We start from the raw sequence: 61,790 nt of genomic DNA on the forward strand, positions 1-61,790 counted from the left end.
AAAAGAAATACTACATAGTTCATCAAATTACCAAATATTACGATGTCTAACAAAACATTACACAATTATCAAATTACCAAACATAATTATCAAAAAAAATGTATAATAAAGCAGTACGCAGTTCTTTTCTCTACTCTTCTTCCTCTTTCTTCTCTACCTCTCTTCATCTGCTGCAGATTGATAAAAAAAGTACTGGTTAAATAAAATGTTGGCAGTGGCAAATATTTCTAATTTTTAAGGTTTTGGGGCGCCTCAAAAATTGGAAATATATGAATTAGGGTTTGGTGTGAGGAGTCCAACCAAGTTGATTCCGAATCGAGTTGGGAGTAACTTGGAATCGACTCATAAATCAACCAAGTAACTTGGGGGTAACTTGGAATCGACTCATAAGCCAAACGTGACCTTCTTTCAGAGTGTTTATGCTTAGCCTTGTAAGCAGACAGTTTTATTTATGACACGTAAAGAGGTCACTTGGAAAGCCAAACATAACCTTCTTTCACAATGTCAAAAAATATACCGACTCTAGGTACCGTATATCTTATAGAGGTAGCTTTGTTTGTTTTTTTAAATGTTAAATATAATTTACACATTTTTATTGTGGCATCAATACATTATTATTTACTTATATGTTGTAAATCTAATTTACGTATGTGACGTTCATGTATATTTTCCTCAGCTCCTAATTCTTTATTTTGCAGCTTTGCATAAATCATATAAACGGTTTATATGTTTTTATAAAATAGCATCTCAATTCAAAATGTAAAGTAATCCATTTAATGTGACAAAGTTCCCTTTGGGTCAGTCATCAGAACAAATAAAGGGGTTCCTAGGAAAGATTGGGACTCACATGGACCGCTTAAGTCCGCTCTTTCCTAGACATAACCGTCTTTCAAAGTGTAGAGATGATAGTTCTTACTCAGTTGCTTCGTCACACTATTAGATACTCTTTACATATCCGAAAGGTTTTCGAAAAATTGTTTTATCTTTTTCAGATGTGAAATCGTACCAAGAAATTCATATTTAACAAAACGTACAGAAATTAAAATCCTATTTTATCTTTCTCAGATGTGAAATCGTACTAAGAAATTCACATTCAAGAAAGCATACAGAAAATTAAAACCTAATTTCAATTTTCTTAATCTGGAAACCGAATCAAGAAAATTGTATTTCATTTGGTTTGGACTTTTAGCTACAAATATAAGAATTAAACTGACCTTCATATGCAACTAATTTGCAAAAAAAGGTATAATGATTTTAGAAATCAATCAGGGGGAGAGCATTGTGCTCTGATATCACTGTTGGGTTTTGGTGCTACCCTTGTACTGGCTTAAGTGCGGAAAAATACCGAAAAAAAAAAAAAACTTTACATCTAACTTAAGCCGAGGATCTATCTCCATGATTGATTTCTAAAACTAAATTTATTTAACAATTATATAAATTAATATAACATTATACCTTGGTTCCAAATTCTAATTGGAACTGCCACAGGTCTTGACTCGCTGCTGCTGCTGCAACTCCTCGGACAAAAGCACCAGATGTTTAATGCCTCTATCAGGAATCCACCAGGAATAATTAGATAGCAGGTATTTCTTCTGCCAGAAATACTATACCTGGGCCCACTTGATAGAGTAGGATTATTCGTATACGGTATGATTAATGAGATTAATCATATATGATAATCTACTCGATTAAGTTTGCAAGGATGACACATACCTAACTTGGACTTAATCAGTTACTATGAGACGATGAAATTAACACGAGTAAATTGTTTACTTAAGGATCGTGATATTGTACTGAACAACATCATCTGTGTAACTGGGGGTCATAATGTGCTGCCAAGTGCCACCTATGATCTATAGAAGTTAAAATAGTTTTAACTTTATTGCCAACATAACACAAATCCTATCAGGTCACACCGCATAGGAAGTAATCAGGGAATATTATTATTAATTATAAATGTTATAATTAATCAATAAGATGGTTTTATAATTAGTTATAAATGTTATAATTAATTATAAATGTCATAATTAATTATAAATGTCATAATTAATTATAAATGTCATATAGATGACAAGCTTAAACAGATTAAAGTTATCACAACTACTCGCAAAGAAATATAATTGTTCAGAATTATTCAGAATAATCATATAAATGGATTAGTATATTTGAGCCTTAATTATATTTGGAATATAATTAAGAAAGTCCAAAAGCCTAGGTCCATTACTATTCAATCCGGGCCTTTCCGAACCTTATACTATTAATTATGGGCCTTTTTGGGCCAATGGGCATTTTGGTAATTTACTATTCACTGACCTACTGTTCATGATGCCTATAAATAGGGGTGGAGGGTTGGAGAGAAGGCATACTCATTCCATTGTAAAGATTGGAAAGTCTGATTGATCGTCTGACGAAGTCAGGTTCCTTTCTTTCTCAATTTCGTATATATTTCTGAGTGATGTGAGTAGTTGTAGTCTCGCGAAGTTTGTGGTAACTTCGCTTTTGCACGAGGTTGTGAAAGTGAGAGTATCTGTGGATCGTGAAACAACTGTTTTTGCTGAGTGCCTCGAGTATAGTATTTCTGGCAGAAGAAATACTCGATCTATGGTTGTTCCTGGTGGATTACTGATAGAGGCACTAGACGTCTGGTGCTCTTGTCCAGCAGCAGCACCGAGGCAAGGCTAACGGCAATTCCAATTAGAATTTGGAACCAAGGTATAATGTTATGATAATTTATTTAATTGTTAAATAAATTTAGTTTTAGAAATCAATCAGGGAGATAGATCCTCGACTTAAAATAGACATAAAAATTTTGTTTTACGGTCTTTTCCGCACTTAAGCCAATACGAGGGTTTTGGTTGTATTAGCAGTTAAAACCCAATAAATTGGTATGCCTTTACCATCACCCTCCACCCCTATTTATAGGGTTAGTATGGCGGTTTCAAGGGGTAAGGTCGGTTTGCCCAATGACCAAAATGCCCCTAGCCTAGGGCTGGGCAAAATTGCTCGAACTCGCAACTCGCTCGTAACTCGCTCGTTAATGGCTCGCTTTAACTCGCTCATTTACAACTCGAGTCAGTTTCAACTCGAGTTGGCTGACTCGTTTAATAAATGAGTTGAGTTCGAGTTCAGCCCAACTCACTCATTTATAACTCGAGTTACATAGAATCCGCCACAGTAAATCCCAGCCATACCTAAAACCAAAATATCAATAGTTTGAGTCTCTCAGACCCTAGCTGTCACGCACCCAAATCAAAATCCCGCCAAACCAAACCCTAGACATTTAATCTCTCTCTCTTTTTTTTTGAAACAAAGACACATTTAATCTCTCTCTCTCTCTCTCTCTCTCACGCTAACTCTAACCCACCCAGCCCAAGCCATCGTTCCAGATTTCCGATTGATCGCCTTGTTCCAGTGATCGCCTTCGACGCCTTGTTCCAGACTTCCAGTGATCGCCTTGTTGCACGGCGAACTTGGGTCTCTCTTTCTCTCACTACTAGAGCCGTGCACGATGAGACCAGCATAGCGATCGCCTTGTTGCTTCTCTGTTAAGGTACTGTACCAGTGTTGATTGTGCATTATTTTTTATGAGTAAATTTTCTCAATTAGGCCTTAAATTTTGCATTATTTTTCTCTGTTAAGGTACTGTACCGGTGTTGATTGCTCACTTCACTTGTTACCGTGGTACTAAGACCTTGTCTTGATAATCCATGTAATAAGCTAGCTGGTCAAGAAAGGTAGAAGCTCTTGCAACAGTTCTATTCACCATTTCATGAAAAAGTGATGTAAACACTTTGATACAAACCATCTCTACTCTTAAAGTCAAACTATCCATGACTTATATCTAAACACTTTGAAGTCTCAGTCAGTAGAAAAAAAAAACTGCACAGATGTTATGGTGGCATATAAATTGCCCTTAACAAATTGGTGAACCAAAAATAGCTCTTGACCTCTATAATTTTTGAAACTTTTTGAGAATGTTGTATGTGAGATTACCATCATTTCCATATAAAGAAATAAAATTTCCATGTAGCCAATCGGTCAGAATAATTCTTCAAAATCTGACTGACCAAAAGGGTAAAACTGCACTGTGCTATATGCTGGTATTAGAATTAAGTCCCACAAAAATACAATATGAACCAGTTCTGAATTTCTAATGCATATCAATTTTTACTGATTTTTGTGCATATAAGTCATGATATAACATACATTATGAGATAAAAAAACCAAAAATGTAAGGAATTTCTATGATGAGGAATTCAATTTACTATAACTTTATTTTTTGCTTATATTCTATTACTTTAATTTACTATTTTTATTTTCTGTTTCAGTAACTTTAATCTATTTTGTAATTTTTTTTTAATTTGTTATTGTAGAATGTCTTCACATGGTGTGATAGATGATGCAGACAAGGCGATCGAACCTGTATCTAGTAGTGACAGTGTCACTTTAAGTGATGAACAAAGAGATATGGTTGACGGACCAGCTATAGAGGAGCCTAATTCTGAAGGCGCTGCCAAGCACAAACGGAAACATACATCCGAAGTTTGGAAATATGATGTGAATTTTACTACTACACAAGTAATAAATCCTAATTTACCCTCAATTCGGTTGCAAGTGTACAACCTTGTCAAGTAGTATTTAGGGATCGTCTCCACAGGGACAATTCGGAATATTAAACCTAACCTAACTAATTTAATTTAGTAAAAGGAAATAAAGGAATTTTGTTTGTTTTCTATGATGGTTTGGTTTGTTGCTGATCAAATTGAATTAACTAAATTCTAGGTCTAAATGTGGTTTTAAAGCAAGAATGAGAAATTAGGGTCTATTAGGGTTCCTATCCACTAATGTCACGATTAATTGATTTATTAAGGTTGTTCTTATAAATATGAAGGCACAGTTTAATGTTATCGGTATAAAGTGATATTTCTATGTTAATACCGTCTTTAAATTAGTATAAATGTCACCTCTCGGTACTTGGTTACACTAACCCAAAGTTATTAAGTCTTTAACTGTCCCAATTGGTATAGAAAGTTATTCGTCACCTCTCGGTACTTGGTACAATTTTCTAACCTATCGGGTTAAGCCCGTATAAGATGAGCGTCGCCTCTCGGTATTTAGCCTATCAAATACTCTTTTCTTTATGGTCAGGACTAAATATTCAATTTCTCAATTGTAAATACCGAATCCTAGGGTTTCATGCAATTTCGCTTAAGTCATCACAAACAAGTAATATAAAGAAAAGATCATACCAAGGAACAAGTAAATATAATATAAAATCAACTAATCCATGACATAAGTTTCAAGTTCAATCCCTAATCAACCCTAGAAATAACCTTAGCCAATCATGGCTGAAGCACACAAGAGAAATAACAAGTAAAAGAGTTCTAAAAGAAAGAAATCAATGTAACCGCTCGAAGAATTCGCTATCTTCTTCTCCCTTCTTTTGTCTCTCCTTTTTCTCCTTGTTCTCCTGTGCTTTTCTCTCTTTCTAATGTCTAAAATTCCTCCCTCAAACAGTTATGTCCCTTCCAGAAATAAAAACAACTAATAATAGCAAAAATCTCGCTCTGGAACTGTTTATTGCGGGCCGCAATAACCTCCATTGCGGGCCGCAATAATAATACAAATTTTTCTGTTCTGCAAATCTGTTCTGACTAGTTGGTTGCGGCCCGCAATAAAATAATTGCGGCCCGCAATAAAAGTGGAAATTCTCCAGACTTCGTGCTTTCTTGCTCCAGATAGCTCGTCTTCCTTCGTTAAGCTCCAAGCACTTGATTGCCTACAAAATAAACACAACTAGGGCAGTAACTTGAACTTTTAAACATTTCTAACCTAATTAAATTCTAATTTCAACAAAACTCGGCTTAATTCACACAACAAACCCTAGGTTTCAACATATATCATTTTGGCTTATCAAATTCCCCCAAGCCTAGTCTTTGCTTGTCCCAAGCAAGTCTAAACCCTCACAGGGATTCCCGGGTTTTGTCAATGTATTTTAAACCAAGTTATCTAAACTATCCTAAAGACTTAAAAAAAAATAAAAAATAAAAAAAATTGGTCAGTCAAGGCAATTTAGGTTCAAACAATTTAATTCAAAGCATGAGTGTGTCAAACAATTATGCGGGTTTCTTTCAATGATCTTCTTCACCTCACAAACGCACGTTTCGATTTTAATTAAGCAAGTTTATATCTATATGACACTTCAGAATTAGTTAATCCTAAATTTTTTTCTCCCCCTCGTTCTACAAGTGACAACCAATTCCAGAAAATCTTTTTTTTTTTTTTTTTTTTAAATTTAATTTTTGTTAGGGGTGTAGACTGTGCCTGATGCTTTGACTCTTTTTTTTTTTACTTATGCATCCGTCTGTTTTTGGCTCACTCATTTTTCCACTCATTTTTATTTTATTATTATATACATATATTTTTTTTTTATTTTTTTTTTCAGCCTACACCTTTGTTCAATTAAGTCCAATTAGAAAAGAATTTATGAGTCTCGCGCAAAGTTTCCTACGGGCACCAAGCCTTTCGGTAACTCTTGGCATTGCGCGTCTGAGACTTGATTTTCAACATGTAGAGAGGTTCTAATTTAAGACCACAAGTACTAAAGTGTCATAAAACATAAATTCACTAATTATTATACCAACTTGCGCCATGTGGTTATACCATTGAAATCCCCACTTAGATTGTGACATTCTCTCAAGACATTCAAATTTAATTGTTTTTACCCTAAATAGCACAGAACTTACCATTTTTTTTTTATACGAAAAGAAATAAATAACTTAAACCTAAGATACAATTCCTACAATTTTACCCCCCCAAGCCTAAACATTGGCACCGACCCGGTGCAGTAAAGAGGCTAATGAAAGGTAAAAAGAGGGGATAAAGAAACTCACAATGAAATCAGGCTGGAGGAGGTGGTGGAGCAGTCCCCTGAGAAGAAGATGTACCAGTCGCTGATGGTGCTGGACGTGTAGGTCTGCGGCGCCGCGGTATCGGGTCAGCAGAAACAAAGCCAGAGTCAGACATATGCCCATAGATGCGGTCCGTCCTATAGTAGGTGGCATGCTGCTGCTCAGCTATCTCATCCACCGTCCCTGCAAGGTCCGTGTACTGGACATGCATACGCCCCATCTGATCGGTGAGCCGAGTCATGTCAGAGTGAGAAGTGCTGAACTGACCCATCATGTAGGTCTGATGCTCAGTAAACTGCCCTCCTATGTGAGTACGGAGATCGGCAATCTGTCGATCGACAGAGTTGAACCGCTCATCCACATAGTCACGCAGCTTTGTGATGTTGGTGTTCATGGTCTGCATCAACTCGTACATTTGCTGCGGGGTCACTTGGTCAGCACCGGGAGCCCAAAAGGGAGGAGGCTGAGGCTGCTCAGGTCCAGGGATCCCAAATGGATCAACAGCGGCTTGTGTGGCAGGTGGCTGAGCCATATCAAGGGGCAGAATCCAAGTTGAGGGATCTGTCCTATCGATCGGTATTGGCAGAGGTACAGGAACCTGCCGACCGCTGGAAATGAAGAAGAAGGAGTTTCCGATACGAGAGAAAATGCCAGCCGACTGAAGATATGCCATGTCAATGAACTCGGTTTGCTTTTGTAGGCGATGGGCAGGGACTTTGTAAACTGGCCCGTCTGCAGAAATGACCCCATGGTAAATGGCAAGACGGGTCACCAAGCCACCGCATGATATCATACCGCCCGGAGTGGCATTTGTCCTCACGTTCAGGAGATTGTCAATGAAGAAGCTGCCAACGTGGGGTAATTTCTCGGGACTGGTCAGAGCATGGATCATGGCATAGATGAAGTATGTCTCGCACTCGCCCATGGTGCCCACTGTCTCACCGCGTGCAAAGATGGTGAAGGCGAGAGCACGCTGGATGTAGCGAAACACCGGGTGGCTGATCTGACTGGCCTTGTATGTCCGCCTCGGACCACCAATCAGCTGGCAGGAGAAGTCATAGAAGCTGGAATCCGGCTCCCAATTTGGCACCGTCACGGCATCAGGCTGGTGAGGGAAGCTCAGGAGGTTGCTGAGTTCCTCAATTGTGATCTGGTACTCTGCACCGTCCAGATAGTACTGCAATAAAACATCATCCTCCATGTGCAGTGTAGACAAAAACTCATAGGTCAAGGTGCGGTACGCAGGAAATGGTCTGGTACAGTAGTCCCAAATACCAAGGGAGGACATGAGGTAATGAACCTCATCTAAAATGCCTAACTGCTAAAGGGTAGGTATGTGAACATATTTGGGCTGGACAACCTTTTTGGTCCTAAGAATCTGAAAATTTTCACGTGCTTGTGGATGCACAAACCTAAGACCATAGTCAGGGTCACGGCTTTCAGGCCACTGATTCTGGGGTAGAGTGGTCCAGTCAGGCTGGTCAGACATTTCGATATCCCTAGACCCACTAGTGGCACTAGCTCCTCTATATTGTTTGGACCGTTTTCGTTGAAGGAAATCCTCATCCGGGGTTACCTTATCCTTTCCCCTTGTTTTTGGTGGCATTTTTTTGGTACCGTACGGTTCAATTCAAGTACAAGTCACAATTTGGTACAATTCAAGCACAATTCGCAATTCGATTATCTTGATTGATTCAATTGAAATTAAAGAGAGTTAGAGATACAACCGAATGCGCGCAATCAAACCAATGTGAAGTGATGGAGTCGAGTAGAGCAATCGAGAAGTCCAAACGCCGAGTCAATCTACCAAATTCCGAAAAAAATCAGCCTTTTAATGCCTTCTGTGAGCTTTATTGCGGGCCGCAATAAGTCTGGTTGCGGGCCGCAATAATGGTGGGATCTGCAAAAATCCCTCTGCCTCGTTGGTTGCGGACCGCAACAACTGTAGCTACAGGCCGCAATGGGTTGTGCAAAAGGTGGCTGATCTGACTTCTGGTTTGCGGGCCGCAAGGGTTTTGGTTGCGGGCCGCAATAAGGGTTGCGGTGGAGAAATGGGGTTTCGGGTGAGGTTTTCTGCGGTTCGATAAGGTGGTGGCTGCGGAGGGGTTAGGGTTAGTGAGAGAAAGTGAGATGGAGTAGAGAGTAGAGAGATATTAAGAAAGGGATTGAGAGAGAGATGAGCAAAAGAGATGGAGAGAGAAAGAGTTTGAAAGAAAAAGAAAGAGTGGAGGGTGAGAGAGAGATGAAAGAGATGGGGAAGGGGAAAAATCGGGAGAGAGAGATGGGGGAAAGGAGTCAGAGAGAGAGAAAGAAATTTTGCAAAAAGACCCCCCTTTTATCACAAATTTTCGCGTCTGTTCGGCCTCCATTGCGGGCCGCAATAAGTCTGGTTGCGGGCCGCAATGGACTCTCTTTTTTTTTCTTTTTTTTTTTTTTTTTTTTGACTCTCTGACTGCTTGGTTGCGGCCCGCAATAAAATTATTGCGGACCGCAATTAGCTGAAAAAAAAAACCTAATTTTCAGAAGTCTCTGACTGCTCCCTTGCGGCCGCAATAAAATAATTGCGGCCCGCAAGGAAACCTGAAATCTTCTGAAAAACCTAAATTAACCTATCTAAATGCAAATAAAATTTAAAAATACGAAATTTAAAATTGCAAAAAGGTAAATTTGCTTGGGTTGCCTCCCAAGAAGCGCTCTTTTAGGGTCTCGAGCTCGACCATTCTCCTCTTTTAGTTCATTTGTGCATCGGTAAGGGAGATGTTAATCTTCCCTTCAACCGGTTCTCCATGATTGTACACCTTGAGCCGCTGGCCATTTACTTTAAATGCGCCAGTTCGTTCGCTCCAGATTTCTACCGCCCCATGTTCAAACACGCGTTTCACCTGAAACGGGCCACTCCATTTGGACTTGAGTTTGCCTGCAAAGAGTTTAAAACGTGAATTGAACAATAAGACATAATCACCAATTTTAAACTCCCTTCGTATGATGTGCTTGTCATGCCATTGTTTTGTCTTCTCCTTGTAGATTTTGGCATTCTCATACGCGTTTAAACGGATCTCCTCAAGTTCATGCAAGTCGAGGATGCGTTTTTGACCGGCTTGGTGCATGTCGAAGTTGAGGGACTTGATAGCCCAGAATGCCCTATGCTCCAATTCGACTGGCAAATGGCAGGGCTTGCCATAGACAAGCTTAAAAGGGGTCATGCCAATTGGTGTCTTGTAGGCCGTGCGGTATGCTCAAAGTGCATCATTTAGCCTCATACTCCAGTCTTTTCGGGACAATCCTACAGCAGTTTGGAGGATGTGCTTGATCTCTCGGTTTGACACTTCAACTTGGCCACTTGTTTGTGGATGATACGGAGTCGCGACTTTGTGCCTTACACCATATTTCTCCATGAGGGCTTGAAATGAGCGGTTTATGAAGTGGGAGCCCCCATCGCTAATCACCACCCTTGGAACACCAAATCTTGGGAAGATTATCTTTTGGAAGAGGCGCTTGACGGTCTTTGAATCGGCCCCTGGGCTTGGTATTGCTTCTACCCATTTGGAGACATAATCCACTGCTACAAGGATGTATTTGTTGTTGCATGAACTCGGAAATGGCCCCATGAAATCAATCCCCCACACATCGAACAATTCAACTTCTAGGATGCTTTGTTGAGGCATCTCATGTCGCTTGGTGATGCTTCCCAACCTTTGGCATTTGTCACAAGAGACAACAAATTGCCTTGTATCCTTAAAAAGAGTTGGCCAAAAGAAACCTGCTTGCAGGACCTTGGCGGCGGTCTTGTTGGTTGAGGCATGTCCTCCATATGGTGATGAATGACAGTGGTGGAGAATTGATTGAACCTCATCCTGTGGAATGCAACGCCTATGAATCCCATCAACACCAAGCTTGAAAAGATATGGATCATCCCAAAAATAGTGCTTGGTATCCGCAAAGAATTTCTTCCGTTGTTGGTATGTGAGGTAGGGTGGTAGAACTCCGCATGCAAGATAATTTGCAATATCCGCGAACCATGGGTATTCGATTTTACCCACTTGGTAGAGCTGCTCATCGGCAAAAGAGTCATCAATGGGTAAGTCTTCATTTGGTTCAGGTTTGATGCGCGAAAGGTGGTCAGCTACAAGGTTCTCGGTACCCTTCTTGTCTCTAATCTCCAGGTCGAACTCTTGGAGTAAGAGAATCCAACGAATGAGACGGGGTTTGGCATCTTTTTTCGTGAGGAGATAGCGAACCGCGGCATGATCCGTGTAGACTATCACCTTGGAACCAACTAGGTAAGGTCTAAACTTGTTGATGGCGAAGACCACCGCAAGTAGCTCCTTTTCGGTAGTGGTGTAATTGACTTGAGCCTAATCTAGAACTTTGCTTGCATAGTAGATGGCGCACGGTTTTTTGTCAATTCGTTGCCCTAGCACCGCTCCAATGGCGTAATCGCTCGCATCGCACATGATCTCGAAAGATTCGTTCCAATTTGGTGGTTGCAGGATGGGAGCGGAGATCAATGCTTCCTTTAACCTATTAAAAGCATCTAGACACTCTTGGGTAAAATCAAATGGAGCATCTTTTAACAAAAGATTGGTCAAGGGCTTGGCAATTTTAGAAAAGTCCTTGATGAACCTTCTATAAAACCCAGCGTGTCCTAAAATACTTCTAACCCCTTTAACATTTGTTGGTGGAGGTAATTTTTCAATTACCTCAATCTTTGCACGGTCAACCTCTAAACCCTTAGCAGAAATCACATGACCTAAAACAACCCCCTCTTGTACCATAAAATGACATTTCTCCCAATTCAAAACAAGGTTTACCTCTTCACATATTTGTAGGACTTTAGACAGATTTAACAAACATCCATCAAAAGTGGTACCATAAACCGAAAAGTCATCCATGAAAACTTCCATAGACTTCTCAATTAGGTCAGAAAATATACCCATCATAGCCCTTTGAAATGTTGCAGGTGCATTGCACAAACCAAAGGGCATCCTACGGTATGCAAAGGTACCGTATGGACAAGTGAAAGTGGTCTTTTCTTGGTCATCAGGGTGAATTGGTATTTGGAAGAATCCACTATAACCATCAAGATAACAAAAGAAAGAGTGCTTAGCTAACCGTTCAAGCAATTGATCAATGAAAGGAAGAGGGAAATGATCCTTGCGCGTGCCGGTGTTGAGCTTTCGATAATCGATGCACATGCGCCATCCCGTCACGAGTCGTGTTGCAATCGGTTCGCCATTCTCCCCTTCTATCACGGTTGTCCCTCCCTTCTTTGGCACCACATGAATTGGGCTCACCCATTTGCTGTCGGAAATTGAATAGATGATGCCGGCATCAAGAAGTTTCTGAATCTCCTTTCGCACCACCTCGCTAAGGTTCGGGTTCAATCTTCGCTGTCCTTCAATGGTTGGCTTGTGTCCTTCCTCCATTAGAATGCGGTGCATGCAGATGGAAGGGTTGATTCCTTTGAGGTCATCAATGGTGTATCCAATGGCTTTTCGGTGCATCCTCAAGATTTGTAGAAGTTGTGAGGTTTGGTCTTGGTTTAGGGATGCGTTGACAATAACGGGATAAGTTTGGTTTGGACCTAGGTATTCGTATTGAAGGGTTGAAGGTAATGGCTTAAGTTCAACCTTGGGTGCGTCCTTCGAGGGTTCAGCAAAGTTGGGAAGAGTTTCAGTAGTTGAAACCTGAAGAATTGGGCTCAGAATACGCTTTTTGTCAATCTGGGAAGGGTTATTGCGGGCCGCAATAAGGTTATTGCGGGCCGCAATAATTTCTGAATTCTACAGGGTCTCTGTCTGGATTGGTTGCGGGCCGCAATAACCTCCATTGCGGGCCGCAATAATTTCTCGAATTTCTTCCTGCTCTGACTGGATTGGCTGCGGTCCGCAATAATCTCCATTGCGGGCCGCAATAAGGTCTACAGAACTCGTTTGGTCAAATTTTTCACACTCCTGATCCATCCAAGATTCAAAAGAACCCTTCTCCAAGCTGTTTATGAGTTCCTCATCTATCAACCTGTCAAGAATCTCAACACTACAAACACTTTGATCATTAGATGGATATTTCATTGATCTTTTGATGTCAAATGTTAATTTTTCTTCACCAATGTTCATTGTAATAATTCCATCATGAACATAAATCACAGCTTTTGCCGTATTGAGAAATGGTCTACCCAACAAAAGTGGTGTATGGATATCCTCATCCATGTCTACCACAACAAAGTCAATTGGTACAAAGAATTTACCAATTTGAATTGGTAAGTCCTCTACCACTCCTAGGGGTAACTTGACCGATTGGTCGGCCAATTGGAGAGAAATTCTAGTTGGCTTAAGTTCCCCTACACCCAACCTATCATAAACCGACTTTGGCATAAGACTTACACTAGCTCCTAGATCACATAGTGCACGTTTGAATTGGACATTTCCTATCGAACATGGTATGGAAAATTTACCCGGATCATCCAACTTTTTGGGCAATTCATTCATTACCATGGCACTACCGTTTGAGTCTAGGGACACCATTTGGACTTCTTCAAGTTTACGCCTATTCGAAAGGATATCCTTGAAAAATTTGGTGTAAATCGGCATTTGGGTCATTACCTCAGTCAATGGTAGGTTTACATGCAATTGTTTCAACAATTCAAGGAATTTAGCAAATTGCCTATCAGTTCTCTCATTCTTAAGCCTACCAGGAAAAGGTGCAAATTTATGAGGAGGAATGTAGAGAGGTACCTGTGCACTTACCTTTGGTGGCTCACCTTGAGATGGATTCGCTTGAATAGCAGGGTCGCATGGTGCAATTGGTGTAGCTTCCTTTGAGGCGGAATCCTTGTGTGTGGAGATGTGCTCATCATTGCTTCTTGTCTCTTCACTTTGCGGCTGCACATAGGCATGCTTTGGCATGGGTGGATCCTCATATTGCGTACCGCTACGAAGCATGTGCCTAACCGCCTTGACATCCCTGGGATTGTTCTCAGGTTTTGGTGGAAGGGAACCCGGTTGGCGGGAGGATTGGGTAGCTTGTTGTGCAACTTGGTTTTCAAGCATTTTGTTTTGGGTTGCCAACATGTCTACCTTTTTGGTCAATTCATCGAATTTTTGATTTTGACTTGCCATGAAAGTCTCCATCATTAATTCGAGATTGGACTTTGGTGGTGCATTAGAACCATACCCTTGGTTTCCATAACCTTGATTTGGTCTATTAAAGTTTGAGTTACCTTGGGTTGATTGGTCATTTTGTCTCCACGAAAAGTTTGGGTGATTCCTCCAACCGGGATTGTAAGTATTGGAGTAAGGGTTGTTATTTGGTTTGAAATTGCCTTGGTTTATGGCATTAAATTCCTCATGACTAACCTCATTACCTATACCACAATTCAGTGCTAAATGATCGGTCCCACCACAAATTGAACAAGGAAGAGAAGAAGGATAATTTACCGATTTTACGCTCATTTGATCAATCTTGCGATTTAAAGCGGCAATTTCTGCGGCCATGCTTGAATTCGAGTTCACCTCCTTCATTCCCCGTTGCAGGATGACCGGGGTCTCCCTAGGGTTGTGCCATTGGCTTTGGTTGAGAGCCATGTCATCAACCAATTTGTATCCATCAACAGCCCCTTTGTTCATGAGACTACCTCCAGCGGCTGCGTCTAGCATACCCTTGTCTTGTGGCAGAAGACTGTTGTAGAAGATTTGCAACAGGTTCCATCCTTCAATTCCATGGTGAGGGCAGCACCTCTGCAGCTCTTGGAACCTCTCCCATGCTTCGCTTATGGTTTCATCCCCTCTTTGTCGGAAATTGTGGATTTGATGGCGCAAGGAGTTTGTTTTGGATGGTGGAAAGAACTTGTTGAGGAAAGCATTCGCCACCTTAGGCCAAGTGTTCATGTTCTCGGGCCGTTGTCCCCTTATCCACCCCTTAGCCTTATCTGCAAGGGAAAAAGTGAAAGCCATCACTTTAAGATCATCAGGAGAAACAGTTTGTACCTTGATTGTACTGTAGATTTCTTCAAAGTTGGCTAAGTGTTGCGTGGCATCTTCATGAGGCAGACCATGGAAAAGATTTCGCTGCACCATGCTAACCCATGCAGGAGGAATTTAGTATTCCTCAGCATTGATAGTAGGTGCAGTGTACCCCAGGTGGATTTCCTCAGCCCTAGGCGCAGTAAAGTCCCTCAAAGGGCGGTTGGCATCGGCTGCTTCAAGATTTTCTCTCTCTTGGTTAGCTGCCCTCAACCGTTGGAGTTCATTTGCCATCCGATCCCTTTCTCTTTGGAGGTTTTGAAACCTAGCATCATCATTGCCGGACGACATGTCTAACCGGCGTGGATTCAAGGGAAAGAAAGGTCCCCTTGTCGGGTGCTTGTTTCTTCTCTGGTAAAAAAGATGAGTTGATCCTCTCCTCGAAAACCACTCTACCAAATCTGTGGCGTCCGGAGTAGGAGGTTCCTCTGCCAGATTTCAACCTAAATCAAAAGAGAAAGGAAATAAAAGAAAATTAAAAACAATTACTAACTAAATTACTTAGGTCCGAAATAATATTCACCGTTGTCCCCGGCAACGGCGCCAAAAACTTGATGTGAATTTTACTACTACACAAGTAATAAATCCTAATTTACCCTCAATTCGGTTGCAAGTGTACAACCTTGTCAAGTAGTATTTAGGGATCGTCTCCACGGGGACAATTCGGAATATTAAACCTAACCTAACTAATTTAATTTAGTAAAAGGAAATAAAGGAATTTTGTTTGTTTTCTATGATGGTTTGGTTTGTTGCTGATCAAATTGAATTAACTAAATTCTAGGTCTAAATGTGGTTTTAAAGCAAGAATGAGAAATTAGGGTCTATTAGGGTTCCTATCCACTAATGTCACGATTAATTGATTTATTAAGGTTGTTCTTATAAATATGAAGGCACAGTTTAATGTTATCGGTATAAAGTGATATTTCTATGTTAATACCGTCTTTAAATTAGTATAAATGTCACCTCTCGGTACTTGGTTACACTAACCCAAAGTTATTAAGTCTTTAACTGTCCCAATTGGTATAGAAAGTTATTCGTCACCTCTCGGTACTTGGTACAATTTTCTAACCTATCGGGTTAAGCCCGTATAAGATGAGCGTCGCCTCTCGGTATTTAGCCTATCAAATACTCTTTTCTTTATGGTCAGGACTAAATATTCAATTTCTCAATTGTAAATACCGAATCCTAGGGTTTCATGCAATTTCGCTTAAGTCATCACAAACAAGTAATATAAAGAAAAGATCATACCAAGGAACAAGTAAATATAATATAAAATCAACTAATCCATGACATAAGTTTCAAGTTCAATCCCTAATCAACCCTAGAAATAACCTTAGCCAATCATGGCTGAAGCACACAAGAGAAATAACAAGTAAAAGAGTTCTAAAAGAAAGAAATCAATGTAACCGCTCGAAGAATTCGCTATCTTCTTCTCCCTTCTTTTGTCTCTCCTTTTTCTCCTTGTTCTCCTGTGCTTTTCTCTCTTTCTAATGTCTAAAATTCCTCCCTCAAACAGTTATGTCCCTTCCAGAAATAAAAACAACTAATAATAGCAAAAATCTCGCTCTGGAACTGTTTATTGCGGGCCGCAATAACCTCCATTGCGGGCCGCAATAATAATACAAATTTTTCTGTTCTGCAAATCTGTTCTGACTAGTTGGTTGCGGCCCGCAATAAAATAATTGCGGCCCGCAATAAAAGTGGAAATTCTCCAGACTTCGTGCTTTCTTGCTCCAGATAGCTCGTCTTCCTTCGTTAAGCTCCAAGCACTTGATTGCCTACAAAATAAACACAACTAGGGCAGTAACTTGAACTTTTAAACATTTCTAACCTAATTAAATTCTAATTTCAACAAAACTCGGCTTAATTCACACAACAAACCCTAGGTTTCAACATATATCATTTTGGCTTATCAAAATATTTTGTGGCTAAAGAAGTAAATGAAAAAGGGAAGATGGTGCAAAAGTTAGAGTGTATGTATTGTAAAAAGAGGTACAAAGGCGTGATGGGAGGCCCCACAACAACTCTTAAGTGACACATCGAAACTTGCGCTAATATAAAAAAGGCACAAGGTAATTCTCAAGGTCTTCTCAAATTTGAATCATGTGATAATATTGTTGTACCTGGTTTGAACTCGAGTGGGGTGTTTGATCAATTGAGGTGTAGGGAAATCATTGCCAAGATGATCATGGCTCATGAGTTGCCTTTCACATTTGTTGAATATCAATGGTTCAACATGTTAATGAAGTACATCACTCCTCTTTATCAAAAAGTGAGTAGAGCAACCATTAAAAGAGAGTGCATAAAAGTGTTTGAATCAGAAAAAGAGAAGTTAAAAAAGGTCTTTAGAAGTATCGATAGGATCTCACTCACGAGTGATTGTTGGACATCGAACCAAACGATTGGGTACATGTGCTTGACAGCTCATTATGTAGATTGTAATTGGAAATTGCAAAAGCGCATCATTAGTTTCAATGAGCTTGCACCACCCCATAGTGCTGAGGTAATTTCGGATGCTATTTTAGATTCTCTTATAAATTGGGGTATTCAGGACAAAATTGGTACAATAACTCTAGATAATGCAACCAATAATGACAGGGCAGCTACCATTTTAAAGTTTAGTTTTTAAGAGAGGGGCAAATTACATTTTGACGGGTTGTTTTTTCATGTGAGATGTTGTGCTCACATTTTGAATTTGGTAGTTCAAGATGGTCTTAGTGTGATTAATGATTGTATTGGAAAAATTAGGAATGGAGTTAGATATTTTAAAAAGCCCCCGGCTCGTCTTTTGAAATTTGGTGAAATAGCAAAGGGTTTAGGTATCCAAACTAGTCGGTCACTATGTAGTGATGTGAAAACTAGGTGAAACTCAACATACCTTATGCTTGAATCGGCTCTTTATTACAAATCCACCTTTCGAGGATATAAAATGAGAGACAATAACTTTGAATGGTTGCCCGATGAGAATGAATGGAATAAAGCCGAAAAAGTGTGCAAGTTGCTTCAAGTTTTCTCGGATGCCACTAACCTATTCTCGGGGTCATTGTACCCAACAGCAAATCTGTTTCTTGTGGAAGTTTTTAGGGTAAAAAAGGTGATACATGAGGCTTATCATTCGGGTGATAAATTCTTGGTGGATATGAGTAAACCTATGTATGAAAAGTTTAACAAGTATTGGGGGGAAATTGGAGTGCTCATGGCAATTGCATCCATTTTAGATCCACGGTTTAAATTGCTCTCGGTGGAGTTTACTTTTAAAAGGTTGTATCCAGTTAATGAGGTTGATAACAAGATTAAAGAGGTGACTAGTAAGTTGAAATGTCTCTATGAGAAGTATTCAAATGTTGAAATGACGGCTCGGAAGGCGGCTAAAGTTGCTGCAAGTACCTCAGATTCGGCAGCAGCTGCTGCCCATACCGTTGCACTATCAAAAGAAGATGACTTCTATGCTTTTCTTATGACTACAGAGGAAGAAGGGCCACCCAAATTTGACCTTGATGTGTATTTGGAAGAACCCAAATATTCAGTAAGAGTTGATGGTACATTTGATGTTTTGAAGTGGTGGAATCAAAATTCCAGCAAGTATCATATTTTAAGCAAGTTGGCGTGTGATGTGCTTTGTATTCCGATCACAACTGTGGCTTCGAAATCGGCCTTTAGTGCCGGGGGGCGTATATTAGATGACTATCGAAGCTCTCTTTCGAAAGATATGGTGGAGATTCTAGTTTGTGGAAGTGATTGGATAAAAGCTAACTCAAAAACCACATTACAAACGTTGCAAGTATGACTTTAATTTTATATTTCCATTCATTTATCTTTTAAAATCTAAATGCTTCTTGATATTTATTGTTGACTAATATTTATTTTTGTAGAAATCTGCAAAAGAGGAAGAGGAATTGGAAACTCAAATCCCAACGATCAATGTTAATTAAGTAAGTTTTAATTCTAAATTCTTTTATGTGTATAAGCTGAACTACTAGCAACTTTCTTTTTACAATCAGAGCCTTCTTTATTTTCTATTTTTGTGTGTACAGGCTGAACTATATCACAGAAAGCACAATCTGTATTTTGATTTTAGAATCATACAGTGCCACTTGTTGATACTTTATTAGTTTATAGTACCACAATGACACTTGAATTACTGTAAGATATGCTTTATTGTTGTTTACTTGAATTTTTATTATTGATACAGCAAGAAAATCAAATAGAATTTATGCTTTTATAGTTATGTAGTCATTGCATTTTATCTTAGTAACAATAAAATAGAATTGATGCTTTTGTAGTTATGTAATCATTGCATTTTATCTTAGTAACACTTTTGGAAATGCAGAGTTACAGATGAAGTTGTCGGATATGATGGTTCGGAACTTTACGTGATGATTTTGACAAGATGAAGTTGTTAGATACTAAGTGGTGTTTGTTTTTGTTGAATTATTTTTGTTAAGTTGTATGAAAAATTGTTGGTGCTTGAATACTAAGTTGTTGTTGTTTGTTTTAATTAGACAAGCTCATAGTCCTCATGAACTTTTAAGTTATAAATCAAACAATCTAAAAGTCCTACATCTTATTTTTGTATGGAATCAGTAACCACCAATATTATTGTTATTATTGATGTTATTTTGTTACTATTTTGTATTTTTTTATTAAATAGAATTTGTTTGTCTGTGAAAGAAAGGTGAAAGAAACTATTCATTGTAAACGAGTTGTGAGTCAACTCGAGTTGATAACGAGCCGAGTTCAAGTTGGCTCTACAGCTCGTTATTACTATCCCAACTCGAGTTGGCTCGCTCGTTTATTAAATGAGCTGAGTTCGAGTTGGGGGTAACTCGCTCAAACTCAGCTCATTTATAGCCCTAGCCCTAGCCTAATAATGTATTTACAAAGACCCAGAATGGATAGTTCAGGGCCCATAATGAATAGTATTGGACCTGGGCTTTTGGGCTTTAAATCTTGGGCTTTCTTAATTATATTCTAAATGTAATTAAGGCCCAAATATGTTAGCCCAAATATATAATTGTTCTGAACAATTATATTCCTTTTTGGTCTGAGTTGTGATAACTATTGTACAACGTGTCATACACGCTTATAATTTTATTCTGTTTAAGCTTGTCAACTCTATGACATTTCTATATTAATTATAACATTAACATTTAGCCATCTTATTAATTAATTATAACTGTCTATAATTAATAATAAGATTCTCTAATTTGGTTCCTATACGGCGTGACCCGATAGAATCTGTGTTATGTTGGCAATAGAATTAAAAGTTGTTTTAATTTCTATAGATCATAGTTGGCTGCTGATTTTACTGTTTTGTGCAGCCACCGTTGGATCAACAATTTTGTAAAATACTTAATAAATAGTAAAAAAATTCAGAAAAAATGTAAAATTTGGTCTCCAAGCACATATTAATATAGAGAACAAGATGAACGGTTCGGATCGACTGTTTGGATTTTGAAAAATCAAATTTGGACCGTATGTATTTTGGCCCATATACATTCAAATGCACATTAGTCACTCTATATATATAGAGAGAGAGAGATAGAATATATATATATATATAGAGAGAGAATATATATAGAGAGAGAGAGATGGGCTACGGTGAGTTGTGAAGTAAAGCGACTATTTTACTTCACACTCATATTTTGCAATTTGAAAATCCAAACGACCGATCCGAACCGCTCAACATTATCTCCATATTGAAATGTGCTTGGAGACCAAATTTTACATTTTTTGGTATTTTTTTACTATTTATTAAGCAATTTTGAAAATCACTGATCCAGTGGTCCAGAAACTTTTACTGTTCACAGCAAAACAGCAGTTTTCAAAATTGCATAATAAATAGTAAAAAAAATTCTAAAAAAATATAAAATTTGGTCTCCAAGCAAATTTCAATATGGAGATCACATCTAACGGTTCGGATCGGTCGTTTGAACTTTCAAAATGAAAGGCGTGAAGTAGAAACGCATTTTACTTCGCAACTCATCGTAGCTCATCTCTCTATATATATATTTTATGAAATGAAATGGTGAAGTAATAATGTTATGATCAGTGTTAATTTGGATGAAATTGAAAATTTTGTTGTCATAATTAAGGTGCTAACGAAGTTTTCTAATTAGTATGGGCAAACAAAATGTCAACTCAGAGAAAATGATGTATTACGCTAATAAACTTAGCATCAATCAAGATGTAAATGATGTTAATCTTAATTAATTTAATCTTAAATGACTAGTTAAATGAAGAGAAGGACAACAAAGAATTTGAAGGACACGTTATTAGCGGAAAATAAAGAAGAAAAATATCCAACAAGCACAATTAATCATTTTCCAAAAAAAAGAATGTAGAATTTTTACAGATGCGCGCATCTAAAAGTTCAGGGTCATATATATATAAACAAGATAAATAATGGTTCTTTGAAACACATGAAATATTTCATTGACAAGTGCTACATCAAAATTCAGTGCAAGCATTTTTAGAATTTTGAACCTCATTCTAAATTTAAAACAAATAATTATCTTTTATTTTCCTTAATAAAAATCAAAATATCCATGCTATGAAGTAAATATATGGCTGAATATTTTTGGCAAAATATATGATTTTGAAATCAATGAAGAATTAAGATTTGGATTCATAAACAAATGCACCATGAAAACACTCACAACAACCAAAAAAAAAAAAAACGAGTGTTTAATTTAGTGATATTATCCGTATAAAAATCACATATTTCAAAATATGAATGAAACGTTATTTAAAAATATTAATCAGGTAGATAACATCAATCTTTACCAACAAAAACTAACAATGAAATAGTTGAGATTTGCTGCTCATAGCTAGTGAATTGAAAAAACCCAACCGGGTCAGACCTGGCCGAACCGTGGACCGTCCTCGAACCAGCCCGATCCTAGCTAGATCCCCGGACTGACCCAAACTAATCCTAGGGTCGGGTCTAGCAAGAATTTGGACCAATTTTTTGAACTAGACCCCGTTCCCCCCCCCCCCCCCCCCCCCCCCCCCCCCCCCGAAAATCCGACCCGCCCAAACCCCCGACCCAGACCAACCCAAGACCCGCCTAAATCCAAACCAGACCGGACTAAACAGAAACATACCAGTTTCAGCTAGAAACAGTCTTATTTCAGCCAGAAATAGTCCATTTAAAAAAAAAAAAAAAAAAAAAAAAACTAGATCCTAACCCAACCCGGACCGGATCGCGCTAATTTTGGACAAAGAGTCTAGCACGGGTTTGATCCAACTCCCCCAAATGAAACCCAATCCTAGCTAACCCGTAGATCTACCGGACCCAAAAACCGTGGGAACCGTAGCCAGGGCAGTTCGGACCGACCTGTTTGGTAAACACTACTCATAGCTACAGCCACTGAAATAATTCTCGTGTACTTGACCTTCTAGAAGAATTAAAAGTGTAACTGCATTATTGATTGCATGCAGCTTTAAATTTCTGTGCATAATGAAAAACTAATTAATGAGAAAGAGAAGCGACGAGAATTAGACACGAGGTACGGAGCAAACATAAATGTCACATATTTATTAGATGACATGTTGCTTTCCTAGCTTATTAATTAATTGAAAGTTACAAAATTATACTTAAAATTGTTAATTTTTTCCAACAAGTGTTCTCCCCATAAATTAATTAGAACATTCACTGGATTAAGCTACAAGCACGTAGATAGAATTATAAAAGCCAAAAGTAAGTATTTTTCTTTGGAAGAGATCCTAGAATTGAGTAATTCAGTAATTATGATATATTAAAGACCGTTAATTTTTAGAGTGTTGAAATTTTGAGTTAATTTATGTACGATTGACCATATATTATACCATCTCGTCATATTTAATATACATGATAAAATAAATGAATAGATAGATCATGTCTATAATATATACTTTATTTCTTGAATGATAAAAGAAATGAAGTTTCAAATAATCCTTTTTATGTTTATGTTTCAATTTATGAATAAAGATTGTATTAATTAATTAGATAGTCAATATCTTTTATGCGAATAAATGTACTTAAATCCGTGAGATGACTTTCAATAGAACCAGAGACCTACTCTGTTGAGTCTCACATCACTTTCACTGTCGAAATAAATGTCATGTGGGCACCTTAAATTGGTACTACCAAATTAGGTATATTTTGTGAAGGCAGAGGAAAATCTACGTAGCCTTATTATCAACCTTGCCTCGTACCAAATTCCAAATTTTCCAAGGAGAAAACTTGATTTGAGTAATCTGCAATTTAATTGTAATTGAGGTCTTAATTCACCTATTGAGATGGATTAAATTTATTAGAGACCTAATTTTAAATTGACGTGCAGTCAGAATGATCTAATAAATTTGCATTTGGTATAATAATTGAGACCTAAACGGCTAAACCTCTTATTTCATAATGTTGACCTAATCAATTAAATAAATGAGATATGCATAGATGCAAACAATTATGAGAAAATTAAGATGTAACAATTCAAACGATAAATTAATGCCAACAATATATACCTTTCACATAATTCAAACAATAAATTCCAACGGCAACTTCCATAAAATTGAATTCTACTTGTTAGTGATGAGTTTGTTGACAAAAATGAGAAGCCAAACTATGTAAGGGTTGCACGAGGAGTTTTGTTATGAAGGTAACACATTATTACGAAGTCAAATGTTTCTCACACGCCAGGTCGCAGTATGAATAAGAATCTTTCTGTGGATATTAAATATTTAAATAACTTATTCTTTAATTTTTACTTAAAACAAAAAAAAAAATTACCCGTGAGCTTAAGCTTGATCTGTCAATCAAATATTTAACATGTATCATTCTTTGATAACACTACTTTAAGCAATAGTTTTGAGCGCGCATGAAAATGGAGATTTAAGCAAACAGTCGGTCCGTTTACTTTATATTATAACAAAAATTATGTTATTTATCATTATAATTAAATAAATATTATGAACTTTGATATTTTAATAATATTTATATATATATATATATATTTTTAATAAACATCAGATATGTATCTGTTGTATTCGAAAAATATAAATAAATATGGATATGATTTATCCGATCCGTTTTCACCAGTGATAATGAAATATAATTTTCTTTTCACGTGTCTTAAAAATCGTTGCATAGAAAGTTATTGTTCTTTTAAAGTAAAGGATTCAAATTTTGAATGGTCCGGATAGCTTTCAGGGGTGCTTTGGAAACTGAAATTTGTTTAAAAGGTAAACTTTTAATCGGCATGGATTCAATTTTTTTAAATTAATTTTTAAATACTCAGCCCAAGCCCATTTAAACAATAATAAAATAAATTAAACATTAAATATTATTAATAATAATAATCTAAGTTCGGCCCAATGACAGATAGCCCATCTCCTCTTTATTTATTTTACTTTCTTCTACGCTATCTTTTTTTTTTTTTTTTTTTTTTTTTAAAAAGCAAAAAGCCTGTTTCATTGATATGAAACTTTCAAGTTCTACGCTATCTTCTTCCGACTCAAAACCTTTTCCCATCCCTTTCACCGAAATTCTCTCCTCATTCTCTAACAAAAGTCGAATCTGAAAAATCAGTCAGAATCAGCGGAACTCGGCGTCTCGGTGAGTCTCTTCCGATTCAAGTGGTGTTCTTGAGATTTGAACAACGGTTGGGCTTTTGTTTCGGCCTATCTTTTTTTCTTTTTTTAATATTTGTTATCCCATCTCAGCATGTCACATAGCAATTAACTAGCATTATTTATATATTATTTTAAGATGTGAATGTGAATCACGTGGCTTCCATTTGTTTTTTATGCTGCGTTCAAATAAAAAAATTGAAGCTGCAACTACCTAGTTTATTCTAAGATTTTTAAATGACCAACTGCATTTCTGGTTACAAGGTGCCAAGCAACCATTTATTTGTCCGTTATTATTTTTTTGTGTTGTTAAAATGTGGTCTCTTTGAGAAATTAATTAGTGAGTAAAGGACTAAAATTTAAGCTTGAAAATTCTGATTAGAAAATCAGGTCTATCCCAAACCCATATTTCTTGGATTTGGGTCTAATAAAATAACACCAGACGCAAAATTGGCAATCTATCAGCCTACTCACCTGTACTGTGAACTCAGACCAGCAGAATAACCTGAAATAAACAGTCCATATTCTGACTGACCTGAAACCCAAACCCGAAGACTGGTACCCAAATTATCGGGAAAAATGACCTAAAAGTAAATGAGCTAACTGAATACCTGAAAAGGAATCTATCCACCAGTAATCCGAAACAGCCAAATTCTAATTGACTCAACTTTATCTGTTTATTTGCCACCATCAGTAAGCATCAAACATATATTGCACTGATACTAGCTCTGATGGATGTTGTTATCAATAATTTATTTGTTATTATAAAAAAAGGGATGTGCTGCGGAAAGCTCCCACACGTTGTGGGGTCTGGGGAAGGGAATTTCTAGGCAGCCTTCCCCTCGTATTTTTGCAAGGAGGCTGATTCAAACAATTTATTTGTAATTATGGAGAACAAAACTACTGAGCCAAACAACTGATATTGGATTTTGTTCAGTTATTTTATATCATTTGAATTTTCTTTTAATATCAGATAATGGAACTGGAGCCTTTGGTTGTAAATGAAAAGATAAACGGGCACAAAACTGAGCTGAATATTCGTCGACTGGAAATCTCAGACCATGCAAAAGGATTTGTAGAGCTCCTCAGCCAGCTCAGCACGTGCCCTTCTCCCTCCCAATCAGAATTTGAGGTAAATATACAATACCAACTAAGATATGCACTTGTTAATTAATAGGCTTTAGAATAGTGCTCTATATATACCACTGTACCTAATATTAAAATATAGGTCAAGTGGGCAATTGGTAGTGTTTCTACTTTATTCAGAGGGATGACCTAGTCTATATTAGTTGGTATTTCTAAGAACATAAATGCTGATGTTAGAAAAAACCTTTGCAGTGAATCTGTGTCCCAATTTCAAAATGTTATTTTACCCCGAAACAACTGTAACTCATATCCATAGTACCCAGCAAGCTACCCCGATAGTTTTAAACCATACATTACCATACAGAAAAGCTAGTGCCTTAATTTAAATTCATATGTTACATTACTCATAGGATTAACTTAAGACAGATGGTCCTCAAGTGATAACATATTTCATATTCTGATTCCTGAAGTTCCTCAGTTGTGATGTAGTCCTTACATGATACCTAAATCTAGCGAACTATTGCTCTCCATACTCTTCCTCAGTTCATGTTACGGCTTCTGTAAAATACATTTGGCCAACTTTTTCTTTTTTTTAGAAGGTAGGGCTAAATCAGTACCAACCCTTGTAAGGACTAAAATAATAGTTCTAAACTTAAGGTACCTTGTAGGAAAAGGTATAGCACTTTAGTCTCTAGTGGTTGTTACTTGTTTGTGTAGTTTATTGATGTGTTATATTCAAAGTAGTCATGTTTTTGGAATATTGTCATCTTTTAGGCTGTATTAGTCCTTCAATTCTGATGTATTTTCTACTGCCAGGCCCGCTTTGCTGATCTGGCGGCACTAGGAGATGATCACCACATAGCAGTGGTGGAGGACCCCACATTGGGTCGGATAGTTGCCACAGGCAGCATATTCATAGAGAAGAAGTTCCTTAGAGGTTGTAGCAGCGTGGCCCACATAGAGGATGTGGTCGTTGACAAGGCAACTCGTGGGGCCCACCTCGGGCAGCGCATCATCAACTACCTTGTTGACCGTGCAAAGGATGCCGGCTGCTACAAGGTGATTCTAGATTGCACCCCTGAGCTCAAGGTTTTCTACGAGAAGTGCGGTTTTGAGGAGAAAAATGTGCAGATGGCACTCTATTTCTGACCGACCGGGCTATTTCGCCATCATTCTTCCATTCAGTTTGTTCATTTTTGCCTTTAATTTTTTAGAAATATCATAGATTTGAGCCGAATGATGGCAAAACCTCATGAAACCAGGAAACAATGTTTTATGCAAATTTCCTTGGTCATGCCATTTTATAAAGCTTGTGCTTGGTCAAAGCAGCCATTGATACTCTTTGTAATTTATTATTATTTTTTTTAATACAAGCTAGTATTTATCAGGACAGAATCGGGTATTGACATCCTGACTACTTAAGACTAGTAGAATAAGGCTGTAGCTTGTTTGGCTGGCTTAGTTTGAGTAGTGTTGTAGTACACTGTTAAACTTAGACCAATGAAACATACTCAGAATATTAAATTAAAATCATTACTTTTGGAATAGACATGTCACTTCACTGGAGATTGTTTACGCATAAAATTCCTTGGTACTCCTACGCACTTACTAGTACTAAACTGGATCATTTTGGATAACAAATATTAGGCCTTGTTGCCCGGGATCCTGACCGTCCCCACAACCTGCGATTGGATAATGAAATATGATTACGTGCACAACCTATCTTTTTTCATAATATGACAAGTAATATAATGCTCATCAGCTTTTGTAAATGAAGAGTAGAACTAGGGTGTGCTTAAGTTCATCAAATCTCTTGGTGAACTCAAGTCTAAAATTTGTTAAATCGGTTTTAAATGACGAATCTGAACCATTAAAACCTGTCTACCTTATTATACTTGACAGCCACTGTCAAGGATTTCAAAAAAAAAAAAAATCCGTCTACCTTACTAGTGATGCGTCTATGTGTGAAAGTTTTAAATATTTGAATTAATTTAGTTTAAAGTCAAGCAGTCAAAAAATGTTCAAAAATGAATGCATTAAAATTAATTTATTAACCTTCTAATTAATTTTGACTGATTGACTTTATACGAAATTAATTCAAATGTTTAAAATTTTCACATGTAGACACATCACTCGCAAGGTAGGCGGTTTTTCAACTAGAGGTGTAAACGGTCGGATTTAGATCAGATAGTGGTCTTACCGTATCTGTATCCATTATAATTTTTCGGATACGAATACGGATCGGATATCAGACGGATACATATATTTTTTTATAATTGGCTTGTTGGTTACAAAACATCTATTATATTATTAAAATATTAGTCACTAATTATGTAATAGTGTTGTATTGTTTATCAAAATATATATCTATATGCAATTTAATAAATCAATTTAAGAACATATAGCACATTTGTTGTGGTTTAAAAGTATAAACGGTCGGATACGGATAGTTAAAAGTCTTACCGTATCCTTATCTGTTATAATTTCTCGGATACGGATCGAATAATTTAGGTAATTTTTTGGATTCGGATTCGGATCCGGACGAAATCGGATAATATCTTATCTGTTTACACCTCTAGTTTCAACGGTTTAGATTCGTCATTTGAAGCTTGATGACTTGAGTTCACCAAGGAGTTTGATAGGTTCTACTCGTTTTGCTATTACTAATTATATATTTATATGTTCCATGAAATCATATTTTTTTTTTTTTAAAATCAACTTAGTTTAGCTATAGGAATTGTTCTCATGCAATTAATATAGTTGGCATGCAACGATCTAAAGAAGAATTAACCTTCCATTCTAACCTACCTCAAAAAAAACAAAATTATTATATGAAACCCCCCCCCCCCCACACTCTCATTTTCCATCATCCCCCATCTCTTAAACATATTTTGAACTTTCATAAACTAACTAGTTTAATTAAATTTATTCAAAACACTGTGGTCTCCCAAATTTAATTAAATTCATAGATATAAATACTTGAAAGATAATAAATTAATACTTGCAAACTAAAATATTAATATTTGCATATCTAACTTGATATGACTATATGGGGGGATCACTCAAACTACATAGAGAGAAGAATCATGCACGTTTTTATAGGTGGTTTTTTTTTTCAATGTCGTCCACATTTCTCACAATCTATGAGGAATTTTGTGAATCTAAAATCACGAACGTATTCTGCTCAATTTTATTTTTCAAATGAGATTCATGATGACAAACTTTTGGGCTCATCGTCACACAAGTATTTATACATCATCGTGCAAGTATTTATACCTATATTTGTAAGTATTTATCTTCAATCGTGGGCCCCGCATCTCCGCATCAACCTTCCCTAATCGTCTATGCATCAACCTTTCTCTAACAAAAATAGTTAACCACATAGGTATAAATACTTCAGTGCATAGGTATAAATACTTGTAATACTTGATATTAATATTTTTAAATGCCAGCCATGTCATATGTGGAGAATACTAGGTATAAATACTTAAATGACGAGGTATAAGTATTTGTGTGACGACGAGCTCGAAAGTATGTCATCATGGATCTCATTTGAAAGATAAAATTGTGTAGAATACGTTCGTGGTTTTAGATTCGCAAAATTCCTTGTATATCGTGACACTATTAGAATTTCCGCTTTTTTCAAGGGTAGCATCTGTATTTTCAAGGGTAAGAAGGGCCCTTGAAAATAAAATTGAGTTTGCTGACACATTTAACTATTTTCAAGGGTAGTCCCTTGAAAATAGTAGCGCATGGAAATCTCTGACGCCAACCCTTGAAAATGCTTGTTATCCACCCTTGGAAATACTTTTGCACAACCCATGACCCGCTAAACAGAACGAATACTATATTTTATTGAGAGCCCATATTATTTCCAAGGGCCTACCCTTGAAAATGTTTTGGTAAGTATGTTTATATTATTTTGTAATGAGGCCCTTGAAAATACTGGAGCACAATACCCTTGGAAATACTTTGTTGGTTCAGTTTATATTATTTTATGCTGAGGCCCATGAAAATGCTGGAGCACACCCTTGGAAATGTTTTATTGATTCGGTTTATATTATTTAATAGTTAGACTTATTATTTCCATGTGGTTACTATTCGAAAAGTTAAGTTTCTAGAGACATAAATGTTTCTGTTTATTTGAGATGCCCCTTTGAATAATGAAAACAAAAAAATCACAACAATAAGACTAGTACAATAAACACCCACAATTCCAATTAATAATGCTAAATTATATAAAAATATTACTAAATAACACAATAATAATATCATATTATCCAAGTATCATATTTACAAAATCAAAATATCTCATTATTCAACACATAATTTCATATATATATGGTCAGAACAAAACCACCTACAATTTTTCTCAAAACAAGAAAAGTGTAAAAAAATCCACCTACAATTTTTTTCGTAATATGATAATTTGTCCATTTCCTTGTATGCTTCCATCTTCAATTACTAGACTAAGAGGCAAAAAAAAAGCAATGTCAGCTCTCTTTTTTGAATAAAGTGAGGTCATGGATAAGATAAGTCATTTCACTAAATACAAGATAATAACAAGAAGACTGTAAATTAGGAAAACACTAGTTTACATTCTTTGGAATTCTTTAATCCCATAACAAGCAAATCCTTATCTCCAAATTGACAACAAGCAGCAAGTAAAACTATGTTTAGAGTCTGTCCAAATAAGTCTAATATATCATCTAAACTACTAACAGTAAAAATATGACGCTGGTACGAGGCCTTGTAAATCAGTGCCACATTAAAGGAAAACTGATGTGGTGGAGAGTAGAAAAATAGGGTTTCAGATCCAATCAAGAAAAATAAAAGGTCCTTCAATATCAATCATTACCATTCTAATTCATTTCAACATTATACCCATGTGTGAATCAATCACATTCTTTCAAAGTCAACCATAATTAGAACTGACCCGATCTCCTGAATCTGAAATTTAAAATAAATCCCTGTGAATCCATACATTACATTGTTGGTGACGATAAGTAATTTGGTTCAGTTTTCTCTAGATAATTTGCATACAAGTCATCTAAAAGTTACAAATTTACGCATATAATTAGCATATTTTGAAAACTTTCGTTGGGTTTGTAAGAGCAGTGGCAAGCTATAAACATCTACATCTAGATTCTTCATGTGAGTTGTAGCATACAAGGCCAAGATATAAACATCTTCATCTAAATTCTTTGACAGCGTACATTAGCCCCCTGAAAAAACAAGAGTATGTCAATAGGTAGTCTTAATTTGTAGAGGGCATTTCAACAAACACCTTATATGCACAACAAAAATTGCAATCAAATAGACAACTATAAAAATTGCAATCAAACCATAAATTTGTTTCACCTAACACAAAAAATCGACAACAATTCATTGATCACAGACATCGATCGAGCGGGCAAAAATTATCGGTTTACTAAAACTTGTGCACATATGTCATTTCATCAAACACCATGTATGCACACTATCAAACACCGGTAAATAGCTAGATAAACTAAACAAATAAACCTTAGCACTGTCATTGTCAGACTCGATTGTGAGTTTGATTCGCCCATTTCAAACTTGGGAGCAATGGTTTCTTTAATCACAGCAGCTGATCATTTGAATTGGCGGAAGGAAAGAGGGGAGGAGTCGAGGAGAGAGAGAGGTAGTGAATAAAAAAATGTTACACTAGATGGTTTTGTTGTATGGGGTTTTAGAGGGAAACGAAAAGGGGAGAAGGTTGTAAGAACAGAAAAATTCAGCCAAGGAGAATATGAATTTATCACAAAGGGAATCCCTCTGGCCCTCTCTGGATTAGACGTGATAAAACAAAAATTGACAAGTAAAATTTTTAGCAGAGAAGTTTTAGCTACAAGAAGTTTGTTAAATATATTGGACACTCTTTAAATTGTATAGGTTGTGTGCTGCATAGATTCAAAACTGCTATGTTAATAAAATCACCTAAATGAACACATCAGAACCATTCATTGCTTATCATACGGCTCGGAACATAGATATTTACTAATTAGGCAAGGCATGTACAACAAATAATATGAAAAAAAATTTAAAATTTTTTTTAAAGATTTTTTTACATCTTCTACGGTCAAATCATACTTATAATTGTCAATTTTAAATAATTTTATCATTATTTGTCCCTTCAAAGTTAGCAAACTTTTACGGACCGTTCATTTTTCCATTATCATTTTGACGGTTGATCTGCGATGAAATTATTCCAAAATTGTATTAAAATGATCAAGGGAAAACATTGAACATAACCAACATAATTTTTTTCAAGTTTTATTATGTTTAAGTTTCGATCCGACGTGAATTGTTTATAGCCTTTTGATGTTTCAGTATTCTATCGACTAGATGGATATGTAAATAAAAATATTTTTTCGTGAAACTTTGCTGCAAGAGAATAAATGCAGTGCTCTTTAATTTGAACGGTTCCGATCGACTAGGGGACAATATATTCCCGTACACCTTCATTAACTCACAAAGCTATAGTTTATGTCTTATGTTCATAAACTCTAGTTATGTGAGTTAATGAAGGTGTACGGGAATATATTGTCCGCTAGTCGATCGGAATCGTTCAAATTAAAGAGCACTGCATTTATTCTCTTGCAGCAAAGTTTCACGAAAAAATATTTTTATTTACATATCTATCTAGTCGACGGAATATTGAAACATCGAAAGGCTATAAACAATTCACATCGGATCAAAGCCAGGACATAATAAAACTGCAAAAAAAATTATATTTGTTAGATTCAATATTTTTTCTTGATCATTTCCAAATAAATTTGGAATCATTTCATTTTATATCGACCGTTGATCGTTCACGTCAAAATGAACGGTCCATATATATTTGTTAAATTTGAAAGGACAAATAACAATGAAAGTTTATAAAATTGAAATTACAAGTATGATTTGGCCATATAAGTCGTACAAAAATTGAACTTTTTTCTTTCTAATTTTTTAATATTTTTTTTGCTGTGCAAGCATTAATTAATTCATAGATATGTAAATATGAACCGTCTGATTGAAAATGTGTTGTTTTGATTATCAATGAATATGATCACCTATCTTATGTATTGATTCTGGATCGGAAATAGAATAGAGGATGACAAATGGGTCCCACGTGACACATCAGATATGAATAGCGAAATTTTTGACAAACTGAGGCGCTCAGTGAAAATTTTGGAAAATAATTCCCCCTTTTCCTATTCTCTAAGTCCATTTAAGCGCGAAACGAAAATTTTGCCAAATTACTTCTCCCTCTTCAATTGGGGTTCCCTTCAATTACGATCCATAATTCTCCAAGTCCTTCAATTTCAATTGCGCCCTTCCTATTCTCTGAGTCACTAATCGTAACCTAATCCCCACCAGTGAGGCAGAGAAGCATCGCACACGGCGTACTGCCGTACTCAGCGATCCGTGTCTCCGGACGCGTCGCACAACGACTAGCCCACCCCCCAGACGTGCCGCACACGGCGTACTCAGCTGTCCGCGTCTCCGACCTCCGCCTCCTTGGTCCTAGGTTTTTTGCTCTTATCCAAGGCTTTCTCTTTCTCTCTCTTCTCTGACCTTCATTCTCCAAGTTTCTGATAATGCCATAGCTATTTCGTTATTGCTGGAGTGTTGGATTTGATTTTTCACCAAAGTTCCTGTTTGAAAGGTTGTAGTATTTTGCTAGAGATTATAGGAAAGTGTCTCCGTTGGGACCTTGGAAAGGTATCAGTTTGCTTTCTTCTATGCATATATTGTAAACATTAGTTATAATTACTACAATATATCCTCTAGTTTGTAGCTTGTAGTTGCATAAGTGTATATTAGTTTGAATTTGTGTATTTGAGGTAAGTTGAATGATTTTTTTGCTTTATATTTTGCAGCACTCTATTGACAGGATGGTTGCCTACACTACTTAGAGCCGGCCGTGGAATGACTTTATGGAATAAAGCCGGGATAAAACCTTCACATACGTTAAGTTTTTTACTTTACTGTTACTTTGATGCTTTTCTCCCTTTTTAAACAGATTTGACCTCATGTAGATTGTTTCTTGTGATAGAAGCATTCAAAAAGATTGATATGTAAATAATGCATATCATAACATGATACAGTCCTTAATTTAGCATAATCCGCCCTTTCTCGCTTCTTTTGTTTTTAGGTAAACATTTCCCTCTTATTTTGTTTTCAATTTGTATGTTAAGGTTTCCCCTTTTGCTCTCATACAGGAAAGAAGATATTTGTGAAGATGCATCTCACTGGAGGACTCATCGTCGAAGAAGGTTAACTTTAATTTCTTCTATGCCGAGTGGGTTGTTTGCTGAAATACTTAATTTCTTCTTTCCCAACAAGAGTATAGGTTAATTTTTATTCCAAAACTATTAATTTTAGCTAATTGTGAAGTTTTATTTTATTTCAATCTAAAGATCAAGGCTCCTAAACAAATTGAAAGAACAAGAGAAGTATGCCTAAGTGATTATCATTTGAAAGATACTTGTCTATTTGTTATCATTTGGAGGTGTATTTATTATCATTTCACAATTCTATATTTCTATATAAGTTATTCATGAAAAATCCACTTGAGTTCGAGTGAAGGGGTATTTTGGCAATTTCATGAGTGGGCTGATGCTTGAACATACTCAATTTTTGTTCAGAAACATGAAGGATTTAACTTAGGTTCATTTGGGGTTGATTTGGACTTGAAATGAGAAAGTTGTGGTGTTGTGTCAAGACATTATTTGGTAACTTTGGTGACCGGATTTAATTATTTCAAGTTTGCGGCTGTCTTGTATACATGTTTGTCTAGGTCTCCAAGAATTTAGGGAAGTTATCAATCAAGCCCTTAGGTTTTATTCAATTGACAAAGAGGCAAGATAGTGCTATTTTTCAGCATGATTGTTCATCATATTTAGCATTCTCATTTCGGTTTTCTTCATATAAGGGTCTACTTCGAGGTCACCGCAAGGCTTATGGAGGGTCTATGGGTGTTTTGTTATTTTGGTGGGATTTTTAGGAGTATTTTGGGTATGCTTTTGCTCCTTTGAACCAGGCACTGTTTGCTGTTTTTTTTTTAATTTCCTGACAAGCTGATTTGTGAATTTTGTGTAGAACAGCTCATAACTCTGAATTGGGTGTTCTTGGTCTCTGAAATTCAAGAAACTCATGATCTACATCTCTGTTAAGTTTCATTATTTTCTAAATTTTCTAGCTGGGTCGAACTAGTGTTTTTGTGCAGATCAGATTATGTACCAACCTAAGCTGGTACCATTTTTTCATGTTTTCTAGCATGCTGCCTTGTCATTTTTGTGTAGAACATACCGCAGATTCAATGAAGTGTTCTTGGTGTCTAAAGTTTCAAGGAGTCATGAACTACACCCTCAATTAATTTCAATTCATTTAATGACCCAGAGCTATGTTAAATTTAAGTTCCTTTCATGGTTAGTTTGATACCGAATGTTGTTTTTGAGCTGGAACTTGTGTTTAAGTGCTGAACTTGGAAAATTCACTATAATTTGTAGAAAAATCAGAAATTGGTAATAATTGTTCTAAAACTCAATGTACCTTGCCGAAATAATAGATCGTATTTGTAGTCATGTACCTCATTTTAATATGAACAATGTTTTTAGTTAATATCATTTTGATAAAATAATTAGTCAACATGTACTGGAAAACTGCAATCTTATTATGTTGGAATATTTCAGTTGCTTGGTATTGCACGAGCACTCAATCTTATGCTTAGTTTTTAATTGCATATATGGAGTAAGCAAAGAAGGGCAATTTTGGAACTGTTGTTTGAAAAATTAAATACTTGAGCTCTGTTTTCTTACATTGTCATTTATTATTAATTTTTGTAGGGGCCGGATGGTGGGATAAGTGCTTCCAAATATTGTTATATTGGTGGCTTTGATGCAACAAGGTAAAGAACAAACTAGGTGTCCGAAAGTGCACATTTTGGTGAATTTACAACTTCTAGCATATCAACAAACTAGGTGTTAACTTATTATGTGAATTTTTGTTAACTCATAGCATAGTGGGTATATTTTGAGTATATTAGTAGTGTGCAAGCATACAATACTGTGTTGTAAAGAGTTTTTCATCTTCTTTTGATATAATGTGTTGATTATATTAAAGATTTATGCTTATTAAATGCTTTGCAATCTCTTTTATCAATGTGTTTATTATTGATTTGTAAGATGTGTTATCAGTTTGAATGTTAATTGGGGATTGTAAAGGAATATTGGGTTGGTACCGAGAGAATTATCCAATGAAAGCATTTTGGTACAAAAAAAAGGAGGCTAGTATTTTCATGAAAAAAATGCACGAACCCATTCAAATAATAGCACCAACATCTGACCAGGTGGGGCCCACTTTTGTTGGCCATGAATTTGCTGGGGTGGGTCCTTCATAAACTGCCCTTGAAAATACTCAAGTGGGTCCCAGGGGTGTCACCCTTGGAAATGTTCAAGTGGGACCCATGTTCCCTCCTCTTGAAAATAATCTGGTGGGCTCCACGATGCTCCCCTTGAAAATAATATGGTGGGCTCCACGATGCTCCCCTTGAAAATAATGTAGACAGTGGTCAAATTTGAAAGTATTTCCAACGGCCCTTTTTTCAAGGGTAGTCTCTTGAAAAAAGCTAGAAAGTAGTATTTCCAACGGTCCCCTTGGAAATACTGACTATTTCCAAGGAGGGTATTATCAACGGTAGTATTTTCAAGGGTAGCGCTTGAAAATGACGATTTTTGGGCTTTTTTCAAGGGTAATCCCTTGGAAAAAGCCATTTTCGAGAGCATGAAAAAAGAGTGAATTCTAGTAGTGTGAGAAATATAGACGAGATTGAACAAATAAAATTGGGGGGATAATAGGGGGATAAGAGTGGGGAGACAATTATCAGGGTCCAAAAAAAATACTTCCGGAGCAATCAAAATACTTATAGAAAGCTCATCAAATTTTTTTATGAACTTAACTCCAAAGTTTAGTATATTAACTTTAAATCTACGAATTTAACCCATTAAAACTGATCTACTTCACCAATTATGTGTTTCCATACAAAATTTATAATCTTTTGAATTAATTTAATAAGAGTCAAATAGTAAAAAAAGGTGAAAAATGAATACATTAAAGCTAACTCTTTTTTTTTCTGGTTAGTGGTTAAAAACACCACTAACAAATAAATTAATAAGAAAAACTATTTACAAACATTAAAGCTAATTTACAAGTCTTCTTTTTTAACCTCTTAACTTTATATTAAATTAATTCGTAATTTTGTAAATTTTACATGAAAACACATTACTTTTGAAGTACTAACTTAGTTTTAAACAGTTTAAATCCGTCAATTAAAGTCTTTACAATATGTTTTGAAATCCATCAAAATCTCACTGATTTTTAACTTCCTTTCCAGTTTTTTTTTCAACCGATTTCATAATCCTATAACCGATGAGAAATTGAGAACCCCACCGTTTTTTTAACAATTCAGTCCAACAGCTAACGGGTATAAGTGTGGATAAGGGCCTGCTGGTTGGCATATTTCTCTTGGATGGCAATGCGTCACGTAACAGAAGCCAGAAGCAAAACAAAAAATTGTCTTGATTTGTGTTTTTGGGGTGAATTGTTAATGGATACCCTTAAAGTACAGAATAACGTGGAGGAATGCTAAAGAAGGTACATCCAATTGTAAACTAGTGGCAATTACTTTAAAATAACTTAACAATTCCAACATTAATTGTAGAAATATAATTCAGGTATTAATAGTCTGACTGGAATTATTAACCAGTATTTATAATTGATTTCCAGTTTTTAAATTACATGGATATAAAACATATAATAAAATATTGCCTGAGTCTCGCAAATCAAAATAGAGATAAAATTAATGAATAAAGATTGTTTGCTATTATTTAAGAAATAATTGGGAAGAATTATTAATGTTGCACAAAAGATCATTTTTTTAGTTGCAACAGTACGCCTAAAACGACACAAACAGCTATTGAGAATTTAATGATTCGAGGAACATCACTGAAAATTTCTCAATATATTTATTGATGGACCTTAATGGGCCACGTAAACAAGGCAAAAGTATCAAAATATTTTATTTCGGCTCACCTAAACAAGCGAATCACACAAAAACTCACCTGTTCGTTTTTTTTCAACCGTCAAGAATTTCACCGGTCTTAATTCTGAAACCGGTTGAAAAATAACCAAAAAGTAAATTAAAAATAAGTGAGAATTTGACCGATTTGGACAATCTTCAAAATTATGCGCAAAAATGAGTAGAATTTGAAATTTATTAATTCTTTTGGATATTAATAAAAATGTCAATTGGTTATTTCATTTAGTTTTGCAACTACTCAGAAAACAAGCTCAGAACATTTACGCCTAATACAATGAGACAAAATATGGTCCAACAACACAGAGACACTAAATATTATTGCATGTTTTAGCGTATTTTTGAAACCGGTCCAATTCTGGAACTTTAACAAAAAGAAGTAATACATACACTATTTATTGGCATCTCGAGGTGTTACTAGCACCTCACTTATCTGTTGTTGGACTATATGGATGATATATTTTGAGGTATGCACATTTTTAGTATAATAGAATCTCAAGTCCACTCTTTATTTTTATTTATTGTCCTAAACTTTAACCAAAATATGGCCCAACAACACACCAACTAATAGAGACAGTGTGCATCATATACATTTGTTGAGAAATAGGTTTTGTTAGCGGGTCAGTTGTGTTGTTATCCGTATTAACTTTGCAAACCTTCATATCATCTCAATCGACTCTCGAGTCAGGTGATACATTTATAAAACATATTTGGATCTCTAGTGCGATCTCAATTCTTTGCTTGTGTTATAGCTTCATTGTTGTCACAAATGAACTCCACATGACCTGATGAACTGAGAACCACGCTAAGTTCAACTAGGAACTTTTGATCCAACAACCTTTCCTCACAGCTTTCGGAGCCATTATATATTCAATCTCAGTGGTTGAATCAGCTGCGGTCTCCTGCTTGGAACTCCTTCCAGCTCACAACACCACCATTGAGAATGAACACATATCTCAATTACGATCTCATATTGTCATGGTCGGTCTGAAAACTAGTATCGGTGTAACCCCTTACAACGAGCTTAAATTCCCGACCATAAACAAAGAATATATTCTTAGACCTTTAGAGGTACTTCAGGATATTCATGACAATAATTCAATGTACCAATATTAGATTAGCCTGATATCTGCTAGTCACACTTAACGTGTATGACACATCCGAGCAGGTGCATATAATAGCATATGTGATACAACCAATTTCTAAAGCATATGGTACTCTCCCCATGCTATCAAGCTCAACAGTTGTCGAAAGACATTGTTTCTTGCACAAAGATATGCCATGTGACATTGGCAAGAAACATATCTTGGAATTTTACATGCTAAATCTCTTCAACACTTTGTCAATGTATGCACGTTGACTCAATCCTATGAGTTTCCTAGATCTATCTTCAAAGATCTTGAAGCCTAGTATATAGGCAACTTCACCCAGATCCTTAATTGAGAACTCATTCATCAATGAAGCTTTCACAAAGCTAAAAAGGAACGTCATTTCCTACCAGAAGTATGTTATCCACATACAACACAAGAAAAATGACTGCACTCCCACTAACATTTTTGTATACACAAGGTTCTACTTCGCACTAGACAAAATCAAACATTTTGATATCTTTGTCAAATCATTTGTTCCAACTTCGCGATGTTTTCTTCAGTCCATAAATGGATCTCTGAAGTTTGCACACTTTCTTAGGATTACTAAGATTCACAAAACCATGAGGTTGTGCCATGTACACATCCTTATCTAAATTCTCATTTAGAAATACAATTTTGACATCCATTTATCATATCTGATAATCATGAAATACGACAATTGCTAAGATAATCCGAATTAACTTAAACATAACCACGAGCGATAAGGTTTCATCATAATCAACTCCTTTAATTTGTTTAAAATCTTTCGCAACCAGCCGTGCTTTGTAAGTAGTCAAGTTGTCATCCATGTCTAATTTTCTTTTGAAAACCCACTTGTTCTCAATAGATTTTATCCCAACCGGAGGATCAACCAAGTTTCATACTTGATTGTTGTACATAGACTGCATTTCGAATTGCATGGATCCTAGCCATTCTACATAGTCGGGACTCGCCATTGCTTCTACATAAGTCAAATGATTTTTAGTATCTAATATTGTCACCACATGGAACCCAACCATCTTTCAGGTGGATGACTCGCTCTTGCTGACCTATGAACGACATGTGCTTAAGGTTTAATAGCTTCCTCCACAACCCCTTGTGAATTTGCCTCTTGACCTTCTTCCACAACTCCTTGTGAAATTGCTTCATGGGACAAAAGTTGAATTTCTTCCGCAATTGTTTGCGAAATAGGTTCTTGTTGACTCCCACTAGTCTCTACATTCATGGGTGGGACAATGGGATCTAACCTGATGTCATTGTTAGGTGTTGCATCATAAATCTCTGAAAGTTGCACACTACTCCCACTACTTTTTTTGTAAGAAACTCTTTCTCCAAGAATACAGCATGTCTGGCAATAACTACCTTGCTTTCAGACGACTGATAGAAGTAATATCCCTTGGTTTTCTTGAGATATCCAATGAACAAGCACTTGTCTGATTTGGGTCCTAATTTGTCCGATATCAACCATTTGATATAAGCTTCGCAAGTCGCAACCCCAAATCTTTAGAAAAGACATATTAGGAACATTTTCATGCCCTATCTCATATGGTGTCCTCTCTACGGATTTCAATGATACCTTGTTTAGTGTGAATGCAACGGTATTAGATAGTTTAGTCGAAATTGGCAAATTTAGTTTTGGTCAATCGATCGAACCAACAAGTTCAATCTTGTCTCTTGGACCACTAAAACTCTTTTTAAGTGTTCCTAGAGAGTGAGTTATTGGACCATCCTATACCATGAGCATTTGAATTTCATACTCAATTTTATGTCTTAATGACCAAATTATCCACTTAAAAGATGGTTGGGTTCCAAGTGGTGACAAAATTAGATACCAAAGATCCTTTGACTTATGCGGAAGCGATGGTGACACTAGTGGAAAAACTGAAATCAGAATCGGCATATTTGGATCGGCTGTATGAACCAACCGATACTAATACCTATTTGGATCGGTTTTATCAATAAAACCGATACTAAAAGCTAATGAAAGCACAGCACATGAACTAATTGGATCGGTTCCTAGCTAAGAACCGATCCAGATAGTATCTGGATCGGTTCTAAGCTAAGAACCGATCCTAATACTTGCAAAAAAAAAAAACAAAGTATCAGGATCGGTTGTTTATAAACAACTGATGCTGATACTTTTTTTTTTTCAAAATTGGTTTTGCAAAAAAAAAAAAAAATATCAGCATCGGTTGTTTATAAACAACCGATGCTGATACTTTGTTTTTTTTTTTCAAAGTTAGTTCTGCAAAAAAAAAAAAAAGTATCAGCATCGGTTGTTTATAAACAACTATAAACAACCGATGCTGATACTTTGTTTTTTTTTCAAAGTTAGTTCTGCAAAAAAAAAAAAAAGTATCAGCATCGGTTGTTTATAAACAACTGATGCTGATACTTTTTTTTTTTCAAAGTTAGTTCTGCAAAAAAAAAAAAAAAGTATCAGCATCGGTTGTTTATAAACAACCGATGCTGATACTTTTTTTTTTTTTTGCAGAACTAACTTTGAAAAAAAAAAATAGTATCAGGATCGGTTGTTTATAAACAACCGATCCTAATGATAACTCCCTATAAAACCTGCTTAGGGTTCTTCTTATTTTCATTTCGCGCCTCTCATTTTCAACTTAGCGTCTCTCTCTGTCTCCGTATCTGCCTCTCAAAATCCTCAGTACTCTTTGTCAGCGAGAAGGCAGGGAGAAGACGCCGCAGAGTCGCCGTTTATGGCGCCTGACGGCAGTGGTCGGTGCAGTGTCAGCGATTCTCTTGGCGACAGCTATCAGTTCTAGAAGCTTCCCGATGCTTTGGATATCGAGCAACAGCTGTAAATGCCCCGTGGGTGAAAGTGTGAAACCTTCTTTTCCAGATTAAGTACGAATTTTGTGAAGTAATGCACGAATTAACAACAATTCATCTAAATTTTTCATGCTTATTTTCTGAAATAGGATGCAAGGAATTATTCTGGTATGGTGGAGGATTGCTGTTGCGATTATGAGACCGTCAATCATATAAATAAGGAAGTCTTGGATGGAGTTCTTCAAGAACTTGTTAAATCTCCATTTTTCAGATATTTCAAGGTGATATACCATACCACTTACATTTGGTAACTTATCAGTTTAGATGTACCGGTACAAATTGGTTTCAGCTTTACTCTCCATTTATAAAGAAAATTGGAGGTTCTGCAAAAAAAAAAAAAAAAAAAAATAGTATCAGCATCGGTTGTTTATAAACAACGGATGCTGATACTTTTTTTTTTCAAAATTGGTTGTGCAAAAAAAAAAAAAAAAAAAAAGTATCAGCATCGGTTGTTTAAACAACCGATGCTGATACTTTTTTTTTTTTTTTTTGCAGAACCATCTTTGAAAAAATATAGTATCAGGATCGGTTGTTTAAACAACCGATGCAGATTATTGTATTATCAGTATCGCCTTCATCAGGATCGGTTGTATTCCGATACTAATATGCGTATATAACCGATCCTGATTCCATATTTTCCACTGGTGTGAGTCCCGACTCTGCAGAATGGCTAGGAGCCATGCAATTTGTCTATGTACGGCAATCAAGTAAGGAACTTGGTTTGTCCTCCAGTTGGGATAAAATCTATTGAGAACAAGTGGGTTTTCAAAATAAAATCGGACATGGATGGCAACTTGACTACTTACAAAGCACTGCTAATTGTGAAAGATTTTAAATAAATTCAAGAAGTTGATTATGATGAAACCTTCTCGCTCGTGGCTATGTTTAAGTCAATTCGAATTATCTTAGTAATTATCGCATTTCATAATTATGAGATATGACAAATGAATGTCAAAATTGCATTTCTAAATGGGGATTTATATGAGGATGTGTACATGACACAACCTCATGGTTTTGTGGATCCTAGTAATGCTAAGAAAGTATGCAAACCTCAGAGATCCATTTATGGACTGAAGAAAGCATCACGGAGTTGGAACAAATGCTTTAACAAAAAAAATCAAATGTTTGATTTTGTCTAGTGCGAAGTAGAACCTTGTGTATACAAAAAGATTAATAGGAGTGCAGTCATTTTTCTTGTGTTGTATGTGGATAACATACTTACGATACTAAATAATGTTCCTTTTTAGCTCTGTGAAAGCTTCATTGATGAACGAGTTCTCAATGAAGGATCTGAGTGAAGTTGCCTATATACTAGGCTTCAAGATCTATGGAGATAGATCTAGGAGACTCATAGGATTGAGTCAAAGTGCATACATTGACAAAGTGTTGAAGGGGTTCAGCATGTAAGATTCCAAGATATGTTTATTGCCAAAGTCACATGGCATTTCTTTGAGCAAGAAACAGTGTCTTTCGACAACTATTGAGCTTGATAGCATGAGGAGAGTGCCATATGCTTCAGAAATTGGTTCTATCACGTATGTTATTATATGCACCCGCTCGGACGTGTCATACACGTTAAGTGTGACTAGCAGATATCAGGCTAATCTAATATTGGTACATTGAATTATTGTCATGAATATCCTGAAGTACCTCTAAAGGTCTAAGAATATATTCTTTGTTTATGGTCGGGAATTTAAGCTCGTTGTAAGGGGTTACACCGATACTAGTTTTCAGACCGACCATGACGATATGAGATCGTAATTGAGATATGTGTTCATTCTCAATGATGGTGTTGTGAGCTGGAAGGAGTTCCAAGCAGGAGACCGCAGCTGATTCAACCACCGAGATTGAATATGTAGTAGCTCCAGAAGTTGTGCGGAGAGGTTGTTGGATCAAAAGTTCCTGGTCGAACTTAGCGTGATTCTCAGTTCATCAGGTTCATTTGTGACAACAATGAAGCTATAATGCAGGTGAAGAATCGAGATCGCACTAGAGATCCAAACATGTTTTATGAAGGTATCACCTGACTTGAGAGTCGATTGAGGTGATATGAAGGTTTGCAGAGTTAATAAGGACAATAACACAGCTGATCCGCTAACAAGACCTATTTCTCAAGGAATGAATATGATGCACACCATCTATATTAGTTGTTGTGTTGTTGGACCATATTTTGGTTAAAATTTAGGACAATGAATAAAAGTAAAGAGTGGACTTGAGATTGTATTAGGCAAAAAAATGTTGATGATATATTAGGATAAAAAAATATTATAGTTAATTAGCATCATTCACATAATGCACATTTATAACAATAACAAGTAATACATGCATGATAGTTCATGCAAAACACCATTCTCTATTCCCATATAAATGTTCTTTTGATGTTGATTTGTAACGAAACATATAATATATTAATACTAAATTTCAAGTACAAGCATATTCTAGATCAGCCAAAAAAGAAAAATATTTAATAAGTATTTCAATCAGGGGCGGACGTAGAATTTCTGCCAAGGAGAGACAAGAATCGGATTCGAATAAGTTTATTGGGTTTAAACCCATTAACTAATTGGATACTAGATAAAAACAATAATGTAATAAAAAAAGCAATAAAAATAGTATACACTTTAATAATAAACAACAAAATACTATTATTTTATATATTAAAAAATAACAAAGTTGATCCCAACCCGTAAAAACTTTTAAGTTCACTACAAATACATAATATGAACATAAATGTAAAAGTTACCAAGAGAATAGATGAAAACAAAAAAATCCAACTTTTTGAAATGTAAACCAATATGGATCGGAAAGCAACTATTTTGCAAGATAAATTTTAACATATATAATTTTCGCATGATTGACCACCTGTGCCAATTCAATTCTTTCAAATTTCTTCATTTATTTTATTTCCCTATCATGGCACTTACGGTCATGGAATTGCTTCAACGCCAATTTCTTTTCATCTGACCTATACATTCTGATCCGATCCCGACTAGTTTTATTTCAGCCCAAAACTAAACAAAATATAGCCCATGTTACTATTAATTTCAACTCATCTATCATATGTCTTATGTCCCACTGGTCAGATTCTTCTTCTTATTCACCTCCTCTGCGATAAACACTAAATACCCTCTTCAGATCTCAACAAGTTTTCATGGAAACAACAAAATTTCTCAGTGCTTTTGAACTAGTTTGACAAACTTTTTTAATTTCAAAGAGGAGCAAAACAATTTCATGAATTGTGATATAATGTCGCAATATTGAACTTCCGGATAAGGAAATAAATATTTGTAAAGTAACTCTTTAGTACTAATTATATAGGTATAACAATATGTTCCATGTAATCATAATGTTTTTTATCATTTTAATTTTTATGGTACTAAGTACTACTAACTACTAACTGTTCTCATGCAATTAATATAGTTAACAACTCTAAAGAAGAAACATATGGTCTCAATTTTCATTGAAGCACAGATGAAAATTAAATGCTCAATTGGATCATTTGCCTATAATTATAAAGACAATAGAAATCATTAGTTTTGGAGTAGACATGTCAGCTCACTGGAGATTATTTTTGCAGAAAATTCCTTGGTGTTTGTAAGAACTAACTAGCTTTTCTAAAATTTAAAAGCCCATATTATCAACAATTGCAAAAAAAAAAAAAAAAAATGCCGTTTTACAATTAACAGTACTAAACTGGACCTTCTTTTCATATCACATATTAGGCCCAAAAAGGCCCGAGAGCCCTTAATGAACCGTCACCGTACCTGCTCCCGGATAATGAAATATGTTCCATACACAAACTAGCTTATTTTAATAACTCTCACAAGTAATACAATGCTTATTAAAATTGATAGAAATTATTACATATTTTATCTATGTTTTTAGTATCAAATATAATGTAAATCATCAATTAAATGCTGATACAACTGAACCATTATTTGTTTTCAAATTGCTTGATGATTGACTAATGACCTAAATATAGAGGATATCATGAGATAAATAGACGTTAATTTTTTCTAGCTCATCAAATTTAATTTCATGCACGCGCATTAATATTTGGGATGCCAGCGATATTAGCCGGCCTCATTCTATACCATTTTGAGGAACGGAAAATTTGCAATACCTGATTTTGATTTATATAGGTAGCAAGGAAGTATGTACTTCTTAATTGGTTCAGATTTACAGTAACTCAGAAACAGTATAGCTAATCATTTTTGTAAATTGAAATTCTCAGTTTTATTTTTTAAAATTTCAACTTTTATAAAAAAATATATATTATTAGGCATTAGCTGCCTTTATAAAATGAAATTACATATTTTCTGATTATGTCCTTGTTTAAGTAGATGGAAATTACAAAGTCTTGTATTTCAAAGGAGAAAACTTTGAGCGGTTTGAACCTTTTATTAAATACTTTGGATTACTTAATATTTAAATTTTAAATTCAAATAGTTGACCTTATTTTATTTTATGATTGAGGCATGCACATAAAATTATATTTAAGTATTAATTGGTCTATTGGATAAGATCAAGGATTTATTAAATGAACAGACTAGGTTACATTGAACATGTATATATATTAAGTGCCTTCAATTTTTTTTATTTCTTGTTTTTGTACAAGAGAAAAATAAAAAGAATAAAACTTTATACGAACGCATCAATTAATAGCAAATAGGAGTAAATATCAATTGTTATAGAATTGTCGTTTGGATTTCAAATTCCATATCTCCATTTCTCCATTCCATTATTATGCACGTAGGGTGTCCGATCCGCCAACGACTGCGATTGAAAGATGAAATTTAAGATTTAATCTTAGCCCTCTAATTACATAATTTGTCTTCTTTTGATTAAATGAATCTGAATTATGTGTAGAAGTCTAAATTCAACTAAAAACATACTCACCACACATAATACTACACAATGCATTACAATTAAAATTAAATAAATTCTGAAATTGAGCTATATAATATGTTTCCTTATTTCATTCATTCCTTATTTCTCCCTCTCCAATTTAGTGTTATAATAATGTTTCCTTATTTCTTTTATTCATTATTTTTCTTCTATGTTGCTATAGCTATTGCCATAAGAATTCTAAACATATTATCAATTTTGTTTTTATACAGATATACACATATCACAATGAAAATCAATTAAAAATCTTAGAAGCACAAATCAGTGGGACAGAAAGAAGGGAAAGAAAATAAAATTGGAAAAGTTGCCAAAAATATGAAATCATTGGTACTTAAAATACCAATGTATTTTTAATTTCAGGTTTTTTGGTTCAGTTTGCTTATGGCATGGGTATTATATCTAATCAGCTATATCAGCCTATCAGGTATTCTATTTTGTACAAATTAATTTAAAATTGGAAAGCTATTATTTCAAATCATTGGTACATCACATCATCAAATTATTATAAGAGATCACAAAAAATACAAAATCATATAATTCTATTCAGAGATCATGTCCCTCAATTTTTGAATAATTATTAATTTTATTGAATGATTTTTTTCAAAATAAAATTTCTCTTATAGTGTGTCCCGTTGCAACGCATGAGCATGATACTAGTATTAATACAAAAAATGAGGTTGTGACAATTTGCTTAAGATAAGAAATTTAAATTTGTGTTGTGACATGTTTTGGTTAGCTATGATGTGACTTGATGTAGCGTGCCGTATCATTATCAAATTTTAAATTAAGTTTTCATTTATCATTACCAGGAGTGACCATGGTACACAAATAGTCACAACATATTAGTAGGGGTGTTCATCAGTCCAGTTTAATCAGTTTTAAACAGGACCGAGATAGTTTGGTTTAAACCGTTCGAATTATTTCGGTTAAACGGATTAGTTCGGTTTAATTTTTAAAACTTGTTTAATAGTTTGGTTTGGTTTGATTTAGAAAAATTTAAACTGATTAGACTGAACCGATCATAATTTTTAAACTCATTACCCGACCGAACTAAACATTTAAAAAAATTAAAAAATTACGACATAATATATATTGCTTAGTTCGGTAAAATTAGTTAAACCGGATCAAACAAAAAATTTAATTCATCTTACAAAATAATAATAAATTAACAAAAAAATGTTTATTTTTATAATTAATACTCTATTTTTGTTCAACCAAACAAACTGATTGATTAAGTTCGGTTTCATTTTTGAAAATCTAATAAAACTTTGGTTTATCTATTTTAATTTGATTTGTTTTCGGACCTTAAACGCTACGCTATAGAATAAAAGTGTTCAATTTCAGCTACAACTACTATAACGGTAATTGCGCTATTTTAGCTACAACCGCTATAACGGTAATGGCGCTATTTCACAAAATGAAAGGAGAGATTTGGAATCGTAGATAATCACATCAGATTTATTTCCTAAATATGAAGCAAGGACAATAAAAATTAATTAAGGATAAATTTGTAATATTTCACATGAAAATTCAATTTGAAGATTGACAAGTTCAAGTTCAATCGATTTCAGAAACCTTAATGATTGAGTAATTCAATTATCTACACGTACCGAACAGATTTTAATTTAATCTCTTTGATCATTTTATCCAGGGAAGATGCATCTATAAGAATCTTCTAAAGACATATTTTATCTGGGAACATGCATCTATAAGAATCTTCTTCCAAAAGAAACTTTCAAATTTGTTAAATGTATTTTTATTGCAACATGCATCTATAATAATCTTCTAAAAATAGAAACCTCAGGATTTGCTAGAATTTTGTAGGAAGCGCGTAATATATCCACCAAAGAAAATATTACAAATAAATATATCATACCATTTATTGTTTCCTATTTTTATCCAGTTCCAAAAAAAAATAAAAAATAAATCAATGGGCAGTAAGATCCGGTCCGCATCTTTCCAACAAGCGCAACACCCCATTTTACTCTTGAGCATTCTCATCTCTAGTCTCCAAATATGGGTAACTACTATATGAAGTGTTCATATTTGTAAAACTTAACTTGCATTAGAAAATATTTATGTGATGTTTTAGAGCATCTACATCCCTGAAACTATTAGAGTTTCTAATCTGACGTGACAGTTTCTAATCCAGTTTTAGGGATGTAAGAGAATTTCTTATTTAGAAACTATGCAGGAAAGTTTCTTATTAAGAAACTGTTTATAAACTCTATGTTGGCCAAATGATTGGCTCAAATTGTTTCTCCTTTTTAATTTGTTGCTGACGTGGCTTAATAAAAACTCTAAAATGAGTTTCAGGAATGTAAGAGTTAGAAACTTTAAAGATCATAATTTCTAAAAAGTAGTTAACAGTTATTTAGAAATCCTTTTGAGTTTTAGGGATGTAGATGCTCTTATCTTAAAAAATTATTTTTTCCCATAATTAAATTCGTTTGAATTTTTTAAAGGAAGCAGCTAGTCCCCCAACTCCAGTCCCCTAAAAATCTCCGGATATTTTCAACTAATTCTGTAAACATCAATACTAAATCTTGTAAACTAATTCAACAAATCCTGTCAACATAAAAATGCGTGAAAGCTGTTAAAAACGCGTGACAGCTATTAAAAACACGTGACAACTGTTGAAAACGCATGACAGCTGTTGGGGACCACCTTCTGTGAACATACACATAGCATCCTGTGAACATACACATATTATCCTGTAAACATACACATATTATCCTATAAACATACACATATTATACTTGAAATTATGACAATTGTGGCAGTTGAAAGCACGTCAGAACTAAGCTAAAAAGGGAAGACTTTTATACACAGGGATTTTCGAGGAACTGTAGCCCGGGGGATGTTACCTTTTCTCTTTTTTAAAAGTTTTCATTTCGAAATATAAAGGGTTTTAGAAAGAACATGATCTTGTTTTGAGCTTGTGTTTTTTTACAACTATATGAGGTCTATTTATAGACTTAATTATAATATATTGCTAAACAATTCTACTAATTATCTTCTAGTAATACCTTTACATTGTTAATCAATTCCTCAAATTTACACCCACTAATATCTCTAATGTGACTATATATTGTTTGTACATATTTGTGAAGTAAGTGATAAAGTAAACTCAAATTGTAAGCTGTCAAACGAGAAGTAAATTTAAAAAAGCAAGATGAAGTAACATCTTAATTAATTCGGAGTAACTTACTCTCTTCAGATGGAGTAACTTATCTTACATTTATTCCGCATGTGGAATCCACCGTTAGAGTAACATTCTAACTTCTTCTTCTTTCTTTCTTTTTTTTTTTGACAAAGGAGTAATTAACATTCAACTTTTGATTTTCACTCTTTTCATTAGACCAACCAAACAATAGTAATTTAATCCATGACTTAAGTAGCAAGTTTTAATCAAACATAATCAACTCAATCCACCTTAATTTGATGTAAACAATTTAATTCATAATAACTCTATTCCACAACCAAACATAAAAATAAGCGTACATTTATATTTATATTTATATTTATATTACGACAACAGAATATGGAACAATTATGCATTCTTCACCTCTCTTTTTTCCCTGCATCATTCTAATTTATGGCTATGTTACTTTGGTAGCAGTGGGGAGAGATTAGAAATGCTATTTTTGTTCATATATTAAATGCATAAAATATTTTTCACTGAAATAAATAAATTAATATGTTATATTTCACTTTTCAAAAGTTGGCTCTTTATGATAACAAACATACTAAGAGAAATATTCTCTAGTCATAAGTTTTTAGTTTCACATTATATCATAATCTTAATATTTCATTTTTATTTTAAAATCTTAAAGTTCAATATTGAATCCAAATTGTTAATTTTAGTTATTTCATGTGGGATGCACTAAAAAAAAATTATATGATTTTTGGTGATGGTCGGCAAGAATTTTTAAGAATATTTTAGATTCCTTAGTTTCTTAATCTGTCCTAACAACATCTCTTTAATAAGAATAAATTTTTTTTTGCCTGAATTTTTAAGAATAAATCCCTTTTTCCCATATTAATATGACACCAGGGGCGAATGTAAGTGGATCAAATGGGGGTTAAGTTACTCCATTTATTTTCAAAAACTAATTATTATATATGATACTTTTGTATATTTTATAATTAAATGTTAAAGGTATCTATGAAATGACCCCCATAGATTTTCTGAAAATTTTGCATAGCTGACCCCCATTCATTTTTTTAAGAAAAAAAATAGATGATTAAATGTGTACAAATTGGGGACTTATAATAATTATATGCTTTTGACCCCATTGTTTAATATTCTGCCTCCGCCCCTGTAATGACAGAATTCACATCCTCTCCAATACCTGATAAGGGAATCTTTTACAATTACTAGATCTGAACCGTACTTTTTAACTTGGCACGAATCTCAAAGCCCAAAAATGGGGCCCCCTACAGTGACCCGAATCCCAAGCCGGTTGAGATTTAATCTCAAACCGTAAAGTAAGTGATCCTCTGCAATAATTGTGCAATACCTGAGAGGATACGGGTTCGTAATGACACCATTTATCTTGAAGCATGCCACCTTAGCACATGTTCTTAATATGTTTCTACCTAACACTTAACTCTTTAGCTCTACTTAAAATTTAATCGAGAAGAACGGTATCTTTAAGTTTCTTAGATACAAAATACAAATTCATTAGAATTAATTTCTCATATTTAACTAGATTCAGTTATTTTTTTACCACTTGATATAATATAAATTGAACAAAAATAATAAAATTTAAGTGGAAGCATTCCTCATAAAAATGAACTAGTTGATGTTATGTGGCAAAAAAAACCTTGTGGCGAACTCTTCGTATTTATATATGTATCTTTTGTGGTTGATCTAGCAAATATGTACTTGAAATTTAATATTAATATATTTTACCGGTCTTCTTTACAAATCAATATCAAAAGAAAAGTAAAAAAGAATGCATGTTTTGCATGATCAATCATGCATGTGTTACTTATTTATTGCTTATAAATATGTATTATATGAATGATGCCAACTATAAATTTTGTATATAAGAAAAAAAAAAAGTAAAAAAGAATGTCACATGAACGATACTTTAAGTTAGGTTAAAAATATAAATTCAATAAAATTAAAAAGTTTGGTTAAAAAAGAATTTATCTCAAATAATTATATATAGAGAGAGAGAGATGGGCTATGGTGAGTTGCGAAGTAAAGCGACTATTTTACTTCACGCTCATATTTTGCGATTTTAAAGTTCAAAATGTTGATCCGAACCGTTCATCTTGTTCTCCATATTGAAATGTGCTTGGAGACCAAATTTTACATTTTTTAGAATTTTTTTACTATTTATTAAGTAATTTTGAAAGTCGCTGATCTGATGGTCCAGAAATTTTTTCTGTTTTTTACTGTTCACAGCAAAACAGCAATTTTCAAAAATGCTTAATAAATAATAAAAAAATTTCAAAAAATGTAAAATTTGGTCTCCAAGCACATTTCAATAAGGATTAAACATCTAACTGTTCGAATCGGTCGTTTGGACTTTCAAAATAAAAATACGGCGTGAAGTAGAAACGCGTTTTACTTCGCAACTCACCGTAGCCCATCTCTCTCTCTCTCTCTCTCTCTATATATATATATATATATATATAGAGAGAGAGAGAGAGAGAGAGTGTGGCTAATATGCATTCGGTTGCATATGGACCGAAGTGCTACCGGTCCAAATTTGATTTTTCAAAATCCAAACGATCAATCTGAACCGTTCATCTTGTTCTCCATATTAATATGTGCTTGGAGACAAAATTTTATATTTTTCTGAATTTTTTTACTATTTATTAAGTATTTTACAAAATTGTTGATCCAACGGTAGCTTAACAAAACAGTAAAATCAGCAGCCACCGTTGGATCAACAATTTTGTAAAATACTTAATAAATAGTAAAAAAATTCAGAAAAATATAAAATTTGGTCTCCAAGCACATATTAATATGGAGAACAAGATGAACGGTTCAGATTGACCGTTTGGATTTTGAAAAATCAAATTTGGACCGGTAGCACTTCGGTCCATATGCAACCGAATGCATATTAGCCACACTCTCTCTCTCTCTCTCTCTCTCTATATATATATATATAGAGAGAGAGAGAGAGAGAGAGAGAGAGATGGGCTATGGTGCATTGCAATGCATAGGCCATGGTGTGCATTGGACCATAAATCACCGATTCAAAGTCCAAATGGCCGATCCAAACCGTTTATCTTGTTCTCCATATTAATATGTGCTTGGAGACCAAATTTTACATTTTTTGGAATTTTTTTACTATTTATTAAGCCACTTTGAAAATCGCTGATCCAACGGTGGCTTCTGATTTTACTGTTCCAAACAGTCACCGTTGGATCAGCGATTTTCAAAGTGGCTTAATAAATAGTAAAAAAATTCCAAAAAATATAAAATTTGGTCTCCAAGCACATATTAATATGGAGAACAAGATGAACGGTTTGGATCGGTCATTTGGACTTTGAATCGGTGATTTATGGTCTAATGCACACCATGGCCTATGCATTGCAATGCACCATAGCCCATCTCTATATATATATATAGAGAGAGAGAGAGAGAGAGGTTGGCTAATATCAAATCGATTGTTCCTGAGGTCCCGTGCAATTAAGTCGTTTTTCAATTTTCAAAGTCCAAAAAGTCGATCCAAACCATTAGATATGATCTCTATATTAAAATGTGCTTGGAGACCAAATTTTTTTTTTACTATTTATTAAGTCACTTTGAAAATCGCTGATCCGATGGTCAGTAAAACCAGACTGAACCGTTGGATCAACGGTTTGGATCTACTTTTTGAACTTTGAAAATTTAAAAACAACTTAGTTGCAGGAACCTCAGAAACAATCAATTTGATATTAGCCTACCCCCTCTCTCTCTCTCTCTCTCTCTCTCTCTATATATATATATATATATATATATATATATATATATATATATAATAAATGAGATATAAGAGAAAATTAATAAACTTATACTATGAGACGTCTAAACGATATTCGTATTATTCTTTAAAAAGATATTTTCATATATCATATTCGATTATCAAATTTAAATCTTCATTATACTTTATTGGGATACTTCCATATTATATGACAATCTAAATAATTATTTAAAACGTAATATGAAAAAATAGTTTCATGCCATAGTGAAGATTCAAAATATTAGAAAGATTTTGTGTAACTTTTTATTTTTTGGGAGAACTTCAAAAGTCTCTTTATATATGTTATTTTTTATGCTTATTTGATGATTAAGTATTTACATATGTTAGTTGAATTTTTTTTATTTAGTTAATTTTTATTACCAATAGAATTTTGATTTGTTATTAACAAATAATTTCATCTTTAACATATCCTTGTTATAATTTTGTTTTCTAGTTTATCTTTCCAACTGCTCAGCTGGATTGCACTAATAATAAATCATTCAGCAACAAATTATATTGTACATGTCTATACTATAGTATTTAATTTATTATGTTTTTTATTACGGCAGCAAGATTTTAAAATTAATAAAGGTTGTACATGTTTGGGGCATATTCACGCTATCAATGGTAAAATCGATGTTATCACGCTATTTGGCACTTTATGTTAATTTTTAAAATATATTTTGAGATTTTTAACAAATCTTAAAAATCTCTTATTATAGTTTAATTGTGATTGTAACAATATATTTTAACTGTAAAATGTAATTTTAAATTGTGAGATCATATTGTGATATTTAAAAAAAAAAACATAATTTCGAAGATGTCATATTGGCGGATGAGGTAATATAACAAGGTCTGTCAACTAAATAAGACAAAAAAAAGTGTTATAAAAATTGATAAATAATGAATAACCTTTTAAATCAGCAATTTTGTTACACTGAGTCAATGGGATATAAAAGGAATTTTAGCAATTTTGTTAAAAAAAAAATGGATCATTTGCTTATAATGATGAAAGCAAATTTAGCTTGTTGGATATTATTTTTATTACGACTAATTAATGTAACTTTGTGTTCAATCCCCTTTTCCCCCAACTTACTGTGCTCAAAAGATAATATCTTGCTGACGAGTTACATACTATTGGCATGAATTTGGAAAACTTTTGAAAGAATCTGCTGTAGAAATAGAATAATATATATTTTTGTGTAACCTCTGTGAGTGTCCTACTGCTTATAATAATTCATAACAAGGCTCGAATAACTTTCATAAAAAATATTTATTTTAAATTCTGCATTAAATTGTTTGTTAAACTGAATTATAGTGTGCATGTGTTGTTAAACTGCATTAATTAGGTGGGCCACATGTTTGCTAGCCTTGAAAATAATTAGGTGGGGTCCACATTCGTTAGTCTTGGAAATACCTGGATGGGTCTTGTATAAGCTGCCCTTGGAAATAATCCAGACAGAGGCTAAGTGTGGAATTATTTTCATGTGCCCTTTTTTTTAATGGTGGGCTCATGGAAAAAGTCAAGAAATAGTATTTCCGACGAGACTATTTGCAACGGGAGTTTTTCCAAAAATAACGCATGAAAATGGCGATTTTACCGTTTTTTTTTTCAAGAGTGGAACAAGCTATTTTTCAGTTCATAGAAAAAACGGATTATCTAGTAGTGGTGGCACTAAAAAGGAATATTGATGCTATACCGATTTAAAATTCATTTTTCTTTAGTTTTGAGGATTTATTATTGTGAACTATAAACTCACTCTAAGCTTCATGAAACATTTCTGCCATCATTTTGTAAATTATATTCATCAAATAATTAATCTTCGAATTAATTAATGAATTTTAAATATGGTTTTACGTCATTGTTCTTCGTTGTGGAAGCAACAGATTAATAGTTAATTTGACTAAAGTTGTGGCTTGTATTTTGACAACAAAATATGCATCTTGTTCTAGAACCCTATGAATATATTTTGAAAATGACAAGGGTGGATTCTTCTCATTTTCAATAAATACTATCATTTATCTATGAAATAAAGAAGTCAATTTGAATTGCTCATTACATACGAGAAAAAATGTCATCATTACTTGTCTCTTTATCTTCCATGGTAGATATGTTTGATTGATCATCGGTATTATTAAGAATTATCAGGGTTTTATTCAGAAGTTTATTATAGCTGAGCTGAATTCAATAAATAATTATATTCAATAAATTTTCCAAATTCTTAATCACTATTCTAAAATATGATAAAATTGTTATCAAAAGATTTCATAATTTTTATTGAGTGAGTCTATGGTACTATGCATATTACGATTTGGCACCGTGCTATGGCTCTATATTCGAGTTTTCAAATTCTAACGGTCGATCCGAACCGTTCATCTTGTTCTCCATATTGATATGTGTTTGGAGACCAAATTTTACATTTTTTTTAAATTTTTTACTATTTTTTTAGATTTATTGAAAATCACTGTTTTTGGATGGTCCAGAATTTTCAGATCAAGTGATTTTCTAAATATCTAAAAAAATAGTAAAAAAATTTCAAAAAATGTAAAATTTGGTCTCCAAATACATATTAATATGGAGAACAAGATGAACGGTTCAGATCGACCGTTAGGATTTGAAAACTCGAATATAGAGCCGTAGTACGGTAACAACCCGTGATCATTTTTATTTATTAAGGTATGATTTTAAAAATGGCTGACGATGACATGCATAATATCAAAGGATAAAGGATGAGAAATTAAAATAATCATGCAACGGAAATTACTTCACAAATGGAATTTAGGTAAGCGTGTAGGAACGGGCCCAGAAATTGGGTAGCGATTGGCAAGAAACCGAGTTGGATTGAAAAAAATAATGTAATTTTGACTTGGCACCTCTTTTACTTATCTTTTTTTTTTTCTTTCTTTTAGTCAAATCATAAGAGATAAACAAATGGGATAATTAAATGCATAATTGTCATTCAAAAATAAATATAATTAAGTGTCTGGAAAATTTTGAGTTATTAGAATTTAGTTTTTAAATATTTTGTATCAAAGCTGATTCACAAATTTGGATATTTCAATTTCTGTGGGGTGAAAAATAAAAAAATAAGGAAATGCAACAGCGTATATACTATTTAAATATTTAATGTGTCCGAAAATAAAAAGAAAACTGTGGCTGTTAAGAAATTTTTTTTTTTTAAAAGTCCTTAGAGATTCAATAATCTGATTACATGACATTTTTTCCGTTATAATTTTTTATATTTGGATGACTTGAAAGTTTTATGTTATTTTAGTGTATACGCTAGTAGACTGTTCTTTACAATTTTCAAAATTATTCTGGTTTTCATTAGTTATAACCAGTGTTTTAAATAGCGCGCTATAGCGGCGCTATAGCGCCGCTATAGCGTTTTCCGACCAAAAAAGCATAGGCGCTATGCCCAAATAGCGCCGCTATAGCGCGCTATTCCGCGCTATAGCGCCGCTATTTGAGCATAGCGCGATTTTTTTAACCCGTACGCTATTTCGCGATAAACGCTATTTAAACCATTGGTTATAACAAAGAGGTTTGAATCTATGGTTTCTTCATGTCCATGCAAAAATATCTAATATTTCATTGTTGTGGATGTTAATTTATTATTGGTGTATGAATCTAACCTGAAAATAAAGTTTAGTTTATATTTCAGACGCGAGATCTAATATGAGAGTTAGGCTGGGGTGCTATGGATAGCATAGTGGCCTCTATGCTACGGCTCAATATTCGAGTTTTCAAAATCCAAACGGTCAATCCGAACCGTTCATCTTATTCTCCATATTAATATCTGCTTGGAGACCAAATTTTACATTTTTATGAATTTTTTTACTATTTATTAAGTATTTTACAAAATTGTTGATCCAACGGTGGCTGCACAAAACAGTAAAACCGTTGGATTAGCGATTTTCAAAGTGGCTTAATAAATAGTAAAAAAATTCAGAAAATTATAAAATATGGTCTCCAAGCAGATATTAATATGGAGAATAAGATGAACGGTTTGGATCGACCGTTTGGATTTTGAAAACTCGAATATTGAGCCGTAGCATAGAGGCCACTATGCTATCCATAGCAACCCAGCCTAACTCCTAATATGAGCCATTTATAACAAATTCAATCTGAACCATTTGATCAAACCCGACGGCCAGGATTTAAATAATAGACCCTGCAATCTACGCGTGAAAAAACATTAAACAGAGAAAAGGGAAAAAGGAAATAAAAATAAATAAAAAAGGCGCCAGGTTTGAATGGAATTCAATCCTCTGAGTTAACTCAAATATTTAGTTTTAGATAAGGACCGTGCGATTTAAATCCGCACGAATATTAAAAGACCCAGATTCTAATCGTACGGTCTGAAGCTATACTCAAATAGTGCGTTAACGCAGAGAGTGAAGACTCGTTTGATTGGGCTTTGACCAAGTAAAAGGCCCAATCTCACTTATAAGTTATAAATGCACCTCCCTCAGTTTATCTGTTCTGTGATTCGATCAGTACCAGTCGCGTTCGCAATGACTCCCCCTCTCCGTGTTGAATCTCCCCATCTACCAGGTTCTCTTTCTCATTCAATCGCTTAATCCTTAAGCCTTCTAAATCTTCTCTTACTGTTTGTTCATCCAGGGAAATTTTTAAATTTATTAAGTATTTAAATAGAAAGGGAGGGGTGGGGAAGAGTGTATATGAGACTGCCAAGGAATTTGGGATCAGGATCGCTTCTTGAATTTGAGATTTGATCCAGGTTTATTAGATTTTTTTTGTATACTTTGCATTTGAATTGTTTAATCTGATGTATCTCTTTTCCACTATGTAGTCTTTTCAGTAGCAAATTTCTGCAAAAGGGGATCAGATTTCAAATTCCCCTGTGGATTCCTTCTTCTAAATCATTTTAAGACCTGTATCTGATCTGCTTGCTTGTACACTATTCATCCTTCCTATCCTGAATCTATCAAATGTTTTTTTATTGTAGGCTCTAGAATGACGTCAATTCCATTAGTTGAAGGCAACCTCCCAATTCGTCGCCTAGAGATCTCCGATCATAAAAAGGGTTTTGTAGAGCTCCTTGGCCAGCTTACAGTGTGCCCTCAACTCACCGAATCTGAATTCCAGGTATGCCCCTGACCTCCTTTTTGCTCCCATTTACACAAGCATTTCTAATAGCTATCAGTACCACCGTGCATTTTACTGATTGATTGCTCCTTTTTTTTGTTCCGGCCAAATCTAATTTTGTTCGGTAATCAGTATTATTTTTCTTTCTGTTGAGTTACATACTAAGGGTTCAGACTGATATTTGAGTGTTTTTCTCTGGATTCATTATGGGTCTGGATCCACTAACATCCTATCGAGGAACTGATGCTAGAGCTGTATATCGGTATAGTTATACTTGACAAATCATGCCCAAAGTGCGTACCAAAATTGAAAAGATACTAAAGCTATATAATACAAACTGCTCACTGGTTCTGACTGCATCTGTTTTGCGTCAGTTTGGAATTGTTCAGATTTGTGATACATGGAGCAGTATAAAGCCCCCATTTGGTTTCACCCAAAAGCTCAAACCAATAAACAAATAATAAGAAAATAAAATATCAAATTGTTTTTAAAACGTGACTCCCATATTCTACAATTTTAAGGTTCAATTTGCAGAAGTAGCAAAACTTGGTGAGAGCCACTGCATATGCGTAATTGAGGATCCCAACACGGAGCGGATAATCGCAACTGGTAGTGTGTTCATCGAGAAAAAATTTATCAGAGGTGGAAGCAAGGTGGGCCACATCGAGGATGTGGTGGTGGCCAAGACTGCCCGCGGACTTTGCCTGGGCCAGCGCATGGTCAAGCACCTCGTTGACCATGCCAAGGCTACGGGCTGCTATAAGGTAGTACTTGCATGTGCACCTGAGCTTAGGGAGTTCTATGAGAAGTGTGGGTTTGAGGATAAAAATGTGCAGATGTCAGTATACTTTTGATCGTCGGCACTCCTAGCTTCTTCTGATTTTTATTTTCATTTTTTGGGGGTATATACATTTTTTAATTTTCATTTGACATATTTTTGAGAGGCATCTTTCAATGTATTCTACCTTTCTATAGTTATTTACTCATTTAAGCTGTGCTGAGTCCTTGAAATGTTGACTTCTAAGCATAGGAACAAATCTAGTGTCAGGAACTGAATTTTAGCAAGCTTTTATTAGTATAAATTTTTTTTCTTTTCACCTTATCTCAGAGTATACTCTTCCTTTTTTTTTTTCTTTTTTTTTTTTTTGACAACTTGACAGTGGCTATGTCGGACTATATTCAGAACTAGATTTTTCATGTAGTGATGAGGTATTTCAGTTGAGATTTCTATTACATGCTCCATGGGTGGATGGAGTAAAGGATAATGGGTTAAATTACAGCCATTTTTTTCTTCTGAAAATTCAGTATTGAATGCATATAATAGATAAAAATATTATAAATACGCTGATGTGATTCCCATAACTTCTACAAATTTTCTAAAAAAGAGTTTGCATATGCATTAACTATAATAATTCAAAGTCAGATTAATTGGTCTTTCTGGTATTTTTGAAAAGACTATTAGTTGAAATTTGGTTTGATGAAGGACATTAAGCTTTTTTATTATTTTTAATCAATATGATATTGTTTTCATTTCTATAACTTAGTTTGTGCAAAATATTCCAGCTGCATATGTTAGATCAACTACTTCCTTTTGGAGGCTCCATCAGCCAAAAAGAAAAATATAAATTATAATTGTATAATAACAAAAATGCAACTAAGAATTTTGTTGCCTGCACTAAATTATTGCTTTAATATATGTGCATTTTTAACTATTATTCTTCAATAGTCGTATGTGTTATTTTTCTCTCTAAGAAAAAACAAATACACACCAGTAACATATAAGCTGATAAACATAACATGTTGGATTTTGATTTTGTTACTTACTGTGACAGGCTGACAGCCTCTCTTTGATCAGCCTAATACCACAAGCTAATCAGCTTGTGTGAGTGAATCAATTACACAGAGATTACTGACACTTTCTAAATATCAAAATGCATCAAAGTTTTATTACTTTGCTTCTTCTTTTTTGTTTTCCCTTTTGTGCCAGTTTAGACCAAATGTTAGGAGTTGAGTTTAAAACTCAAATTATTGGCACTTCCCAAATATTGATATGTATCCAACTCTGGTTGCTGATTGTTTTCTTCTTCTTTCTCTCTGTTTTTGAGCCAGACTGTCCTTGTTATATGCTTTGACTTGAAGAACGCAACTATGGGAATATTTTAGCTGTTATTGTTGCTTTTATTATAACAAATAGACCATTTAAAAAATGCTCGACCATTAGGATTCACAAAACCCCACCTTCTAATTATCTCAGGTCACCCAAAAGAAATCGAATCGTCTGCCCCCCGGGGGGCAGGAAATTCCTACCCCCAGAGTCTCTGCGGGGTGGGACCGGAGTGAGACCGGTTACTGTTTAAGGGTTTAACTATTGTTACTGTTTTTAAATGGGCCCCACCCGCAGAGACTCTGGGGCAGACGATTCGGGCTCCACCCAAAAATGTCGCAGCGGTTTATGGATGGTGCATTTCTTTAGGGACTGTACAGCCCACAGGATTTGGTGATTTTTAAGATGTATTGGGACAATATTTGTTATTTTTTAACAAAAAAAATCATTACAACTTTAAAATTTGAAAAAAAAAATTAAGTTGGACTAAAGTAATTTTTTCACAGACTTAATACTTCTTTTGCTCTTTCACAAAAGTATCATTAAATAAATAATATAAAAAATAAATATATATTTCATAGTTAAACAGTATAATTTATTTATATAAAATATAATAAATAAATTAAAACATATACTTAAATTAGTAATTAATGTTTTACTTTTATTATTTGAACTATTTTGTATGAACTTTATTTAATTTATTTAATTTTGATTCTAGTAAATATAATATTAATATGAATTAGAAAATTTGAATAAATATTTATACTATAATAAGGAGTAGAACTAGGGTGTTTCTAAGTTCACCAAGCTCTTTTGTGAACTCAATTCTAAAACTTATCAGATTGACTTCAAACGACGAATCTAAACCGTTGAAATCAATCTACCTCACAAGTGATGCGTCTACATGCAAAAGTTTTAAAATTTTGAATTAATTTTGTACAGAGTCAAGTTGTCAAAATTAGAAGGATTTTAATGCATTCACTTTTG

At 34.7% G+C, this 61,790-nt stretch overlaps 4 protein-coding genes and 1 pseudogene across 7 annotated transcripts; 4 read left to right on the top strand and 1 right to left on the bottom strand.

Annotated features, from left to right (window-relative positions):
- Nucleotides 1-12,694: 12,694 nt before the first annotated feature.
- On the bottom strand, nt 12,695-14,986 carry LOC144560301 (uncharacterized). Its single transcript, XM_078309463.1, has 3 exons — nt 14,131-14,986; nt 13,575-13,944; nt 12,695-13,457 (listed from the first exon to the last, which is right to left on the bottom strand). The coding sequence occupies exons 1-3, from the start codon at nt 14,984-14,986 to the stop codon at nt 12,695-12,697; spliced, it is 1,989 nt and encodes a 662-aa protein (XP_078165589.1).
- Nucleotides 14,987-16,967: 1,981 nt separating this feature from the next.
- On the top strand, nt 16,968-17,798 carry LOC144560921 (zinc finger BED domain-containing protein RICESLEEPER 2-like; annotated as a pseudogene).
- A 15-nt stretch (nt 17,799-17,813) lies between these two features.
- Nucleotides 17,814-18,889, top strand: LOC144560920 (zinc finger BED domain-containing protein RICESLEEPER 2-like). The gene is made up of 2 exons (XM_078310137.1): nt 17,814-18,713; nt 18,805-18,889. The coding sequence occupies exons 1-2, from the start codon at nt 17,814-17,816 to the stop codon at nt 18,862-18,864; spliced, it is 960 nt and encodes a 319-aa protein (XP_078166263.1). The 3' UTR covers nt 18,865-18,889.
- A 5,514-nt stretch (nt 18,890-24,403) lies between these two features.
- On the top strand, nt 24,404-27,022 carry LOC144560557 (putative glucosamine 6-phosphate N-acetyltransferase 2). 2 transcript variants are annotated; one of them, XM_078309786.1, is made up of 3 exons: nt 24,404-24,527; nt 25,515-25,673; nt 26,444-27,022. In XM_078309786.1, exons 2-3 carry the CDS (start codon nt 25,518-25,520, stop codon nt 26,774-26,776), a joined length of 489 nt encoding a protein of 162 aa, XP_078165912.1. In that variant the 5' UTR covers nt 24,404-24,527; nt 25,515-25,517; the 3' UTR covers nt 26,777-27,022. The 2 variants fall into 2 exon arrangements, with proteins under 2 accessions (XP_078165912.1, XP_078165911.1); XM_078309785.1 differs by having other exon boundaries at nt 24,423-24,573.
- Nucleotides 27,023-33,773: 6,751 nt separating this feature from the next.
- On the top strand, nt 33,774-59,801 carry LOC144560671 (putative glucosamine 6-phosphate N-acetyltransferase 2). 3 transcript variants are annotated; one of them, XM_078309916.1, is made up of 4 exons: nt 33,774-33,788; nt 58,321-58,331; nt 58,560-58,699; nt 59,221-59,801. In XM_078309916.1, the coding sequence occupies exons 3-4, from the start codon at nt 58,568-58,570 to the stop codon at nt 59,551-59,553; spliced, it is 465 nt and encodes a 154-aa protein (XP_078166042.1). In that variant the 5' UTR covers nt 33,774-33,788; nt 58,321-58,331; nt 58,560-58,567; the 3' UTR covers nt 59,554-59,801. The 3 variants fall into 3 exon arrangements, with proteins under 3 accessions (XP_078166042.1, XP_078166040.1, XP_078166041.1); XM_078309914.1 differs by lacking the exons at nt 33,774-33,788; nt 58,321-58,331 and adding an exon at nt 58,041-58,144; XM_078309915.1 differs by lacking the exon at nt 33,774-33,788 and having other exon boundaries at nt 58,236-58,331.
- The last annotated feature ends 1,989 nt before the right edge of the window (nt 59,802-61,790 follow it).

This window comes from Carex rostrata, chromosome 10 (genome assembly GCF_964058835.1).
Source record: "Carex rostrata chromosome 10, lpCarRost1.2, whole genome shotgun sequence".
In the NCBI taxonomy this organism is placed as follows: Eukaryota; Viridiplantae; Streptophyta; class Magnoliopsida; order Poales; family Cyperaceae; genus Carex; species Carex rostrata.

Bases quoted from the DNA above. Each gene is read 5' to 3' on its own strand.
- LOC144560671 (XM_078309914.1), top strand. From the start codon at position 58,048: ATGCACCTCCCTCAGTTTATCTGTTCTGTGATTCGATCAGTACCAGTC. The intron at 58,145-58,559 runs GTTCTCTTTCTC...TTTTTATTGTAG, and splicing joins TGAATCTCCCCATCTACCAG to GCTCTAGAATGACGTCAATT. The intron at 58,700-59,220 runs GTATGCCCCTGA...TACAATTTTAAG, and splicing joins TCACCGAATCTGAATTCCAG to GTTCAATTTGCAGAAGTAGC.
- LOC144560920 (XM_078310137.1), top strand. From the start codon at position 17,814: ATGCTTGAATCGGCTCTTTATTACAAATCCACCTTTCGAGGATATAAA. The intron at 18,714-18,804 runs GTATGACTTTAA...TTATTTTTGTAG, and splicing joins CCACATTACAAACGTTGCAA to AAATCTGCAAAAGAGGAAGA.
- LOC144560557 (XM_078309786.1), top strand. From the start codon at position 25,518: ATGGAACTGGAGCCTTTGGTTGTAAATGAAAAGATAAACGGGCACAAA. The intron at 25,674-26,443 runs GTAAATATACAA...TTCTACTGCCAG, and splicing joins CCTCCCAATCAGAATTTGAG to GCCCGCTTTGCTGATCTGGC.
- LOC144560301 (XM_078309463.1), bottom strand. From the start codon at position 14,986: ATGGTGCAGCGAAATCTTTTCCATGGTCTGCCTCATGAAGATGCCACG. The intron at 13,945-14,130 runs GTAACTCAAACT...TTGAAAACCAAG, and splicing joins AAATGACCAATCAACCCAAG to TTGCACAACAAGCTACCCAA. The intron at 13,458-13,574 runs GCAATTTGCTAA...CCTTTCGAATAG, and splicing joins AAGAATGAGAGAACTGATAG to GCGTAAACTTGAAGAAGTCC.